The 72,089-nt window shown below is 35.8% G+C and overlaps 4 protein-coding genes and 1 pseudogene across 4 annotated transcripts; 1 reads left to right on the forward strand and 4 right to left on the reverse strand.

Moving 5' to 3' along the window:
- Positions 1-15,962: 15,962 nt before the first annotated feature.
- LOC113286585 (non-classical arabinogalactan protein 31-like) lies at positions 15,963-16,493 on the forward strand. The gene has a single exon (XM_026535162.1). It carries the CDS (start codon positions 15,963-15,965, stop codon positions 16,491-16,493), a length of 531 nt encoding a protein of 176 aa, XP_026390947.1.
- Positions 16,494-18,170: 1,677 nt separating this feature from the next.
- Positions 18,171-25,878, reverse strand: LOC113286586 (annotated as a pseudogene).
- Positions 25,879-42,070: 16,192 nt separating this feature from the next.
- On the reverse strand, positions 42,071-44,609 carry LOC113285330 (anti-sigma-I factor RsgI6-like). Its single transcript, XM_026534240.1, has 6 exons — positions 44,476-44,609; positions 44,128-44,356; positions 43,861-44,024; positions 43,655-43,753; positions 42,680-43,471; positions 42,071-42,574 (listed from the first exon to the last, which is right to left on the reverse strand). The coding sequence occupies exons 1-6, from the start codon at positions 44,575-44,577 to the stop codon at positions 42,197-42,199; spliced, it is 1,764 nt and encodes a 587-aa protein (XP_026390025.1). The 5' UTR covers positions 44,578-44,609; the 3' UTR covers positions 42,071-42,196.
- Positions 44,610-48,946: 4,337 nt separating this feature from the next.
- On the reverse strand, positions 48,947-52,922 carry LOC113285331 (notchless protein homolog). Its single transcript, XM_026534241.1, has 14 exons — positions 52,716-52,922; positions 52,208-52,546; positions 52,025-52,106; positions 51,843-51,932; positions 51,609-51,734; positions 51,173-51,300; positions 50,898-51,072; positions 50,619-50,695; positions 50,378-50,488; positions 50,047-50,181; positions 49,573-49,715; positions 49,427-49,481; positions 49,276-49,332; positions 48,947-49,175 (listed from the first exon to the last, which is right to left on the reverse strand). Exons 2-14 carry the CDS (start codon positions 52,451-52,453, stop codon positions 49,095-49,097), a joined length of 1,506 nt encoding a protein of 501 aa, XP_026390026.1. The 5' UTR covers positions 52,454-52,546; positions 52,716-52,922; the 3' UTR covers positions 48,947-49,094.
- Positions 52,923-56,946: 4,024 nt separating this feature from the next.
- Positions 56,947-58,304, reverse strand: LOC113286587. The gene is made up of 2 exons (XM_026535164.1): positions 58,274-58,304; positions 56,947-58,013 (listed from the first exon to the last, which is right to left on the reverse strand). Exons 1-2 carry the CDS (start codon positions 58,302-58,304, stop codon positions 56,947-56,949), a joined length of 1,098 nt encoding a protein of 365 aa, XP_026390949.1.
- Positions 58,305-72,089: the final 13,785 nt, after the last annotated feature.

Consider the following 72,089-nt stretch of genomic DNA (forward strand, 5'->3'; position numbering starts at 1 on the left):
CTTCTAGCTCCTTATACAGATGGTTGTCACTCTGGAAGACAACGAAGACTCACATGTTGTACTACTATGTTCTGACTCCGTTTGTCTTACTTGTCAGGCTATCCCTAATTGTCGCACTATCACTTGGTCTTCACGCTGTCCTAATGAAGTTGGTGTTCGTATTATCTTCATCGCGTAACGGTTCATTCGCACTCTTTCTTATCTCGTGTGATTGTTCTTTGTCTTGTGCAATATTTTGCCCACATGTTCACCATTCACAAAATGCTTATACTGGATCACTTGCTGATGTTTGATGATATTACTTTGCGTTTGAATGTTCTTCTAGTTTTTCTTTTTGGTTTAACTTACACCATGTTTTTTTTTCCTCTACGTAGAGGCCTCTATGTAATGTGGGTCCCATTTATATTGGTGTTTGTTTTTTCCATTACCTCTACGTAGATAGAGGTAAATCTCTATCTATATGGAGGAAATCAAATAGCACTAATGAGGTGCTATTTTTGAGCCCCTACCTCTATTAAACCTTCAAATGACTAATATACCCTCGAACAAACTTATAATGTTCAAAATAATTCCTTAATTAAAAATCTAAATTTTCCCCTGTTTCAGATAAAGTGATATTTTTGATCCGTTTCAGAAAAAGTGATATTTTTGCCCTATTTCAGAAAAAGTAAAATTTGTGCCCCGTTTCAGAAAAAGTGATATTTTTGCTCCGTTTCAGAAAATGTTATATTTTTTCCCGTCGTTCAGAAAAAGTGATATTTTTACCCCGTTTCAGAAAAAGTTATATCTTCGCTCCGTTTCAGAAAAAGTGAACATCTTCGGCTGTGTTTTCGAATACATTTTTTTCTTTTTGGAATTTTTGAACATGTTTGGTTGTAATGGATATTCATGGATATTTTGAATTTTATAAGGGTAAAATGAGAAATATATAAAATTGGCTACACAATATAGAGTTGTTAGATAGTGGTCAAACAAACATGATTTTAAGAGACATTATATAGTTATATTTATATAGATATAGAGGTAAACCTCTATGTAGAATTCTCTACCTATACAGAGGAAAAAACAAACGTGTTGTTAGTCACTCTATGTTTTATCTCATACCTATGAACCATCAGGTTGGTTGAGAGGGATTTACAATTGAAACTTGTGTTAGTAGTAGTATGGAGAAGCTCACTTCCGTTTTTATTGATGCGTCTATTTATGAATCTTGATGTTTTATGAAGTTTGATGTTGTCTTGACCAGGATTTTGTCCGGAATGTGTGTTGAGAGCCGTATTTGCTCGTATAACTGGCAGTGATAGATGTATTTAAAATAGAAAATTTTCATTATTCAAATATATCATCTTCCATTCCGGACAAGGTTTGGTTTAGATGATGACGAAATGGAAAGATGCATAGTACATTACATGTTATAAAGATAAGAGATTGACAGCTTGATAAAAATAACTATGAAAAGAAATCATCAATGAAGCCCGCCAAGTATATATGCCAAGTCTCTCGGCCATTATTGACTCAAACTAATATAACGAGATGGTGGTGGGTGTCCAATATGTAAGTGGACGGGTGCTTTTGGGTATGCTGGAATGTTTGGTTTTGGTCGGAATTTTGGAATTCCTATTTTGGCAGTGGTTAGGTCTGGCTGATATGGTGGTGGAGGGGATTTTGGCTTCATAGGTTTCACTGGCTTCTTCGGTGGTTTTGAAGGCACATAATGAGGTGGCTTCTTTGGTACTAGTGGTGGAGATTTCTTAGGTGGTGTTGAAGGCACATAGATTGGCCTCTTTGTTGGTGTCGGAGGCATGTAAATTGGCTTCTTTGGTGGTGGTGAAGGAGATTTGAGCTTAAAATTAGGGACTCTCCCGAATGCATCAGCTGGAGATGGAAAACTCAAAGAGACTATCAAAGATTCTAAAGAATTGATTTTATTAATCTCTCACACCTTACAGATTGTTCTACATTAAGTATTTATACAAGTTACGAAGAATGAAAGACCTAACAGCTAGAACGAGTTTACATGGCTTGTTACAATAACCAAAGATGCATAGGACTCGGATTTACAACAAGTTCAATAACCATATTCCTGAAGACTTGGACTATACATGGACTGCCGACGGTGCGGACTATATACACAGCTGTGGTGCAGATTATATACACATCTAATACCCCCCCTCAAGTTGGAGGCTGAGGACCAACTGCACGAAGACCCAACTTGCTAGAAAGGCGAAGAAAATGATCCACTCCCAGCGGCTTTGTGAAAAGATCGGCTAATTGTAAAGCTGACGGTAGATAAGTGGGTTTGATTAGACCAGAAAGAAGTTTGTTACGAAAATCAGCAGAAATATGAATGACAGCTTGATTATCGCAATAAATGGGAATAGGTTTTGGAATAGTGATACGAAGATCAGTGAAAAGATAATGCAACCATTGTAGTTCAGAAGTAAGTCGTGCAAGAACACGATATTCTGCTTCAGCAGAAGAAAGAGATACTGTTGGTTGCTTCTTGGACTTCCAAGAAATAGGGCTGTCCCCCTAACATCGTAAAATCACCTGTCATTGATCGACGAGTTGTAGGGCAGCCTGCCCAATCAGAATCGGTGTAACCCGAGAGAGACAAAGAGCTTGAGGAAGATAAAAAAATACCATGACTAACGGTACCTTTAAGATAACGAACAACACGATGTGCAGCAGCCAAATGACCAGAGCATGGTTGTTGCATGAATTGACTTAAATAATTAACAGAAAATGTGATATCAGGACGTGTGACCTGAAGATACAAGAGACGACCTATGAGACGTCGATAAATACTGGGATCAGAGAGAGGATCACCAGAGGATGGCAGTAGTTTAAGATGTTGCTCCATTGGATAAAAGGAGAAGGCTTAGCTCCCAAAAGACCACAGTCAGTCACGATGTCAAGAATATATTTGCGTTGACAAAGTAAAATACCTTTGGGAGAACGTGATACCTCAAGGCCCAAGAAATATTGCAAGCGACCAAGGTTTTTGAGAGAAAACTGAGATTCAAGTTTGTGCTTGAGGTCCTGAATAGCAGGGTCATTATTACCAGTGATAACAATGTCGTCGACATAAACCAAAACATAAATGGAGATTGCACCAGAATGGAAAGTAAAAAGAGAGTAATCAGCATGAGATTGGGTGAAACCTGCATGAAGAAGAGCTGAAGAAAGCTTAAAAAACCATTGACGAGAAGCTTGTTTAAGGACATATAAAGATTTATTGAGCTTGTAAACACGAGTATCCCCTTGCTTGTGAAAACCTGGAGGGATCTTCATATAAATATCTTCTTCGAGATCACCCTGTAAAAAAGAACTGTTAACGTCAAGTTGATGGAGTGACCAATTATGAATGGCAGCAATTGATAAAAGAACACGAACAGTAACCAGCTTGGCTACTGGAGCAAAAGTGTCATGGAAATCGATGCCTTCTTGTTGCGTATAACCCTTAGCAACGAGACGGGCCTTACGACGTTCAATCGTACCATCTGGTCGATATTTGGTTTTAAAAACCCATTTGCATCCAATGGAAGTTTTGCCAGGAGGAAGATCAGTAATAGTGAAAGTGTCATTGTCCTCCAAATCCATATGTTCCTTAAATATGGCAGTGCGCCAATCTGGAATTTTAATGGCTTCAGAAAAAGTTCGTGGTTCATCATTAGTGAGAACAGATAAAATGAAAGCCCGATGTTGGGGAGTGAATTGAGTAAACGAAATACAACGTGTAAGAGGATATGGAGAAGGTGACTTACATTGCTTCACAGAGCAGATATAATCTTTGAGATGTGAAGGACGGCGAGATTCACGTGTAGAACGATGTAAAATAGATTCAGGCTCAACAACAGTAGGTGAAGAAACTGTAGGTGGATCGACTGCAGTTTCCATGTGTGACAGAGAAGGTGTCGGAGAATGAGTATTGGGCGAGGAGACAACAGTGGACTGCAGCGGAGAATCAGTAAAGGGATGAGACGGTTTCAATTCCAAAGAATAAGTTGAATCGTCATAAACAAAATCATCCTGAAGAACAGGTTGAAAAATGTCATCAGTAGGAATCTGTGCATCCTTAAAAGGAAAAATATGCTCATGGAAAATAACATCACGAGACACAAAGGTGGATTTTGTGGACAAATCAAGAATGATGTAACCTTTATGGTTATATGGATAACCAAGAAATACTCCTGGCATAGCACGTGAATCAAATTTATGTGTGATCTTAGTATTGCGAGCATAACATAAGCAACCAAAAATACGTAAATGACGATAGTTAGGTTTCGTACCCAATAAGACCTCATGAGGAGAACGTTTAGAAAGTATTGGAGTTGGCATTTTATTGATGAGATATGTTGCTGTTAGAATGCATTCACCCCAGTAAGTAATGGGCAAATTGGCCTGAAAACGAAGAGCCCGAGCAACAGTCAATAGATGACGATGTTTCCTTTCAACCACCCCATTTTGTTGGGGAGTATAAGTACAACTACGCTGATGGTGAATACCATTTGCATGTATCCATGCCTGAAATTCACGTGATAAAAATTCAGTACCATTGTCTGATTGAATACGTTGTAAGACTGGTAAGATAGGTAGGGAAGAACCTGTAGAGAGGGTATGAAGTTGGGTAGAATACTGATTCATAACATGAGAAGCAAAAAATTTGAGAAATTTGCATGTTTCACTCTTAGTATGCATGAGATATACCCAAGTACATCTGGAGAAATCATCTACAATGGTGAGAAAATATTTAGCACCAGTCAGAGAAGGAGTAGAAAAGGGTCCTCATATATCACAATGAAGTAGTTCAAAACAACGATGAGAAGAAATACGATTCTTATTAAAAGGCAGACGAGTTTGTTTACCCTAGGGAATACATCACAAAATCTAGAAAAATTTGACTTAATATAGTCATATGAATTACAAAGAAAACGAAAACGAGCTAAACTAGGGTGTCCAAGCCGGCAATGCCATGTATCGAAGGACGTCTTATGATTGAAAAAAACTCTAGAGGATGGAGAGTGTGATGCAGAAGCCCGTAATTGATAAAGACCAGAGGCAAGTTCACCCTGACCAATCACTTTTGTCGTGAGCCGGTCCTGAAAGGTAAAAGAATTATGTGTAAGAATAACCACACAATCCAAGGAGCGAGTTAACTGGCTCACAGACAACAGATTAAATTTGAAATTTGGAATATAATGAACATTATGCAATGTTAAAGTTGGTGAGAAGACAACTTCACCAATGTGCTTGACAGTAGATAGAGTACCATCAGGAAGTTGCATTTGAATTAAAGATGTGACAGGAGAGTAAGAAGTGAAGTAAGACAAGGAGTTGCAAACGTGGTGTGTGGCACCACTATCAACAAACCAGGGTTCAAGAGAAGAAGTGTGAAATAACTTACCAACGAAGTTCACCCTGGATTCCATTTGAGTGTCCTCAGACGAAGGAGTGATAAGAGCCAACAGTCGAGAATACTGATCAGCTGAGAAGATGGGAGCAGCAGGTGAATGGGTAAGCTGGGATTCCAAATGGGTAGCAGTGGTATTGGCAGCAACTGGCTGTGACAGAGAAGAGTTAGGGAAACCGTGTAAACGATAGCATTTATCTCGAACATGTCCATGACGATTACAATAATCACAGTGAGGTCGAGGCCTTTTGTTATGGCTGGTAGCAGGACGAGAACCAGATGAGGATGCAGCGTAACGGTTGGTGTTCAAAGCAGCAGACTCGATGTTGGGAAGAGGGATGGAAGTGATGTGTTGTTGTTCCTCTTCTTGCTGCACCATGTTGAATATGCGCAGAGCAGTTGGAAAAGGGTCCATCAACAGGATCTGACTTCTGAGATTAGAGAAACGATCATGCAAGCCCTGAAGAAACTCCATGGCTCTGTCACGCTCTAGGCGTTCAAGCAGGTGTTTCCCATCACCACAAATACACACCTCAGTAACAGCAACAAGGGAGTCATATTGATCCCATAATGTTTTGATCTTTGTGTAGTATAAGGAATCAGACATCGACTCTTGCCGTATAGCAGCTATGACAGATTTCAATCGAAATAAAATAGGTGCATTAGAGATACAAAACCTCACTTGCAGATCCTTCCATATTGCATGAGAAGAAGGAGCATATAAACAGCTTGCCCGGATATCAGGTTGGCATGAGTTGAGAAGCCAACTTCCCACCAGATCGTCGCATGTCTTCCAGCACTGATAGGCAAGAGCATCAGTAGGAGGAGGAAGAGTACCATCTACGAATCCAAGTTTCCCTTTTGCGTTGAGGGCCTTGGTGATTCCACGAACCCAGGATCCATAATTGTTACCCTGTAACAATGGAGAAAACAAAACAGTGGTAGGGTTATCACTGGGATGGATAACATATGGATCTGAAATTCTGGAGCTTCCTGAGGAAGGAATGATTGGAGTTGCAGACGAAGTTTGATGTTGAGAAGTCTGATCTTTAGGACTGTTTGGTGGTGATTGAGGAGTAGATTCAACCATGATGAAAGGATAGAGAGAAAGGTGTAGCGGAAGATGAGATAGGTCCTAGGATGGATCAAGATGATACCATCAAAGATTCTAAAGAATTGATTTTATTAATCTCTCACACCTTACAGATTGTTCTACATTAAGTATTTATACAAGTTACAAAGAATGAAAGACCTAACAGCTAGAACGAGTTTACAGGGCTTGTTACAATAACCAAAGATGCATAGGACTCGGATTTACAACAAGTTCAATAACCATATTCCTGAAGACTTGGACTATACATGGACTGCCGACGGTGCGGACTATATACACAGCTGTGGTGCAGATTATATACACATCTAATAGACTAGTACTACCAGCAGAAGAGCACCGGTAGTAAATAAGAAAGCCATTGAATTTGGGGCTCTCTTCCCTCCTTTTTTTTCCCATTTCTAAGTTTTGGTATGATCTTAAACATACTTCTCTACTCCTTTATATAGAATAAAAAAAATACATATTTATTTTATTCTTAGCAAAAAAAAAATTATACTGTTAAAAGAAATTAGATAAGAGGCCGATTAATGTGGGTGAGATTAATCGAAGGGGAATATTATATTTTTATCAGAAATAGATAAACGATAATAATGATGCCCACGTGATGAGGTCACCATTTTGATTGGTCGGCGAAATGATGACGCCGAGATCTTAATTCTACGGAAAATAGGTCATTTGTCCAAATATTTTTAAAACATGGTTCAAATGGACGAGTAAAAATTAGTATTGGTGAAATGGACAAAAAGAAATTAGCAAGGATGAAACTGGATTCATCCTAGCTTAAACTTAAAAAATAGCAAGGATGAAACTGGATGCATTCTGTGTAAATTAAAAATAAGAAAAAGAATTTGAAAATTGGCAGGATGAAACTGGTTACATCCTGGCTATTTTTAATTTTTTGGTCATTTAAACGGTATAAAAATCTAAGTGTCCTTTTCACCCAGAAATTATTAGTTTTGGTCTTTTTAACCAATTTCATGTTAATTCTATGGACTACCGTAGTAAAAAAAATGTTGTATCGACTCAGCCGAAATCAAACACATTATCGCCCTTTCAAGCCGTTCGGGGACAAAGTTAGTTTTTCTAATATCATCCGCCGTTTCTAGCTCGAGTCATATTTTTGTATTGCCGCCTGTGGTATCAATAATGGACGTCGGTGATTTCATCAACAGAAGTTGACATCAATAACCGAAGTTGATCCCAAAATAAAAATTAGAAAATAAAATAAAAAAATAACATGATATCTTTTTTTTTTATATAAGAAAAAGAGGCAACAACTTCTAATGTAACATAGTTTGGTTTACAAGCATATCATGATGGTTTCCTTCCCTTACTTCCATATCTCCTGTGAGATGATGTAATAAGTTTTGGGTTTCCGTTCCCCTCCAATGTCTTTTAATACTATAACTAGAAATGAAATTTGTCAAATTTAAAGCTAGATAGTAATGCGTGGAGTTTTTTATTCTCCAAGTTGCTATCTCAAAATAGTTTGTTACGTCTTCCTTCATTTGATATCTCCTATCTATCTGCTCAACATGGATTCTCCTGGTCATTTTGATTAGTTCGCAGGTGTTTGATTCAATCTCTATTATGCTCCCCAATCTTTCTGCCCAATCGAAAGCCTCATGTGCAGCTCTTTGTTGTGTCTCTAGACTGCTCCCTTGGAGGTGCCCAATGCCTCTGGCCACTGTACAGTCCCCTGTGTAATCAAACAAAATTAGTCCAATTCCAAAGCAGTTCAAAGAACTATTGAAATACACTACCATATTCATTCTCATAGTAAATATAGGGGGTGATATCCTTTGCAATCCGAACTCGATAATTTGTTTTTTAGCATCCTTTTTTGTGTAGCTTATATGCATGAAATTTTTCATGTTTTTGGCTTCGACAGCTTTATTAGTGTTCATAAAGTGCCTGATAGAGTATGTTTTGTTGTATGCAGTAACTTTGGCTTTCTCAAAATTAACTTTTCATCTCTCTTTCCAAATGTGCCAGAGGAGTGTTATACACAGTTCATCCCATTCTTTATTTTGATGTGTATTTTTTCTATCATCTAGGATATTTGAGAGCCAGATATGGAAGTCTCTGTAATTACCATAAATAGTATTTGGATCTATTTTTAGTTCTAGACAAACCTAAATAAATAGAGGACAATGCATAAATAAATGAGTTAGAGATTCCCTTTGGCAATTGCATAATATCTACATAATTCAGGATACCCCCTATATTTGCTCCAGTTGGTAGAATGTTGTGAGCAGCTTTCTAGAGGAAAATTTTAATAGAGGGACTTAGATTCAATGCCCATATTTCCTTCCAGTTTTTGTTTCTACCATGTTGATTGCTTCTGCTTGTTGTCAGATCCTTGTACAAGGTTTTGCCAATGAATTTACCATGTTTGGTAAGACACCAGATGACCCTATCTTCCTGATGATTATGTATAACAATATTTATTATACTGTTTGCTATGTCATTACCGAAGATTTCAGGAATGAGGTCTTCATTCCAATGGTTTTGATTTACTATTAGATCACTAACCCTTTGGATATTTTTAGGACAATGTTGGGGTTTCTCTAAAGTTTTTTTCTAGTTGTGTATCCAGAGATCAGACTAAATTTGGATCTTATTTCCTTTTCCAATCTCTCATTTTCCAATTCCTTGGTTTTAATTCCAAAGAGTATACCTTTCCAAACCCATGAATCAGTGAGTTTAGGCTCTGTAGATATATGCAAAATATCATCCTCAGGGAAATATTTTGCTTGCATTATATTATTTGAGTCCCTAGTGAGTCAGGTTGTTGGAACATTCTCCATCTCATGTTGGTGACGATAGCATCATTAAATTTTTCTAGATTCATTAACCCCAAACATCCCTCTTCCTTGTATTACATACAACAATCCAAACTTTTGGGTATATACCTTTGCTCTTTCCCTCTTCCTTTCCCCAGAAGAAATTCCTCTGAATTTTATTCATTTGTCCTATTGTGGTTTTTGGTATTTTCAATGCACTCATTTGGTAGTTAGCCATTGTTGAGGTTACATGTTTAATCATGATCATTTTCCCAGCTGGATTTATGGTTTTTCCTTTCCATCCAGCAAGTCTTTCATATGAATAACTATTGGATAGAAAGCCTTAGTTTTTGATTTGTTAAACAAAGGTGATCTCAGATACTTGTGTGTTAGAGGTATTGGTTCAATTCCCATGAATTCACTAATTTCCTGCACCATTTCTTTTGGAGTATTTTTACTGAAAAATATTCCAGACTTTGCTAGATTAATTATCTTCCCTGAGCAGTCACTAAAAGCTTCAAAAATGTGTAGAATATTTTGTGCTTCCTCTTTGTCAGCTTTGCAGAAGATGATACAGTCATCTGCAAAGAGTAAGTGACTTACAGAGGGAGATTTTTTGACCACTTTTATACATGTATTTTTCCTTGTGTTTCAGCATTTAGAAGAGTTCTAGTTAGAACTTCCATACAGAGGATAAAGAGGTATAGAGATATGGGTCTTCTTGTCTTAAACCTCTGGTTGGTTTAAAGAAATCACAAGGGACTCCATTTAACATGATAGCTAGGTTGGTTGTAGAAATGCATTAAGTTGCACTATTTTGTAGAAAAGCCCATCTTGTTTAGGACAGTTATCAGGAAATTCCATTCAACTCTGTCAAAAGCTTTTGACATGTCGATTTTCAGTCCCATCCAACCCTGATTATCTCTTCTAACTCTCATGTTGTGTATTATCTCATGAGCCACCATGGTATTCATTTATTTACCTTCCAGGTATAAATGCAGATTGGTAAGGGGAGATGATTTTATGAAGTTGGAGTTTCATTCTTTTTGCAATTATTTTTGATATAATCTTATAGGTAGTATTACATAGAGAAATTGGCTAAAATCAACAGGAGAGTTTGGAAATTTCACTTTTGGGATTAGGGAGATGAATATTGAGTTCATCTCCTTCAGCATGAAACCAGAATTAAAGAAAGTTTGCACCATGTTTATAAGGTGAGGGCCTATCGTTTCTCATTTATGTTGGAAGAAATTTGGGGGGAAACCATTTGGCCCTGGAGCCTTATTTCTTTCCATGTCAAAGAGTACACTCTTTATTTCCTGATCCAAAGGAGTTTTAAGAAGTATGGTATTCTCTTCTTCGGTAACAATGCTAGGAATTAGATTTATCATATCCATATTTAGAGTTGGATAGAGGAGGTAGCTATCTCTTTCAAGTGATTTTTTATACACTTAGATATGGATAATCTATCATTTAACCAACTGCCATCTTTTCCTTTTATAGTATTCATTCTATTTCTTCTGTATCTAGTTTTGCCAGAGTTTTGGAAGAAAGAAGTGTTTCTATCTCCAAGCTTTATGGAGTTATTTCTGCTTTTTGTTTTCCAATAGTCTTCTTCAATATCTTTCCATTGGCTTAGAGATTCCTCTAATCTCTTAATGGGTGACATGACATATATTTATTTCTCCAAATAGTTTCTCTATTTTTATTTTTAGTGTTTCAATCTTGTTTTTTATATTGTCAAAAATATTCTTGTTCCACTTTTTGAGAATATTCTTAATATTAAAGAGATTTTTGGCCCTTTTGTAGCTAGCAAGCCCTGTAAGGTATTATCCCAAGCTTCCGTTATTAATTTTTTGCAGTCAGGATGTTCCATCCATCCTCCAACTTATTTGAATGGATAAGCTCCATCCTTCCAACCTGGGTTGGTTTTCAGGATGATGGGACTGTGATCGGAACCTCTAACTACAAGGTGGAATAGGCTAGATTGAGGAAAGAGATCAATCCATTCATCATTACAAAGAGCCCTGTCAAGTCTTTTTTCAACTCTGGAATTATCCATTCTTTGGTTGCACCAGGTGAAAGGATAACCTGTGAAGCCAATATCCTGGATTCTCATTTCGGTTTTGCTCATGTAGTAGGGACAGCTCTGAAGTATATAGGGATAGCTCTGAAGTCAGATAGGTGGGGGGACACATTCAAGAGGGACTGAGCATGATACCGAAATGACAGAAACCGTTGGTACAGTAAGAATATGAGTAATACTATTCACCAAACACACAAAAAGATTGAGCAACTTCAGATGAATACCCTGCAAAAATGCAAAAGTATTAGCACAAATTGAGTATGAGTAGGGGAGTTACCTTATGTATCTATTGTTGCTAGCTCTGGGAGCTTGAAGGAAACCAAGAGAATAGTTACTCTATACACATTTCAAGCCAGAGTAAAAATATGAGAGGAATAAATTTGAGGAATAAATTTTTTCTATTTTAGCACCTAATATGATAAGATCCGTGTGAACCAAACGACATGACCCCACTGGATCCAGTGTTTTAAAACAACTGCATCCGACCAATTAAAAAAAGCAAGGCCTTTGTAGAAGCCAGGATGAAAGAACCGTGTCTTAACCAACCCCGAATGGATTGATTTATTCCCCAACCAGAATAGCACATTCAAACATCATTGCCTAATTCTAGTAAAACATCATTGCACATTCAACCTCCCTAATGATGGTGTGTGCTGACTTCTAAATTCCATTGGCGCTTTGTAGATCAAGGATAATGAAGGGGAAGTGCTAGTAGCCAGCCGGCAACCCCTGGTAAGTCCTTTCTTCTCTTTTTTCTATGTGCAATTTACTTTCTGGAAATATGTATAAAACAAAAGCTAAACTCTTTGTGCGAGGTAAACAAAATATATAATGATCAGTTATAATTAAGGGAAAGTACCAGTTGGCAGCTCTGGAGCAAAATGATTTTTGCAAACCAAGGGTGCTCCTACTGGTGAGGTAATCATCTATCCTCTTTATTAGTTGTTTTTGCTTGTTAACTAGAAGATGAATGATAAAAAATTAACCAGTTGGCAGAAACAACGGCAACTTCATCTGCGAATTGAATTAAAGCTTTGTAATTCACATTTGCGAACTTAGGTTCTTAACAAATCATGCTACAGTGTGATGTTTTTGGTTATTCCTGTGGATATCAAAGGCCTCATATCCAATAATTGATTATTTATATCAATATTGTTTGCTTGCCCACCCTAATTACAGTAAAACCCACCACCTCACATTCACACATCATTGCCTAGACAATGTTTGGTTAAGATGAGGAACAAAAGGACACATCATCTTATTTGAGTAGAATAATATCTCGACGTCATCATCTTTGGATCATCATAGTGACCTCGTCACATGGATACTCCGTTATCCGACGTACATATATGAATGGACAGTATGAGTCTATCAAGTGTGTATTAGTGTCACAAGTTGCGAATAATAATTGATAACAACTAAATATTCAAAGACTGACTTAACCAAGTCAACACTAAAAGATGAAGTCCTTCTGTCTAAGATGTCGAGACTCAGAAACTAATTTACTGAAATCAATATTATAAGAAAGAAGTGGTGTCTGTTTTGGGTAATATCCGGCCATTGATTTCGGCCATCCGACGGCTGGGATAGATTGTTGGCCAGGTTTATATTCGTTCGTACACTGTGTATATACAAGATATATAACCGCCCGTTGGATCGTTTGGGTTTCCTTGAAGGGCCACGATCGAGGCTGCAAAACCCGGGTAATTTGACCCGACCAATAAAATATCGAAATTCGTTTAGGGGATTATGGTCGGGGCCTACAGCCCCGGCTAATTTGTCTCGATCAACAAAATACTGGAGCTTGCGTACAGCCCCGGCTAATTTATAGACTTGATGTTTGACAGTTCTAACCTCCGACCAAACAACAAAAAAAATCAAAAAAGGTTGAGCCCCGGTCGTAAGAAGTGGTGTCTGTCTTGGGTAATATCCGGCCATCGATTTCGGCCATCCGGCGGCTAGGATAGATTGTTGGCCAGGTTTATATCCGTCCGTACAATGTGTATATACAAGATATATATCCGCCCGTTGGGTCGTTTGGGTTTCCTTGAAGGGCCACGACCGAGGCTGCAAGACCCGGCTAATTTGACCCGACCAATAAAATATCGAAATTCGCTTAAGGAATTACGGACGGGGCTGTAGGCCCCGACTAATTTGTTCCGACCAACAAAATACTGGAGCTTGCATACGGACCACGGCCGGGGCTATAAGCCCCAACTAAATTATAGATTTGATGTTTGACGGTTCTAACCTCCAACCAAACAACAACAAAAAAAATAAAAAAAAAGGTTGAGAGGCGGTTTTTTCTAGGTAGTTTTCTCTTTGTTCGTTTATATTTTATCTAAAAAATAAGGGACCCAGTGCTCTTAACTTAAGTAAATAGTGTGTGACGTATCAAGGTCTACACCACGCTCAATTTTCTTATCAAGCCACGCGCGGATAACTCCAAGCAGTATCGTCATTTCTAATAAGGAATGGGATCTCAGCTCATTTCACGAAGCTGCAGTCAAACCGAGTTGGGATTCACGTCAAGGATTTGATAAAGGCAGTGATTGAACAGGGAACTAAGATTTTGAGGTTCGATATGGATTGAAATTGGGTCGAAATGGAAGATGGAACTGGTGGCAGTAGTGGTGAAAGCAGCACTATTTCCGTTGGAAAACTATCTAATTAAGTTCGTAGATTTTTCGGTCAATTGAACAGGTGAAAACTAATAATTTAAGGTATGATGTAATCAAACCCAAACATTCAAATAGTGAAACACACAGTGAAAACAACATGCATGAGGTGATTTTGGCTAAAAATAACATGATCAAGATTATCAGAAGAAAATAAAGATGATCATTAAGATGATATGCGTAATTCAAAAAAACACTTCATCTACTGATTGGGTTGCAAAAACACTTCATCTACCGTGATGTTTAGAAAAAATCTCAATTTAAATTGTGAAAATCAAAGAACTTACCACATCTGTTGGTGGATGCTATGAGTATGTCGAACGGTTTTAATAGCTTCTCATTTGGCTGTTTAGGATAAAGAAAAAAAGTGAGAGAGGAAGACGGCGTGATAAACAATACAACAATAGCATGATTTGTGGAATTCTCCTAAATCTTTGCTCCTTTGAACCTTTTCACCGCCCATATAAAAAACTAATTTTCCTAAAATAGTAGATGCTAAATTTTGAAAGGTTAATTTAGTAAACTAATATAAATATGGGTTTCAGATATTATGAATCTTAATGATGGGATACTCATATAAAAAAATAAGAAAAAAGGGCTGGAGATAAGTTCCCCCTATTGAAAACTATATTTCCATCTATGCGCGCTAATGCTCAGCAAGATAATGGTTTGATTTGTGAACTACAGTGCAAAATGGAAAGCAAGTCTGGAAATTATTGATGTTGCTCAACTGTAATTGAGACAATATGGATGCTTAGGTGTCATTGGCTTAGTGGCTTAGTTATTTTTTTTTTATTTAAGTTTTTAATGAAACTCAATGAAGATGTAATGTTTATGTTTGAATTGTGGTTCAAAATGTTAATGAACATTGCGTGTATGGAATATGAATGTCAGCATGTGGATTAAAAATATTCGAATTGTGTATTTGTTTTTTTAAGATTTGAACGGTCAGTTCCAAGGTTCAGGGTTCAACCGAAACACACTGGGTTAAACCTTAACCGAATAAAATAATTTAGAAAACTGAATCGGTGGTTAATGGCTGGGTGATAGTAGGAATTTTATAAACCGAGAATAAGGGTTTCGGTTTGGATGGAAACCGAAACGGACCATGAATTAGCTCTAGTCACTACGTCCCTGGATTTATCTCGCAACTATTTCCAGGGTGAATCAAGCTATCTACGATCGACACATCCTCATTTTCTTTCCACTTTTAACCTGATATCGTTTTAGCAGATCGTTCGCCAGTATAAATATTACTAAAGAGAGAGATTTTCATCCTCACTTTTGTATTCTTCGTGATTTCATCTATTTCATGTCCTTACTTTTCTTAAATCCATCCCAACCTCACAAATCAGATTTTATATAATTTTTCAAAATTAGGAAAAATGGAGATTGCAAATAGGTAAAACCAAAAAAAATAACAGAATATTAGTCTGATAACCTTATAAGAAAAAAAAGAACAGTAACAAGGCCTTAATTGCTTGTAAAAAGCCCAATAATCTCCCGCTAGGTCGACACATAATTGGGTCGGATAGTACATAGAATAATTGAGTAGAATAATATCTGGACGTCATCATCTTTGGATCATCATAGTGACGTCACACGTTATCCAACGTACATATATGAATGGACCGTATGAGTCCATCAAGTGTGTATTAGTGTCACAAGTTGCGAATAATAATTGATAACAACTAACTATTCAAAGACTGACTTAACCAAGTCAACACTAAAAGATGAAGTCCTTCTGTCTAAGATGACGAGACTTAGAAACTAATTTACTGAAATATATAAATTTTCTTCTTCCGAATGGAAACTGTAAAAAGGTAAAATTCTACTCTCTATATAAACAAGTAGAGAAGTATGTTTAAAATCACAACAAAACTTAGAAATGAGTGTTATGGGTAAGAAAGTAGGGAAGAGAGCCTCGATGGCTTTTCTGTTTACTACTAGTGCTCTTCTTCTAGTACTATTAATCTCTTTGAGTTTTCCATCTCCAGCTGATGCAGGGAGGAGACCACCACCAAAGATGCCAATCTATGTGCCTTCAACACCACCTAAGAAATCTCCACCACCAGTACCAAAGAAGCCACCCCATTATGTGGCTTATAAACCACTAAAAAAGCCATCGAAGCCAAAGTCTCCTCCACCATATAAGCCAGACCTTACCTCTGCCAAATTCCCAAATGTATCACCAGGTGTTCTTGGAAAAATTGCCAAAGGAATTGGCGCACTTGGCAGGCATTTAAGATCACCACCACCTTATAAGCAAGACCATACGCCGTCCACAGAATACACAACTGCCAAAATTACAATATCAGGATTAGGAGGAATAGGAGGAACAGGAGGAAAAATAAAACCAAAATTTCCACCAGGTTTTTTTAATCCACCATCACCACGCCTTCCTCCCACGCATGCCTAAGTAGAATTGCTTGTGTTCTTAGATTGAGTCAATAATGGCGGAGCGACTTGTCATCTATTTGGTGTAGTTCGTTGATGATTTCGTTTTCGTAGTGAGGATTGAGACACGAAAAAAGCTGAAGGTGTTATCAAGTCCATCTCTTATATTGTGTAATGTAACATGCATGTTTCCTTTTGGTCATCATCTAAACCAAACCTTGTCCGGAATGGAAGATGATATATTTGAATAATGAAAATTTCCTATTTTGATATCACCTGATATGATAAAACCTGAGTGAACCAAAACATCAGATCAATTCCACCAGGTTTTTCTAATACATCTAATTGGTCGAGCAGTCAATCATGAATTCCTTGATTCACTATCAATTCCCAAGGAAGACAACCAAAAAGCAATTATCCAACCAGCACAGAGTGTACGAAAATGACTTGCTAATTTATACCCGTGACGCTCATCAGACCCACCCACCGACACAACTAACCTTAACCTATTCCCAAATTTGCGTCATAATCACACTCTAAAACATCCTAAATAACATAATTCAAACAAACTACACCCGATACCTATCAGATTCACAAAAAACAATGATAATCGAAGCACCCAAACAATATTTTTTAAATTCTCAATTTGAGTTTGTACTGTACAAGGCCAAGGTTAGAAATCCATGGCTTCTGTAATTCCTGGATTTGAAAAAATATCTGGTACAGGCATTCTTCGTCTCATCGTTTGTGATTCCACAACATCTTGTTTCGCTACCATACGATTAAGATTGTTGTGAGGTGATTGATTAATATATAATGTTCTTCGGGAATATAAGACCGGATTATCAATTGGTTCCTGTTCACCTTGATTATTATCAAAAGACGGAATAAAACTTTTAGGGTTTATCTGTGGGAGACAGAGTGATCCTTTGATAGACTTGTCCGTGTGAGACAGATTTGTTTATTGTCAAAGCCTGTGATTTTGGGTCGTAGCAACTCTTAGTTGTCGGTGAGATCAGCTAAGACAAACAAATGCGCCGTATCCTGATGGGATCAGAGGCATAGGAGCATAATTGTACCTTGGATCAGTGGGAGATTGATTGGGGTTCAACTATAGTCCAGTCCGAAGTTAGCTTGGAGTAGGCTAGTGTCTGTAGCGGCTTAATATAGTGTGTGTTCAATCTGGACTAGGTCCCGGGGTTTTTCTGCATTTGCGTTTTCCTCGTTAACAAAATTTCTGGTGTGTGTGTTATTCATATTTCCACATTATATTTGTTTATATAATTGAAATAATATAGGTTGTGCGTTTGAATCAATCAATTGGAAATCCAACCATTGGTTGTGATTGATATTGATTGACCCTTCGATATTGGTCTTTGGTACCATCCAAGTTATTCCTTGTATTTGATAAAGACTCGCTAATTTTTATTAGCTTGAATAAAGATCAAATCAAGAGAGAGATATTAACTCCTCGATATACTTTAATCCAGATTGAGTCTGACTGTCTAGTTGATTCTCTAGCAAAGTGTATTGGAGTTAGTCCATACAGATTGCTAAGCGAAATATTGGATGGTGTTGTTAGACCCCCGCTTTTTCAGTATGATATTCATAAAAATAGGGATGACATCTAATAGCGCGCCGTTTGAGAGTTAGACACTAGCACACAATCGATTTTAATGATACAACTTACAAGGATTTGTTATACATCAACTCGCACATGAAGTATCATTGGTGACACTGTATTCTTCAAGTTCTGAGCTGAAGTTTCTGGTGTTGTCACTTCAAACCTTCGAGTTAATGTGGAATTCATGGATGGATGATAAATCTTCACATCATATTCCCCATGGAAGAGCTGAGTCTTGAACTCACCATTACGATCTGTTTTTCCCTCGGAGATATAAGGTTTCCATTCATTGATCAGCATGTCCACAACATCTCCAGTTGGAAGGTTGTTGTATTTTTCATCCGTCAAACACATCCGAAAACATCCGGCTGCACTCCTTGCTGCCCACAGGACAATCCCTTGAACTGCAGGGTGAGCATGGGCTTCCCTCAAGATCTGCTCCAAGTGTAAGCCATATGGGAACTCCTGTCGAAGCAAAACTATCAAGGGTAGCTCTCACGTAAGGAATATTAAGAGTGATAAAACGACTCTCTAGTCCTATCCCTGTCGGACGATCATAGAAGGACCTAATTTGTTGAAGCTTTGCAGCATACTGTGCTGGTGACGCTACGGTATCGCCACTCCACTCCAGTGTATTGAATTCATTCATGAACGTTCTTGTTGTTAGATCAAACTGATGTGCCATTTTGAAGAAAACATCTGAAGCATTTGACCCGAGCATATTTTCAAAAAACTGGTGGTGCAAGTTTTCGTTATTAACATCCCAAGCTACAAATTGGCCTGAGTATCTCGACACAACAGATTGGAGCCTCTTATACGCTGCACCTTTTAGTTCTGCAGGTGAAAGTGAAGATACCCATTTGGGTTGGTAAATTGGGTCACCCCAGAAGATACAATGACCTCGAACAGGTATACCATTTTTTTTTGCAAATGCTAACATTGCATCAGGGTCAGTGTAGTTTTCCACTCCTCGCACCTTTTCAGTGGAATACCACTTCAACTCATTCTCGAATGCGGTCACAGAGAACCTAGACGTGAACCAGCTCTGGTATGCTTGGTTGCTTAGGATATCCTTATTTATGACACACCCAAATGGGAAGCTTGCTTTGTTTTGTCTAGGCCTGAAGTGGATATTTGCGCCGTGTAAAATTTGACCTTTTGAATCGATTACCTGAACTTTTACATCCCTCTTGCGTGCCTGAATACGGTTACATTATTATCTCATTTTATGGTAAAGACGAACAAAAGAAGTAAAAAGTACAAATTACAGTATATATTTAAAGTGAAAAATACTAGAACCCCCTATTATATGGGTTCAATATATAGAAGCCCCACAAAATGGATCCTTCACTATCAACTCCATACTTTAGGAAAATGATACTGCTAGGCCCAAAAAATTAAATTTTTTTCAAATCTAGCCCATAATTAATTATTATGAATTTCAATAATGACAACACTACCCTTTACTATATATACAAGAGGAATCTCAGTAGATATTTTCATTTATCTGTTCTTTTTCTCTCTCTCTTCTCCTTTCATTTTCTCTTTCAGCTCCGGCGGAAAAACCCTAGAAAACTTCTTCGTCGTCTCCAAATTTCACCGATCTTCATTTTTTTCATCGATTTCATCTCCGTAATCTCATATTTCGAAATTATTCATCGATTTATCATCATTTTAAGCTTAGATTCATCCATTTCGTAATCCAAAACCTATAAAAATTCAGTGAAATGTCTGTGAAATTAATTCATAATGCGATTTCTGCTATTCTTAGAGGCGATTCAAACTTAAAACCTCTAGTTCGAGTATTTAGATAGAAAATCTACTGGTAAATCACAAGATCGGCTTCAATTACTTGTTTCTGACTCAGTTTCGTCCCAATATGCTGTTTTAGCAACTCAGTTGAATGAGAAAGTGTTCAATGGCGATATTCGTAAAGGATTTGTGGTTCAATTGATTGACTACATGTGTAATATTAAGTTTTCTCTTAATTCCGATCTAATTTTAGGCTTGATTTCAATTTTTTGGTGTTACGAATCTTTGAAATGATTCTTAGTAGGTTTAAACTAATACAGGTGTTGCTTAAACTAGAACTTTATACCGTGTTTTGTTGTGTTTGAATGATTTTGTGATTGTGTTTTGTGTTGGATGTGGAATTGCTGCAGGGAAGGTGATACAGAGAGGCTCAAAAATTACTGGAAAAGTTGTTTATCCATTAACAAAGACAGTACACATCGTATGTTTGAGAAAAGGCATGAATGAGCTCTTCTTCACTATTTCAAGCTCATCTGATTCTTGTTGAGTCTCTATGCAAGTGTTATTCCTGCAATTGTTTTGCCATGAGTTATTGGATTGGATTTGTTTAATCTTAAATTAATAAAATGAACTCAAGCGACAATAACAGCTTCAATCATTTACATTTTGTTGGAACAAGAAGCTTGAGAGCCTTGAGGTAAACTAATTCCTCATGATGTATTAATATTTCCTCCTGATTTTATGATTCTTATAACTTTGACTTTCCGTACGTGTTTCGGTGATTGACACTCTAAGCATCATCCTTGACAGGCACTGAAGAACACATTTAAGAAATTGGACCATGACGTAAATATACAAGAGTTTTTTGGCACAAGGTATGTATGACTTTAAGCATTGTCGAGAGACACTCTGTAGACTTACCATCAAGTGTCTTTTTTAACACCATTCACCATTTTTTCTTTACCAGACCAAAAACCAGATATCACCCTTTTAATAGGAAAACAAGAGAGAAGGGTCCATTTTTGCAGTACTCAAGCTGTTGAGGTATGCCTCACGAATGACAGTAACTATATCATTCATTTTTATTTTATTTTATGGAATTCAATATGTACTCCATGTTGTCATAAGTAAATGTAATACTGACAGGTGCTGACAAATCAGTCGAGACTCTTGCAAGCTCAACTATCGGAAATGCGTAATAGACTGAGGTGCCACTCCATAAATATTTCTCATCTCAATTATTTGGTTGTTGTTTGTATTAGTGGTCATGTACTTAATTATTTGAATTTCACTTACCTCATTGCACTAGCCCCCAAACTGATGTTTAAATGAATGTAGGGCCCTCTGCCTTCTTGAACTATAAAATTATCCATTTGTGTCAGCCAACACTGCTTACTTGTTGCAGCTTGCTATACAAATTCAAAATTTGGATAATTATATGATTAAGTTTGCGGTCGGCTGCACTGTTTCGGCTGTTGGAAGGATCCAAATAAGATAAACAATATAGAGGATCTAACAATAATGGAAAATTCTATCAAGGAATCACTTGCTCGGGTCAGATTACATAAGGTATGGTTATATTTTTTATTGATTATGTTTCCTTCACTTAGTTATTTTGTGGTATTATCATCTATTCATGGTCTAACTGTATTGATATTGGCATTTTTAATGTGAAAGGAAAATTTTGGGAAGCAACCACTTACGCCAGTAGATTGTGACCAGGTAGCAATGTGTCGTCAATTTTATTTCTGATCTTAAAAGTATAAATATTGATATGGTTTAATCTTGTTAAGTTATTCCATTTTGTAGCTCCCGAATGGAATGAATCTTCCACCTTGTAGTTATATACTTTCCTTTGGATTTGTTTTAAGCTAGGCATGTAGTTATTGGATTGGATCCAGACGTGGCTTGTGCAGATTCGAATGACTTACATATGTAACTAACAATTACACATGCCATATGCATGTGTAACTGCTGATTACATATGAATTTTTGTATGTATAAGGGTCTTAGAGCAATACTGCTGGTATGTCCTTTTGTCAGTTTTCAATAAGAAAATTTCATTGATTGGTTGGTACATTTCATAGTTCATGTTGTTTAGGAACAATGTTAGCATCTTTCATCTGTTTTACTAGTGTATGATCAGTTAGTGGCGGTATGTTGTTGTAACTTTTAAATCCACTGCAGATACCATGGTGTGCGCTTGATGAGATTAATGCTGGAATTTATAATGGACGTATGCGTGATTCTAACTTGGCAAGCTAAGATTGATCTGTTTTTTACATATCAATTGCTGAGTGTGTTAACTTGGAAGTTAAAAGTATGTGTAGCTACTAGTTACACATGCTAATTAGATGTGTAACTTTTAGGTACACTAACTAAATGGATGTGTAGCTACTAGTTACACATGCTAACTGATAGACATTAAGAAGCTTCAAGAAGCAGGAGTTTACACCTGCAATAGATTGACGATGCATACCAAAAAGATAAAACTCACTTTTTGATTTTGAATCTTAAGTTCTTGAGAATGTCATGGTTTTGTCAAAATTTTAAATGATTTTCTCTTTTTTTTCTAGAGTTTAAATGGTCTTTAAAGGATTATTAAAAGCCAAAGTCGATAAAATCTGTGAAGCAGCCGAGAAATTAGTTGTAAGTATTTAAATCATCTTCCTAAACTACTCTGGATTTTGGATTTGTTGATTGTGTGATTTTCTTTTCATTTTTGTTCATTTCTTAATATTGCATATGTAACTCCCAGTTACACATTTCATATCATGTGTAACTCCAAATTACACATGCATTTTATGTGTACCAGCTGATTATACATGCTTGTTTTAAGAGTGTTTAGTTAGTGAATTTCATTTTAGATTGGTAGATGTAATAGCAGCCTAATGATGGATTTGTTACTTTGGTCTTACTATAATGCAGTCCTTGAGCCAAATCCAAATGACCCTGTGTCTGCCTATATGCAAGTAATGGAAATGGTAAATTGTTAGTCATTCTAGTTCTGTATCCTGTCTTAAATGAAGTCCATTGTATTTAGCTCGTATGCTTTCCTTAGTAATTAGGAAACATTTATAGCTCGTATTCGATTTAGATGTTTCCTAGTAGACCTTGTGATATACACAAGTTATTTATATATGTAACTCATGTTATTTATATGTGTAACTTCTGGTTACACATGTTATATGCTTGTGTAACTCCTAATTACACAATTAGGATGCATGTTTAACTGCACATCACACAAGCCATATGCATGACAATTTGCATGTTTAACTAGCATTGGCAGACTATGGATGTGTAACTAGTAGTTACACATGCTAATTAAATATGTAACTTCTAGGTACACAAGCCAAATAAATGTGTATCTACTAGTTACACATGCAAATTAGATGTGTAACTTATAGTTACACATGCTAATTTGATGGGATATGCATATGTAACTTATAGTTACACATGCTAATTTGATGGGATATGTTATAGTGGTTATATTTATGAAATTGAGAAAAGAACATCAAGTCCTAGTAGTAGGGAGTAGTAGTGGATGCAGATTAGACTAATTAGATGCAGGTTATACTTATAGTTACACATAATAATTAGATGTGTAATTTCTAGTTACACATGATGATTGTATGTGTAACTTATGCTAATATGCATGTGTAACTATTGTTTACATGTGTAACTACTGATTACACATGCATTTTGTTTTCCTGGGTTCATATCTATACCCTGCTGAATCAGTTGTGTGATCATTTTTTGCGATATTAATGTGCTAGCACAAGGTTCCCAGGTGTTTGTATTATTCTGCCAGTATAATTACTGTCTGAAGCTTTACTTTCTGTTGCTTAAAATGTCCTTCGTCATCGATAATATGAAAATGGCTTAGGTACATCTAGACTAGCGTTGTAAAACGTCTTTCTGTTAATACAGTGCTAACAACGTCTTTCTGCTGAAGCAGTGATATCTTAATTAAGAGCTTCTCATTCACTTGCAAGGTTAACTGTATTATTTTATGACTGGTAATTGCTTGATAGTCACCTCTCGTTTTTGCTAGTGTTATTCATTTAGAGATGGATTTGCTGATTTTATGTTGACATATCTAAGTCAGATGCATGTGTAACTCCTAGTTACATAATTCAGATGCATGTGTATCTGCAAGTTACACATGTTAATTAGATGTGTAACTTTTAATTACACATACTGATTTTGGGTACACATATCAATATGTATGTGTAACTCCTAGTTACACTAGTCATATGCATGTGTAACTGCTAGCTACACTAGCCAGATGAATGTGTATCTCCTAGTTACACATGTTATATGCATGTGTAACTCTCAGTTACACAATTCAGATGCATGTGTAACCGCTAGCTACACTAGTCAGATGCTTGTGAAACTGAAATATACATTGTTTTATGTACTGTTCATTTTAATCGTATAAATACTGATTGCTTGTTGTTATATTTCAGGTTTTAGATAACTTCATAAAAGCTAATTGCTTAAACGTGGTAATGGTCTCGCTGGAACTGAAGTTGACGCTGAATACACAAGTCAGATGCATGTGTAACTCTCAGTTACACTAGATAGACACATATGTAACTCTCAATTACACTAAACAGATGTGTGTGTAACTTCTAGTTACACATGCTAAGAAATTGTTGTAAATGAATATTAAAGTAATAACTTTTTTTTTTGTGTTTTTTTTTTGATGTCTATTTATTTGCATATATATACAAGTGTAACTTTGCATTACACATATCATAAGGATGTGTAACTTCTGGTTACACATGCCATATGCATGTGTAACTTCTGTTTACACCTTCGCACTGTATTTTAATAATTTCGGGCCTAGATTTAATAATTTTGGGCCTAGATTTAAATTTTATTTAATTATGGGCTTGACAATATGCATAAGGGTATCAAGGTCTTTTAAAAACTCGGGGCCTAGATTTAAACTTTTTTTAATTAAGGGCCTCATATTATGGGTTATCCATGGGTTGGGCCTGAGCCTAATTTCCCCCTATTTAAATCCTCGTTGTTGTATTAATTTCATACCTTGGCAATACCTTCGACTTGTTGAGATCTCCATTGCTCTTCAGTGAATGGTTGCAATGAAACATTATCTACCCATATTTCCACATTGGAGTTGTTGCTCTCGAAAATCGATGAATGTGAAGAAAAAACTAATTAAAATCCATCCAGCCTCATATATTTGTTGTTCATTAATGTTTGGCGGGAATTATGCAGGGTAATATAGACAAGAATTAAGCAAGCAGTGCATGCCTGAAAATAAAGATCAGCATAGCCAGATGAATCGACAGTGAGGCCACCTTTGTTCATGGACCAACAACCAGATCGAGCAACAGCAAACCCCGCAAATTTAAGACCATGGGTTGTTCTGAAAACAGCTGTTACGGGCTCTTTTCCTTGACTCACTTCTATCCATGCTGAAAGAACACCAAAATTTTAATATGCTAGCTAAGGATTGACCCTCAAAACTAAAGATCGACTAATCTTATAGGAACATTTTCACGTACCGGAGAAAGCATAGAGGTATTCCTTATGTAGGTAGATCTTCTGTGAGAAAGTATCATAAGGTCGATTTCTACTGTGAGCGACGATGAAGCTGTTTCCATCCTTTGACTTCTTATGCATTATCTTTCCGCCGTTACCACCAAAAGAAGACCATCCTTTGAGACCATATGAGAACTCTGGATTTACAATTATCCCTCCATTGTATTGAGGTTTCAAAGGTTCATTTAAACACTTCACAAAAATATAGCAATAAATTAAGATGGAGATTTTATATTCCGCCAAGTCTATATACAGATATGACATGTACATATTATGCTTCAAAAATAAATAAATAAATAAATATATATATATACACATATTCACGAGGAGTGGTCTAGCGCCATACATCAATGGTTGCCGAGTGATCGTAAGACAAAGCGTCGATTGTGTACCCAACAAAATGCAGACAAGCACACAGAAACATAAGCCATGCTTTAGGTGCCCCAACAATCTCCATTTGACAATAAAGAAGAAAAACAACTATGTAAATGTAGCAGAAAGGTTAAATATTACTGGAACAGCTTAGTACACGCGCTATTTTGGTGGATAAAATATGAAGAACAATGGTGGGACTATATACATAAGAGATTTAATGCAGATCATGTGTACTTTTTGAGTAATCAAAGCCATATTTAGTGTAGAAAATTAAACCAACCAATTTCTTCTTTTGCTTTCTGTTATCTCTTCTTATGGAATGAGACAAAGCAGCTAACAGAGTTTGTTATAACAGACAGCTGCTATAAGGAAAGAACAACAGAAAATAACGAAAATTCTTTTGATAGAAAAAGGCATTAGCTCGATAGAGAAATTAACATTAGTCCGGAGTTCCAAACTCAGGCCATTCGTATAATGGCTCTGATTTCACTAGTATACCACAGTGACATTCACACAAAAATTCCAACAAACTTTCCGTTTCAATTAATAATTATCTAAAAGATGGAACAATCTAGGTGTCTATACCCGTTCTTGAATTTCATGGACGACCATCTGCTATTTATTGCAAGCATTTAGCCGAGAAGAGCAATAGATTTATGGATTTTCTGGACGGGGCATTGTTATCCTGGCCAGTTTAGGGCCTAGTGGGATTATTTGGGGTCCTATAACTAAAAAAACAAAAAAGATCAGTAAGAAGTAATCTTGTTCATTAGTAATGATTAATTAAGTTAATATGTTAGTTAAATTAATTAGTATTTGAATTTGGTTATAGTATTAGAATTAGAGTAGAAACTCATTTCCTCTTCTAAGGTTCGAGAGAAAGAAGAAGTAGAGAGAAAAAAGAAAAGACTAGGGACTTTATAGTGACGATGAAGACTCTAGTAGTGATGAAGAAGTGGGTACATCAGATAATCTTGATTTCGATCCTACCGATTTGGATTATTTGTTGAATAAAGACGAGCATGTCAACCAAAGAATGTTTGAGGATATTATTCAAGCATAAGAACAATATCGCCGGGATAAAAAAGGTGATGATGCTTGAAATGGACAGGTATGAGTTGTAACGATCTACAAACATGTATTTGCATGTCACGATCACCCAAAAAGGGAAAAAATCAAAAACAAATTCCCAAAATTGGTTTTTCCGATGGCACCACATAAACCGATTCTGGGTAAAATCCCAAATTTGGAACAATAATTTGTTTTTGTTCATCACCATATAATCCGATTGTAATAGATGATAGTTATGTGACCATAATCTGATTTTTGTTGGTGATGTACATACGTTGATTCCTTCAGTTGGATGTTCACGTAAAATACACGAAGTTCACAATCAGATTATTTACGTGTATATGTAATCCGATTATGAAAAAGAAATGTTCTAGGAAAAATGAGGTTCAAAATTGGATTACATGTTATGCAACGTGAACCGATTGTGAACTCTAAAAATTTTTCCGCAAAATCGTCAAGTCCTTAATTAGACTTTATAATTGCACATATAATCTGATTCCTGACCATCGGGTGTCTCGACTGTGACACATAAACCGATTCTAAATTCTCAACTTGTTGATATATGTTGTAGTTTCTTGCGGCGTTCGACGAAGGTTTTCCTGAAGCCGTATGTCTGCTGGGTCCTGATACCTCTTGCCACTATTTCACCGATTTGGAATGTAAAGAAAGGAACGATGCAAATAAATGGTTTGTAGCCACGTGCATCGAGATCTAATGCGCATTAGTTTTAGGCCGTCATTCAAGTCGTGATCGTGTAGATATTGTTTGTGAGAGAGGTAGAATGTAAGAAAGTCACTGGGCAATGGACAGATCACACGTGAAGAAGACGATAAGGGAATACATTACTAAATCAAAAAAAGTTTGGATACCTTTTTAGGATTACAGTTAATAGACCTGTTAGACTCAATGGTAAGATATACAAGCTCTTCAAAGTGATGAATTGTTGTCATAATTATGATGATCCAGATTCTCTTATCGGACACGCTGCCGTTTGTAGGTTGAAACAACATCAATTGGACACGGTACCCAAATATACCTCAATCTAAAACTTTTCCACCTATAAGTCCCTTCTCCGAAAACGATTGTCTATGGACTATGTCGAGATAATACAACTAATCGGTTGTATACTTCGTGCGATCGTATGTGGATACGAGATAGAGACAATACAACAACGAAGTATGTTTACTTGATAATAGGTTCAGACTTAACCAAACACTATAGGATTATCTATCAAGTAAATGAGAAATAACGTTTGTCTATATTACTTCTAATTATAATAAAAAATTATAATTACGGAAATAAAAGTAACAGACACAACAAGATTTTGTTAACGAGGAAACTGCAAATGCAGAAAACCCCGGGACTAGTCCAGATTAAATGCTCTCAGAATTAAGCTGTTATATAAAATCTAAACCAACTTCGTATAGTTGAGACCAGGCAACTAAACTTATATTTCACCTAGTTTCCTCAGTACCCCTGCGCCTCCAACTTATGATAAGTCACGCACTTGGAACTATTCCTTTGGTTCGTATTCCAAACAGTAAAGGAACAACAAATCTATTCGGTAACAACTCTTTTCAACCAAGTGATATGAGTTTGACAAAGGCTCTCTCGTTTAACTAATAAACACCTTTGTCGGGTTCTTAGATCTCTTTTTTACTAATCACCAAGGTGATTGTAAGCCTTAAGCAATCAATACTTTTAATCACAAAAAAGTGTATTGGTGCCGATCTGCACAACTAATCAATCTCGATTATCACAAAGATAAATCGAATTATAATCAGATCCCTTTCCATCCGAAACAAGTATTGTGCACACCAAAGATTATGAACCCAAAAAGTCCTCTTGTCTTCAAATATTCTTTGATCTTCAATAAACACCTGCACACAATCAACTTCAATCTCTTGTGATCAATCACACACAGAACGGAGTCTGTTCAAGTTGGATTATCACAAGACGTCTTTAGATCTATAAACAGTCTAAAGATCACCGTCGAAAATTCTATCTAGTTTGAGTGAATCTTATATCAGAAGAGATGATTTTCAAGCATAAACAAACTAAGTGCAATCAAAGTTCAATCATCGTAAGTCAATCAAATCAATCGAAAACTAATAATAAACCGCAATTATCTAGTTTCCCACCAACAGTACTAATAGAGATTCTCAATACCAAAGAAGTATTTAAACCGAGCGGTAGTAATAGATTTCTCTTATATAGGGTATTATCCTCTCCGATAGGCGGCTCCACCAGTAACAACACAACTGAGGTAGTTTTGTTGACTCTGAGGATTAATTTGCTAGAATTTCAAACTTCAGTATTTATAAACAAGGAAGTTCGGACACCAAGGAATTTCCAAAATCGAATATTCTCAAAGATATGCAATAAACACAAAATCGGTTTTCATAATTCCTGGAAATGCTTTATCCAAATATTGACCGAAATTCCAATTGAAAAACCTATAATCAGTAACTACACATTACTAATTGTTATTTTCTAAAGATATGTATTTAATTGATGAAATTAAATACCATATAAAAACCAAGAAACCTTTAACTAAAAATATTCTCAATTAATTTCGATCCTAGCTTGGGAGTCTCCTTAGCTATCAAGGAATATCTTTGAAAAATTAATGATAATAGTTACAACTCGTGTTCAAAGAATGATGACATCCTTAAGTAGTTTTTCATACCTAAAATCTTGGAAACGATTTGCATCCGACTACCAAGAACCATGTAATTGATTATCCTATCAAATCACCAAACATGGGTATCATGGTTCTACCAAAACAAGATTCGGTTCTACCTCCATGTGAGTACTGTGCATAGTCACACTAGTTACCAAAACTCGGTTGACTATTTACTAGGATCGGTTTCCCACATACTTATGCTAACTACCTATAATTTGGTGCACATGTGTATAGGATCGGTTCCCCTCACTTCTAATAACTTGTTTCACATGTTCATAGGATTGGTTACCATCACACTAATAACTTATGGCACCTCTTACAAGGATATATTCCCCTCTTGAAAATTTACCTGCACCTCTTACTAGGATTGGTTCCCCTTTTACTAATAAAAGTTGCTATTTACAAGGCATCGGTCATACCATCTTGAGTGATTACTTAATATCGGTTTTACTAATAAACATTATACCAATAACTTAAGTCATGCATCCGTGAATAGTTTTACCAAGCATATAAGCAAGTTTATGATAGGTTATACACTTCACGCATATTGGAAGTTCAAAATAGATTTGCAAAGAATAGCATTACCAATAAGCCTAGCGATTTCCCTTTCGATCCACAAAGGAGTTTGTGAACTTACTTCCTTTAAACGGATGTAAAAACATTGTTTTCTAGGATGAAATCTTCACTCACACCCATATATAATCACAATATCTTTAAACGATTATGTCGATGTCTTATATACAAAGTTTAATGGTTAAGCAATAACCTCGTATTGTATTCCTTAATAGCATGTCTATCTAGAGTTTCATACATAGCTTCGCAGTTTCATTTTCATTATGCATGAATTGAAAGATACGTTAGGGAATGAAACAGTTCAAGTCAAATTTTACTAACCTCAAGAAGAAGGATGATTGTTGTCATTGTAGCTCCATACTTCTTCAACATCTTCAAGTCTTCATGTAATACTTGTAAGTCTCAAATCCTAATATTTTCTATCTAACCTATACAAAATTGACTCTAGCATATAATCAAGCGACTCTTTAAATGAGTTTTGATTCACTAAAATATGACAACCAAACTTGACATACCAACGCTTAGTGGGTTCAACCGAGAAATTATCTAACAATGTCCCCCTTCGTCAATTTTAGTGACAAAACTCTTACATCATATGGATAAACAAATTACAAGAATTCATTATACACATACGCTTGATTCCAAGTTCAAAAGCACATAACCTGCATTAAACTCAATCTTCAAATGCCGTTGTTGACACCATAAGAACAAAGCTAATTACTCCCCCTAAAGGTGATCTATGTATATTTTTAATCCGCACATCTTTGTTATTCGAATGTAGTACCTCATAACTACATATCACATGGTATATGACTCCCCCTTAGTCTATGCTTTCACCCTATTCGTTAGAATAGACGTTTTAGCACAAATGTCCTTTCCCTTAGTGATACCAACTTATAACAAGCCAATACCACTTGTTTACTCCATATATTTGTCCCTCTTTTTTCACAAAAATGACAAAGAAACGAAAAAATAAAGGACAAACCGAAAGGATCTTACAAATCTTACAAAGAGAAGTTGTAAACCTATAAGAGTTGAGCACGAGGGTTTTACACACCATCTTTAGATAACCAATACTAAAACCGAAACTAAAAGTAATTTTGATTTTAATATATCATCTAGAAAACAATTGCACTAAGTAATTTTGATAGTCTACAAACCAAAAATCGACTAATCACTTAGTTCTTTGCTAAACCGATTGTACAAATACAATCGCTTGTTCGATAAGACCAAAATAAATTTTTTAACTTTATTTTTCTCATCAGGCTCTAGTTTTTCACAAAGAAAACACTTAAACCTTTAACTTTTAACAAGACAAATACTAGGTTAGTTAACTAGTAATTCTCGTTAAGGCATCCGGCTAGACTTGAATAACCGAATCCTTCCCATTTGATAAGTCTAACTAGGATCCAAAAATATTAGTTTCTCTTGTTCGGAAATCACTTGGACTAATCAAATGATCCCGAAAACACTTTTGTCGAGCCTTAATAAATCCATACAAACCAAATAAATCAACTTTCATAATTGTTTATCTTAACCGGAAGCAATTGAATCAACATAAATATTAAAGAATTGCAATTGCACCGACATTTTGTAAGACTAAACTATTGATATCAAAAAGATAAAAATTTAGGGTGCACATGAACCGAGCCGGACCGTCCCTGAATCGGTGGAACCGTACTTGGTTTTGTATCGAACTGAGGTACAAAGTACAGGTACCGGTCCAGAAAATAGGAACAGGGGCTAAGCAGGTACAGGTACACGGTCCTGCCCTAGTCTCTTACCGTCGCAGACCGTATATACCGAAGATATAACCATTGGATTTAGTGGTAGTAGACTGATGGCCGTTACATCTGGGGGTGGTATATATAGAAAAACTTGACTAGGTTTCTCATTTTTTGCTCTCTTTTTTTCCGTCTTCTCTCTCTGGGAAAGAGAAGAACTCCATTTGAGTTACGGGGAAGTTTTCTTTTCTTCTCCATACTTCAACTCCACGAACACCACCAGTTACACTGTATTTCACTCTCCATCCATAAGAAGAAGAAGAAAAAAAATCAGTGATTGTCTATTATAAGTTTTTTTCCTTTTTTTCTTCTTCAATTTTAATCAATTTCTATTTGTTATTGTGTTTAAATCGTTTGATTTGTACTACTGGGTTACTTGATTTTTGTTAATTTCAACTTTATTTTGATTTTTGATGACCAATTGGTTGCAGCTGGGTTAAATTAATTTAGGATTTCACAGGGTAAATTATCTCGCCAAGGAGAAGACGAAGGGAAAAGATTCGAGGAACAATCCAACTCAGAAATTTTTAACCAACGGTAAGTTCATCAAAATCATTGGTTTTAATCCCGTGAAATATTTGCTTGATTTTGCTTATAAGTTACGAATCAATTATAATGGTGTTGTGATTTCTTGATTGGTTCTTTTCAATGAATCAATTTAAGCTTCATTTAACCCTAGTGGCTTAATCATCATACAATATCACCTCCATGTTTGTTTAAATAAAATGGATTTTATTGAAATGAATAATCAATAAGTACCGATAAGTTAAAGTGAATAGGTTTTGTTTTGCTTAAAATTTGTGTATCCTTTGCTAAGCAAAATAGGTATCCTTTTCTTAAAATTTGGGTATCCTGTGTTAAGCAAACATAGGTATCTAATCAATTCCTTTATCTAGTTGATTAAATACTTTCTGATTATGTCTGCACTGTTCAAGTTTGTATTCTATCCCCTTCAATCGCACATTTAAGTTTTTGTTTCCTTGCCAAATAAATTCACAAGACAGTTTTTGTTTGTCTGACTTGATCAAGTGTACTGAGGTTATATGGACTTTTGTATATATTTTTTGTCAGTGATCAATCATGGATGCATCAATTCCAGCTAGGGTTCGGAACATAATATGGCGCCATTTCACTAGGAAAAATGTTGCATAAGCCACTTGCAATTATTATGGAAGGACATTTAGGGCTCACAACTGCAAAAATGGAACAGCTTCATTGTGGAAGCACTTAAAGAGACACCCACAATCCTAATCATAACATGGCTCACATAATTAATGCTTAAAACTTATGCTTAGTGGTTTATGTGTAATGATTAATGTGTACTGCAGTGTAATATGTATTGCAACTTTACTATTTCGTATTAAGTAAACCAGTTTGAACTTTGATGTCTTTAATGTTTATGAACTGTGGAAGCATTTTATATGTATGATTTATGATTATATGAATTCGCTTTTATTTTCAGTTCTTATTTTCCTATTCACTTTATAAGTATGAATGTATGAATGCACTTAATTTCTTAGTCTTCAACTACGTTCTTTTATTTTCAGTTCTTAATTTATTTTTCACTTTGTAAGTATGAATGTATGAATGCACTCAAATATATTATGTACTTCAGTATTTATGTTTATGTTTATTTGTGATTTCTCAGTGATCAAGCATGGATGCATCAAGTCAAGCTTATGGAACAACTACTCCTACACCATCTTCAGCGGCTACACCTACACCTGCTACAGATATAGCTGTTGGATCCTATATCCAACCAAAAGATGGAGCATCAATAGTAGAGGTAGAAGCTACTTCTACTCAAATGGGTGGTAACACTGTAAGGTAACTTCTGACATTTGAAATCACTTCACTATAAAGAACTTTCAAGAAGATGAATGTAGCTACTACAAGAACATAATAAAGGCTCATACTGGAAGGAATGGTACAAGTGTAATGTGGAAGCACTTTACCAGATGCAAGCATAATCCTAACAAGACAAAGACAAAGGGACAACAAACTCTGACATTAAAACCTGAAACACTGGGTAAGGATGAAGGTCGGTTAATATCTACTATTTTCAGTCAAGAAAAATATAAAAAGGTTGTTGTTGATTTTATTATAATTCATAAGATGTCCTTTAGAGTAGTTGAGGGTGAAGGGTTTAGGAGATTGATGCATGTCTTAGATCCTAGATTTTTTGTACCAAGTAGAATGACTGTTTACAGATGTTTATTAGAATTGTACGTAGAAGAGAAAGAAAAGTTGAAAAATTACTTCAAGTCAAGCAAGCAGAGGGTTAGTTTGACAATAGACACATGGACTTCACCAAATAATTTCAACTACATCTGTATAACAGTTCACTTTATTGATCAACACTGGAAGTTAAAAAAGAGAATTATCATGTTCTGTGAGGTTAGTGGTCACAAAGGAATTGATATTGGTGAGATATTGGGGAAGTGTTTGTCAGATTGGGGGCTTATAGATGTTTTTTCTGTGACTTTGGATAATGCTAGTGCCAACAAGGTAGTAATAGATTATTTGACCACTAGTATTGTTTCAATGACAAGGGCAGAAGAGAGAGCAAAGTACTTGCTTGTAAGTATATATATATATATGATTTATTTATTTTTACTAGGTTAGAAAGGTATGATAGGGAATATAAGAAGTTGTTTTATTTCCTAAAATAGAATGAGAAAGACTTACCTAATGCTAATGATTTTGATATTGGTGTTAATTTTGGTGAAGAAGAAGAAGAAATTGATGTGAACGGAAAGAAGAAGGCACAAAAAAAGAAGAAGAAGGTAATAGTGAAGAAACCTGCTTCATGTCAAGAGGACTGGGTCTTTGCCAGAGGCCTTGTAAAATATTTGAAGGTATTGTTTGATGCCATTTTTGCATTTTCAGCCTCAACTAAGGTAACAACAAACACTTTCTTATGACAATTAGTTATCATTTATGAACAATTAGTTGAGTTTAGAGATAATGTAGATGGAAATCCTTTTATTGCTACTATGGATGGAAAAATGTTTAAGAAATATAAAAAATATTGCGGTGATTATGTAAATATGAACTCTACAACCTTTGTTGCCATGTTGTTGGATCCTAAAGAGAAATAAAAAGGACTAGAATTTGCTCTTGAGTGCGTGTATGGGAAGAAGTCTTCTAACGTGGAATATGTTATGAGGAGTGTATCATTGGATTTTAAGATTCTATTTGAAGAATATAAAGATGTGTATTCAGTTCATGAGGAGGATTAAAGTACTTCTATTCAAGTACAATCCAAATCAGTGGTAAGTAAACCAGGGGCAGGGCGAAGTCGTATGAAAGAGTTGATGCCAAGGAGTAAGAGGTTCAAGAGCAGCCCAAATGATAATGTGGGAAAAACAGAGTTGGGTAGATATTTCATTGACATGTATGAAGAAGGTGAAGGAGAAGATGGTGATGATGAAGTTTACTTGTTGGGTTGGTGGAAGACCAACAGTAACAAGTATAAGATACTTGCACATATGGCTAAGGATATACTAGCCATTCCTGTGCCGTATGTTGCCTCTGAATTTGCTTTTAGACAGGAAAGCGAGTGTTAATTCCCTTTATAAGCTCTTTATCTACAAGGACAGTTGAAGCATTGTTTTTCTCACAAATCTGTCTAAGGAAGCCAATACAACTTGATATTTTATTTGAGTACATACCAGAAGACAATATTGAACTTGAAGAAGGTAACATACTAACATATATTGATATATGTATCGCATTATTAAATGTGTTTGACAGTAATAGATATATACTAATAGTTACTAACTGCTATTACTCATTTTTGCAGGTGTTACTTGGTTCTATTAAGAATAATGCCACCACAAGTGCTGCTACCATGGAATAGAAGATCAAGATTCAAGACTTTGTATTTGTCATTGTCACCACTATCCAGTCATTGCTACTGCAGCACTACTACTTGATAATGCCACCACCAGTGCATTGTTTGTGTTGGTTAAGACAAAAAAAGTTAAGAATTAAGATTATTGTAGATCTGTAGTATTGTTTTTGTTGGTCAGTGTGTGTGGTTGTGTGCTACTGCTACTTTTTTTTTTCCATATTTTCAAGACTTTGGTTGTTTGGAACTTTGGTTTGCTAGTATTATTTCTACTTATTAGTTTTTACTTTGTTCTTTGATTGAGATATTGCTTAATGTATTGAAAAACAGTAAAACAGGTACTTAGATTGTCTGGAAAAATGACAAGAAAATATGTCTGGAAAAGTACCGATTGGTAATGGAACCGTACCTGGTACCGTACGTGTATCGAATGGTACCGACACCGAGGTACAAGATACAGGTCCCGGTTCAAAATTTTGGAACCGAGGCTAGGGAGGTATAGGTACTCGGCCTCGGCAAGAACCGAGCCGAACCGTACCGTGTGCACCTTTAATAATAATGGTTTTTCTTAACCGGAACCAATTGAATCACACACATCAATTGTACCGAAATTTTATAAGACTAAACAATTGATATCAAAAGATAACAATGGTTTTTCTTAACCGGAACCAATTGAATCACACATACATCCATACAAAAATAATGGAATAAACATCAATTGTAACGAAAATTTTGTTAAGAAAAAGCAATAGAGATATGAAATAAAATCATGGCATTTTTTAAACAGGAAAACAATTAACTAACAAGATTGTTACCTTAAATTCCGCATCCTCATCTCTCCTTAAGATTTGTCATTAAGTGCAAGTTCACAAAGAACTCTCCCTCATCAAATGTTGTTATCCTCCCGCAAGACAAAAGAACAACAATAAAGACCAACCTTTACCATAGAAAGGTTGAAAACCGTTTTTAACTTTGCGATGCAAAATTTAGAACCTCAAAACACATATGCTTTTGTGTTAAACCAAATATTTAACATATTGTGACTTTTTCACATATTGTTTCTATAGAACCCCTCATGATCCTTTGATAATGCCTACCAACAAGGTCTACAACTTAATCCCGCTAAATCAAAAAGTCACCCAAACCACAAGGGTTCACACATTATGAGATCGAATATTAAGGTAATGAAACCGAAATCAAACATCCCATAAACACAAATACAATATACCGTAAATTTTCAACAAATAATCAAGTATTGCAATTGCTTCTATCTTGTAGGTAATTTAATTGCGAAACCAACGCAATAGGAATGAGGTCATTCCGAGTTCGGACGAAGAAGTTATGGTCAAAACAGTTTTACACATCTTTGTATGGGGGACCTCTCACTAGGATCGGTTCCCAACATTGCACCTATCACTTGGATTGGTACCCTAAGAGTTACTTGTGACGGATCACAACACTAAACTGTTTTTGACATAACTTTTGCATACAATGTCCGAATTCAGTGATTTTTGGCTCGTTTTAGTCGTAAAAACAAGGTTTGCGTACACATATATGATCATTAGATATCAACATCATAAAGTCACAATTACCTTTTCTATCAAAACCTCAAATATTGATAGAGAAAGTATGAGTATAGAAGAAAATAAATCTCCTAGATTTGTTAATTAGTCATATAATAACTGAGACATCATGTGCTCAGTTTCATGTACTTCCTCACCTTTCAAAAGATTGAGCATTAAGGTGAGCATGCACATTCTAACACAACTAGGTTGTGTTGAGTTAATCCTTGTCTTGTTCGTCACGGGTGACTAAGACAGAATCATCATTCTTGACCTCTTACTTGGTTTGTTTTTTCTTGTTCGATCTCTTGTTTTTCCTTTTTGACTTGTGATAAAGAGTGCCATTATCACAATGTTCACTAGTACAAGAGATTTCAGACATGATGTCTTTCTTTAGTATTTGAAGAAGACTCTTGTAATTATTATCGCCAACAATTAACAGCTGAGAGTCATTCTTGTGACTAAATTTTGGTCCCTTCTTGTCTATGGAGGACTTAAGGACCCATTTAGAGTTGGGTTTTGCAGGAACAACTTTCTCCTTCGTATCATAAGGACGATTGTCCTATTTAATACTTTGTGAAACATCCGTTCTCCAATTTGGAACATCAGATCTTGTCTTTGTATTTAAAAAGTCATCTCTCTTTTTATAATTCGGTCTTTTATGAGATGACCTTGTCGAGTGATATGCAAAATTTAAACTATCATTATAATAATTATTTTAGCTAAACTTGGGACAATAACGATCTGAGTTCTTATTAGGAGCAAACATATCAACTCGTTTGATACAAAAGAAAGTACATCTTGCATCTTACGAAATTTGCATCCCCATTGAAAGTGTCCTTTATTACCACAATAATAACAATGCTTAGTATAAATATACAAAGTATGAGTTTTAGTGTTACCTTTTTGTGGATCTTTTTGCATTGGAGCTCGACGAGTTTTCTGCTTCTTCTTATCTTTGTTCAACTTTATTGCTTCCTTTATATTAGCAGAAGTGCTTTTTTTGATTGTACTACTTGAAGAGAATGGTTGAACATGATTCTTAGGCTTGACTAGTTCTACTTCTTTATAAGAAATACGAGCATTTTTTACATCAATGGAAGCCTCTGGTTTAGAAAAAAAAATTGCTTTAACAAATTTTACCTCTTTGCTAATATTTGAAGCATTTATTCCTTTACAGCCCAATCCTCGTGTCTCACGATAATTTCTACCTGCTCATAATATTGAGGTTAAATTTTTTGAGCTAGCATTGAACTTTTTAAGGTCCAAATTTTCTTCTTTCAACACCTTGATTTTCTCAAGAGCACTAGCTAGATCAGCCTCAAGGCGTTTTTCTTGGGAGAGATATTCACCTCTTTCTCTTCAAAAATATTTTGTTTAGAGTTAATCCTTGCATCATAAACAACAAGTTTTTCTTCCAACAAATGTACTTTTTCAAGAGATACATCACGTTCTTTCTTAAATAATACTGCTTGAGAAATACTAACACATACTTTGTCTTTAAGACTCTGTATTTTTTGTGCGGATTTTTCTTTCAGCAAATTATGATCTTCATCGAAATTTTCAAACTTTAAAGTTAAATCTCGTTCTCTTTCAAGTGATGAAAGAAGTTCATTAGAACAAACGAGAAATTGTTTGCTCAATTCCTTTAGTTCAAATATTTTTACACTTGATTATTCATCAGAAATCTCAAGAATATAACTCAAAAAATTCTCGTTATCAAAAAAGCATTTGTCCGAGTATGAATCATTGATTTCGAATACAGCGCTTCACTTAGTCTCGTCCATAGAACATTCAGACTAATTCTCAGAGGAGAAAGTAGAACTTGATGAAAACTTTCAACGTCTTGCGATACGTTAACTGAGTCTTTCTTTAGTTTTCGATATCGCATAACTTTAGTTTGACTCATGTCTTATAGGTTGGATCGCATCAAACACAGATTGTTAGATATTTTCGTGTTCTCCTGCTCTGATACCAATTGAAAAGACGAGGGTACCCAAATATACCTCACTCTAAAACTTCTCCACCTATAAGTCCCTTCTCCGAAGGTCATTGTCTATGAACTGTGTCGAGACCATACAACTAATCGGTTGCACACTTCGTATGATCATCTATGGATTCGAGATCGAGACAATACAACAACGAAGTATGTTTACTTGATAATAGGTTCGGAATTAACCAAACACTATAGGATTATCTATCAAGTAAATGGGAAATAAAGTTTGTGTATTTTACTTCTAATTACTCATCACTATGCAAGAAGATATTAAAACATGGCTCCCCTCCCAGTCAGGTAAATTCTCTGCAAAGTCTTGCTATGATGTTCAAATGATAGACAATGATGCATATAGTTTTCCGGATCCCAAACTAATTTGGAATGCTACTGTACCTCCCAAAGTCTCCTTTCATATGGTCTACTCTTTAGAATGATACGCCAACCTTTGATAACTTAGTTTGAAGAGGAGTTACATTGAGATATCTGCAATGTGTTTTGCGTAGAGATGAGGATGAAACAATACATCATATGCCGCTACACCGTACCTTCTCATATAAGGTGTGGTCGTACTTTCTTGAATATTGTAAAGTTGATTTAGCAATGTGCGAAACAACGAAAGGCTGCATTAAGTCATGGAAGAGGAAAATCTCAAATGCAACCAATAACTTCATATGAAACAATCCTCCTTACGCAATCTAGTGGGCGTTATGATCGAGAGAAATTGAAGGGTTTTCCACAACAAAGATTTTGCACCAAACGACGTAATTGTTATTGTCAAGTCTTTATCTTTCAATGGGGACTTCCCTATCAAGTTTTTGAAGGCCTGTATTTTGATGATTTGGTCCACAACTGGGAGGCAAAGATTAACATGTAACTTTGCCACCAATTAGCTTCTTTTTTTGGCACTTCCGGTCTTTCTTTAATGGCTGTGTGTCTGTATTTTTTTTGTGCCTCCTTGGCACCTTATAATCAATTTTAACTTTTCTCAAAAAAAAAATAAATGTTATCATCATTATATATATCGCCTAAAAGCATCCGGCTGCAGAACCACTGCACTAGATTTATTCGTAAGAACGCTCTCTGATATAAAGCTCTTAAAAGTGTCGTATGAGTACTTACGGGTATGGTTTCTTACTTTATCTTATAGAGTAACGTTTCCTTATTTTTTTTTTCAATAGGACTGTCTAATTCTCTATACTCGGTATGCTTTGTTTTTAGATTTTCGACATCCCAAATGTTCCCTCAACATGTTTCCCTACCTTGGATTAGGGCTGCACAACTACCGTACCGTCCCATAGAACCGTACCGGAACCGCAGGATCCATATCTGTATCGTCCCGGAACCGCGGTTAGATGGGACAAGTACAAATATCAAAAATTGGTACCGTGCCTAGAGTAGGTACGGGTAACGGTTCTATGTTATTTCCGTCCCATCCCGTCCCGTAGTACCGGAATGTACATAAATAGTTCTGTCATCTTCAAAAACTCGGACACCAGTGGTGTTACACCTTCATCTCTGAACTTTCACTGCTCAAAATCAACATCAACAACTGCCGTTCTTCTCTATTTCCGATCGTAACCCATAACTCGGAAACCCCATCAACACAATAACATCATCATCTTCACTTGCTCATTCTCCAGAATCCATAAGAACCCATAATCATCACATCAAAACCCTAGTTTCCATTTCATCACAGATTTGTGATTTCTTCATCATCTTGCTCTTTGAACTAAATTCATCAAAACCCCATACTGCTATCTTGTACAAACCCTAAATTTCCATTAATCCTCACCAATTATTCCATTCATCCTCCATCAATTCACCCACTTAAACCCATGGAACTTAAAACTCGAATTTCAGCTACAACCCCGTCTCTGATTATCAACAACATCAGATCTCCTTTCTGCAACTGGAATTTGCTCAAAATCTCCCTATTTCATTCTCGAATTGATTCATGAGAGATGCCGCTTCTTATCTTTTCTCTCTAAAATTGTATGAAGAAACCTAGAAATTTTATTTTCTCCGCAAGGGCTTCTATGCTACAGGTAAACAACAGGTCCCGTCCCGTACCGAGTTAAACAGGTACAGGTCCCGTCCCATACATCACAGGTACAGGTGCAAGTACAAGTACACAAGTAAGGTACCGGTCATTGGGAGATACATGTACTGAGCTAGCCAAAAACCCGTAGCGTCCCGTACCATGTGCAGCCCTACCTTGGATAATTTGATGCATCTGGAAATGGACTGCTATGATCCTAAATCTCCCCAACCTTTGATGAGTTCGTTATTCAAGTTTCTGCATTTCTCACCGAATTTGGAATCACTGGTTATCAATCAGGTAATAATTAGAGTATGTAAATTCAACTAAGAACAAGTTCTGCAAATTTGGTTGTGATATTATCTTAGCGTATATGGTTGACTTACAACACGGGTTGCACTGTTGCAGATGTATTTAACTCGGAAACTCAACGCCAACGAATTGACATTAAATACAGTACCTCACTGTTTGTTGGTATGCCTCAAGTCAATCGAATTTCGAAATTTTAACGAGTTGCCATGGGAGATGGAGCTGGTGAAATTGCTCTTGAAGCACGCTGGAGCCCTTGAGCTTGTGGTTACTAGAAGCGAAGTTTCTTCAAATGCTGGACTAAGGTTTCCAAGGGCTTCAACAAATTGTAATTTTCAATCTTTCAAGACAAGTTGTACATTACCAAAAACACAGGCTATGACAGGCCTTAGCAAAATAGGGTGATAGGGAATACAAAAATTCTGATATTCTTGACATTGTTTAGGTAATTACTTCTGGCAGTTTCTTTTTCTTCTTACACGCTCATTAACACATAGTAATACATCACAGAATGCCCACAAGTATTTATCATACATCAACTTGTACATGAAGTATCATTGGTGATATTGTATCCTCCAAGTTTTGTACTGAAGTTTCTGGTGCTTTCACTTCGAACCTCCGAGTTAATGTAGAATTCATGGATGGGTGATTAATTGTCACATCATAATCTCCATGGAAGAGCAAAGTCTTGAAGTCACCGCTACTATCGGTTTTTCCCTCTGAGATTTGAGGTTTCCACTCATCGATCAACTTATCCACAACAACACCAGTAGGAAGGTTGTTGTAATTTTCATCTGTCAAACACATCCGATAACATCCCGTTTCATTCCTTGCTGCCCATAGAACAATCCCTTCAACTGCAGTGTGAGAATGGGCTTCCCTTAGGATCTGCTCCAAGTATGACGCCTGATCCAAAAGCAATTGAAAATTTGTTAGTCCATATATTTCTCTCAGCATTTACAGTACATCTGTTTCTAAAATATCTATTCTAAATTATCAAAAATGATATACCTGCGTCTCTGTACCGTTCTCTACGCTTACGTCCAATTCTGTAAGCCATATGGGAACTCCTGCTGACGCAAGAGTATCAAGGGCCGCTCTCACGTAAGGAATGTTGGGAGTGCCAAAATGACTCTCTAATCCTATCCCTGTAGGACCCTGATAGAAATTTCTAATTTCTTGAAGCTTTGCTACATACTGCGCCGGTGATGCTGATGTATCACCACTCCACTCCAATGTATTGTACTCATTCATGAACAATCTTGTTGCTGGATCTAGCTGGTTTGCCATTTGAAAGAAAACATCTGTTGCATTTGCTCCAAGAATTTGTTCATAGTACTGAAAATGTAAGTTTTCGTTATTAACATCCCAATTTATAAATTGACCTGAATATCTCGATACGACAGATTGGAGCCTCCTGTATGCTGCATCTTTTATTTCTTCTGGTGAAAGTGAAGGTACCCACTTGGGTTGGTAATCTGGGTGATCCCAGAAGATACAGTGACCTCTAACAGGTATACCGTTTTGTTTTGCAAATGCTAACATGGCATCAGCGTCAGTGTAGTTTTCCGCTCCTCGGAACCTTTCGGTGGCATACCACTTCAACTCATTTCCGAAAACAGTCACAGAGAACCTAGACAAGAACCAGGTCTGAGCGGCTTGGTTGCCTAGGATATCCTTATTTATGACACACCCAAATGGGAAGCTTGCTTTGTTTTTCCTAGGCCTGAAGTGGATATTTGCGCCTTGTAGAGTTTCACCCTTTGAATCGATTACATGAACTTTTACATCCCTCTTACGTGCCTGGGTACGTTTATAGTATAATACATATCAATTGAGATGCAATATCATAAATTCTTGACCAACAACGAAAAAAACCGAGAGAAAAAAAACCGCCCTCAATTCTTCATTGAAATGGTAAAGATGAACCGAAAAGTACAAATTACAGTACGTATTTGAATCTTCGTTTCCATATTAGTTTCATACCTTGTTAATACCTTCGACTTGCTGAGATCTCCATTGCTCTTTAGTAAATGGTTGCAATGAAACATTATCTACCCATATTTCCGCATTTGTGTTGTTGCTCTGGAAAAACGATGAATGTGAACGCCAAATTAGTTAATTAAACTCCATCCTATTGACTGAATTTATTCAGGGTTCTGAAAATAAGATGTAAAAAAGAAATTTCATACCTGAAAATAGAGTTCAGCATAGTCAGATGAATCGACAGTGAGGCCACCTTTGAGCATGGACCAGCAACCAGATCCAGCAACAGCAGAACCCGCAAATGTAAAACCATCGGTTGTTTTGAAAACAGCCGTCACTGTCCCTTTTCCATGACTGACTTGTATCCAAGCTGAAAGAATACCAAAGTTTACAATTTGCCAATTAATTAAGCTTGATCGTGAAAACTAAAAATCGGATAATATTCAGAATTTATGGGAACATGTTTCTCGTACCGGAGAAAGCATAGAGGTTTTCCTTGTTTAGGTAGATCTTCTGTGAGAAAGTATCATAAGGTTGATTTCTACTGTGAGCGACAATGAAGCTGTTTCCGTCCTCTGACGTTTTATGCTTTATCTTTCCGCCGTTACCGCCAAAAGAAGACCATCCTTTGAGACCATATGAGAACTCTGGATTTACAATGATCCCTCCATTGTATTGAGGTTTCAAAGGTTCTTTTAGACACTGCAGGACAAACATGCAACAAAAAAAAAAATAATCAAGATTTTATATTCGGCCGAGCCTCTCTGCAGATATAAGATGTATATATTGATAAAAAGAAATGATCAAGTGACATATATTACCTCAATTGTTGCTGAGTGATCGTATGATAACGCGTCGATTGTGTAACCTACAAACAGTAGAGATGCACACAGAATCAAAAGCGGTTCTTTAACGATCTCCATTAGATGATGAAAAAGAAAAACAACAATGTACAGAGCAGTTTCGGTTGATAAAATCTGAAGAACAATGGTGGGTATATATAAAGAAGCAATTTGATGCAGATTGTGTATTTTCTGAGTAATCTAAGTCATACTTAGAATGGAAATTAATGTTTTGAAATCTAAACATGGCAGGGAAATCTTTTTTCATTAAGGAAGGCGTTAGCTTGCTTCCATTTGTAAGCACTTTTTCTATGTTGATTTACGAATTAAATACAGTGATAAGGCCATTGAGCATTCAAATGTATTAATTAGGATAACATTTGGAGAATCAAATATATATGAAAATTCATAAATGTGCAATTATATATCCATAAATTATTAGTCGAGTACACTGTATGTTGATTAAAGCTGTCAACCAGTTAAGGAAACTTGATTCAAACAAAAAGAAAAATACGGAAATAAAATTACACACCACGCGTGAAGTAGGTACATTTAAGCAATTTCTAAAGACTGGCCCGACCATCGAACCGGAAAAATTACTGAGTCAAAAATTAATGTGTTGACCAGTGGTTTAACCCGGGTTTATCGGGTCATTCTAAAACTCCTCTCAAGTTTTCTCGTCATGTTTTGTACTTTGCAGTATAGTGTTCGTTTTTTGTTTTGTTAGCCATAACAGCATTGACTGTGAAACTGAGTCTCAAAGAGAGGGTCAGAAGAACGAGTAACAAGAAGAGATACTAAGCTATCTTTACGTTCAGTTTTGAATTTGTTAAAGTCATTATTTTGATTAAGTCTGTAACAAGAATTGTAACTGCATCACAATATTCATCATTATAAATATCTCTTATATCTCCACACTTTCACTGCAGAAGATATTCGCCAAAATATCAAGTTCTAACTTGGTATCAGATACTCGATCTTATCCACGCTTTTTATCAATCAAATCCACACAAAAAAAAACATAATGTCAACAAATAACAATATTAATACCCTAACAAACATTCAGATTCACCATCATGTGACTCTGAAACTAACAGAGATAACTACTCTCTTTGGAAGGCACAATTCAAGCCTATTCTCAAAGGATTTGGCTTACAAGGATTCATTGATGGATCTGAAGAAATACCACCAAAAACCCTTCCTAACTTGACTGGTTTACTATACCGTTTCCAACGTTGGATTGTATTGTATGGACTTCAAATCTCTGCTCCAAATTCAAATCCAACACAAACCAAACTCTCTTAACTTACTCGAATACTAAAACAAGTCTAAATCCATATGATTCACCGATAACTAAAACGACAAGAGCATCTTCTACAATTGTTTTGTTTTTTTTTGACCGTAAAATATGAATAGATAGGGGATCTGGATGTTTAGATGTTGATATGAAAGTGGTTGTGATTGTGGTGATCTACTGTTGGTAGTGGTGGTGGCGGCTCTTACAGCGGAAAAGCGAGGGGATCGAACCCTCCTGATACCAACTTAGAATACGACATGTCACAGAATCAGGTTTAACATTGTTGTTTCAAGCGCATATGCCAACTTCATATTGGGTTGATGCGTTCACCACAACTTATTATTTAATTAACAGGCTCCCAAAATCAATCAAAGTTGTCAAAACTCCACTAGAAATACTCTTTAATAAAACCCCAGCTTATTCCTTCCTGAAAGTTTTTGGTTATATATTGTATCCAAGTTTAAGATCTTACAACTCCAACAAACTAGAGCCACGATCTCTTCCTTATGTATTTATAGGGTACAATAATTCACAAAAAAGGTATTTGTGTTTACGTAGGAAAACTGGTATAGTTTTTGTTTCACGACATGTGAAATTTGAAGAACAAACTTTCCATCCAAGCCAAGGCAGCAGCATGTACCAGTGCAATCTTTAGGTATTGTCCCGTTTGATACTAGTATCTTCTTAACACCTCCGTCTAAGAAATACCACCAAAAACACTAATATCTTCTTAACACCTCCGTTTAACACCAAAAACACTAGTGTTTTAACTAGTTTTTTGAACATATACGCGTCTACTGTCTAGTAATGTTCTAAGCTAGCACATCCTTTTGACACGTCAACGGCCCCACATGACTTGTCAAGTCAACAAAAATAGAAACCAAAATTAAAAGAGAAAACTATGGTTATCAATCTCCACGCCTCCCTCATCTTCGTCTCTTTACAAGAAGGTCATAGGTTTTTCATCTTCTTCTGCTCTTTCTCACTTTTCTTGAAACCAATTTTCTTTGTGTATCTACTTTTTCTTATGTAAACTCTTCTATTATGAATGTTAGTTACATCAATTATATCTTGATGTGGGTGTGTTTTATTTTTAAATTGGAGAAATGGGTTTGTGATTTGATTATTAGCTTGACGAAGAATGAGATTTGTTCTTATATAATTATTTTTTGATTGATTTTGTAATTAAAAACCTGGTAAAGCTCATGTAGTATTAGTATTGTAAGATCATTTGCATCATAGAAGGGGGAAAAGGTTTCTGTTTCATTTTGTTTATGGAATATTAAGTTCTCTTTTCTTTTGATGTGCAGTCTTGATCTCATCTGATTGGGTTATGTTGGTCAGGTCTCGTGAAGTTATCTCACTGTAAGAATGGTACGTTTGAAACTTTGAATGGAAAAGATTCCTCAGAAATATATCATTTTTTTTTTCTGATTGATACATGGTTGAATCGGCTATTGACCGTGCTTGGTCGTACGGGTCAGCTGTTGAAACGGCCGGGTTGGCCGGTTTTTAACTTAGAGAACGGATTTTACAAAATTATTGGGTCAACGTTGAATCGGACCGGAAAGGTGATTGGTTCGCGGTTTTTCCGGTCTGACCTGCCGGGCCGGGAAGGTTTTCAAAACATTGCATTTAAGTCCTGAAATTGATAATTAACGGAAACTCGCGATCCCAATGTGTAATTTTAGGGGCGAGTTAAATCCTGAAAGAATTAGGAACGACTTATTTATTCCAAATCCATAGAGAAGGTTATGGGATGTCCAAATTTATGGAGATTATCAAAGTACCTTTACACAATCGGTAGTTAAGAAAGTGGTATTATCTATCGATTATTAGTATTCTCAATGTTGTAGTCGTTAGCAATCGGTAAATAGGTGAAGTTCATAAATAACTTCATGAACTACCGATCTTGAAAAGTTCCCAAATTCGAAAAAATTGAGATTTTGACAAAAACAAAATTTGGGGCATCTTAATAATCGAAGGTTAAATTACCATATTTAACTACCGATTATAGTAGTTCCCAGTTTCGCAAATTGGTGATTTCGGCAAAACTGATTATAGTAGTTCCCAGTTTCGCAAATTGGTGATTTCGGCAAAACCAAAATTTGGGGCAACTCTATAATCGGAAGTTAATAAATATCACGAGTCTACCGACTGTGAAAATAGATAAATGCAAAATTCCACTAGTTTTTGAAAATTTTGAATTTAATGAACTAGCACAATCGATAGATAATAAACATCACAAGACTACCGATTGTACAATTGGTAGACAATACATATCACGAGAAAATAGAGAAATGCAAAATTCTACTAGTTTTTGAAAATTTTGAATTTGGGACACTAGCACAATCGGTAGATAATGAACATCATGAGGCTACCGACTGTACAATCGGTAGATAATACATATCACGAGTCTGCCGATTTTGAAAATAGATAAATGCAAAATTCCACTAGTTTTTAAAAAATTTGAATTTGAGGCACTAGCACAATCGGTAGATAATGAACATCACGAGTCTACCGATTGTACAATTGATAGATAATACTTATCACGAGTCTACCGGTTATGGGTTTCATAGAAACACAAATGAAACAAACCACACTAAACTACCGAATGTAGTTTTATCTACCGATTATGGAGGATAAAATTGCCATTTCAAAAAATTGAAGATAAGTGGTAGTTTAGGTTTACGTTTGGGTGACATTTTTTATCTATTTGTGACGCCCCTAATTCTTAGGGGATAGCCCCTAATGACACCACGATAATTTTCAAATAGGTGTTGGAGACTGGAGTTAGGTACCAGATATGTCATTGTTAAATTTTAGTTATGAATTTTCTTAGAAAAAAACTGTCACCCCTAAAATCCACTACTATTCCCTTAAAAAATTCTGATGGTGTCGGACTATATAGCCAAAAAGTTGAGGAAAAATCTAATTTTGCTTTTTAAATAATCTTTCTGCTGATATCTTCCATCTTGTAAAATAAGATTACAAAATCGTAACTTGATTTTCTCCTTAATGATTTCTATTTGAATCATCAAATCCTTAAAAGGACATTTGTTTTTAGGATAAACTGAAATGCCACAGTACCCTATGTGTGCCCGTTACTTGTAATGTCATCAGTGTTGCCTAGAAATTGAACGCGACTGATAATAGAAACATGAAGATTAAAATTCATCGGTGAAAGAACTATGAGTAAATTTTGTTCAACAAAAAATATGGATTTGACTGGATTTGTACAAATACCAATTTAGGCATGATTTAGTAAGCAATGGTATTAGCCTGACTTCCTTCATCTCTACTACATCCATAATTTCAGCTTTCTGTCGTTACCTCCTGAGGCTACCTTCTCACCATCAGGACTCCAATCCACAGCAAAAACCTTGTCAACGACAGTAAATTCAGATTAGTCTTGGGGTACTGAAGTTAGGAATGATGGCAGAAAGATAAAAATTCAATGGTCAAAATTATAGAAGAGTTACCTCATCATCATGACCTGGAAGATCCTGCTTTAAATTTAGCTTCTGGATGTCCCAAACCTGCAGTGTATATAAGATTTAGAAGAAGCAAAGATTCAAAGTTTAATCCATATTAATAGCAAAAATACAAAAAAAAATAAAAAAAATATATTACCTTCAGCGTAGAATCCTTGCTACAACTCAAAAGAAGCCTACTATCAGCAGACCAGCTGCAAAATAAGCAGAACACAGACGGGGCTAAAGACACTAACTTAACTGAAGGAGAGAAAAAGAAATGGAAAACTATGATAAAATTCAAACCTTAGCTGATACACACATCCAACATGTCCGTGGAAAGTTGCAACAAAATTCCCAGTGGTACCATTCCACAACTTGACTGACTTGTCAAACGATGCACTTGCTATCCATTGACCGTCCGGGGAGAAGTAAACATGGTTCACAACCTGTAAGGCAGTTTTGAGGTCTCATGAGTTTAACAACTCCAAGAATAAATACTTTTTACTGATTAAATCAAAAGTGACTTAAGTCAATATTGATTTCTAATAGATAGTCAACTTCCTTATTCTTACAAGTTGCATGTAAGCCTAACAAATTAAGGTTCATTGCCCATTTGAAATTATACCGAGGCTAATAATCTTAAACTCAGGGCGTCAAGAAAGCCTAAGATATTGGGTTAAGCTTCTGAAAAGTTTAACATTTTGCTATTGTTCCCAAGGCCAGCCAATCCAGATTTAGGGACTGAAAATTACAAAGAAAACGAAGCAAGTGGTTTACCTCTTGGTGTCCCATCAACTGCTCCACTGGTTTGCGGTTAGGAGGCTCCCAAAGGAACATGGTCTTATCATCAGATCCTGAAACCAGTCTTTCGGGAGCATTTCCTTTCAATTTTTTGTACCTCTCAAGAGCTACCTAAAAAAACATATGAAGCAAAGTTTACAGAGAAGAACGTAACAAATGCTTGTAAGCTGCTGCTACAGCACCGTAAATGTAGGTGACCCGTTATAGCAGATAAAACATAAAAGAGGTCCAAACTCGTGGTATGCAGCTGCTGAAAGAGACTGTAACATCACATGGCTAAAGTAAGAGACTTGAGAAAGACTACTACCTCTTTCATTTCCTCAGGTGATGAATACTGTTTTCCAGTATGGTCATATGCTCCTGTGCGGAGCACATATTCGGTGTTCAATGAAAGAGAGTTCACCCAATGTGCGTGCCCCTATGTTAAAATCAAAAAACTGAATTAGCAAAATATAATCCAAGGAAGGGGGGGGCAAAAAGCCAATACCAGGAAAGGTCGAGTCCGAAACTTGATTCATTAACCAGTGGCAACAAAACAAAAGATTTACCTTCAGTTCGCGAATTAACTTTCCTTGTGTTGTGTCCCATACTTTAATTGTTCTATCATGGGAGCTGTGATAATTTACTTGAATAGGTGAGTAAACTCGGCTAAACCTCTAAAACTTGTTAAGTAGATATTTATCCAGCATCAATATGTTTGGTTATCAATTACCGTTGGCATTAATGTTTAGAGCAACAAAGTTTACACTGATATGAAGAGAAGCTGTTGAACATTTGTACGTGTCCGTCCTTGGAATAATAAAATCAAAGAAAAAAGTGTACTCCACTCCATTTAACACAAGTTACTGCATCCGTGAGTCCGGTAAGAGATAAAACACATCTTCTGAATGAAATGTCCCAAACACGTACAGCCCCATCTTTACTTGAAGTTGCAAAGCGGCGGCATGGAGAACTCAAGTGTAAAGGCTCCCATGATATGGAAGTAATCCATTTTTTGTGGCCCTGAAATACGAGTAAGAGTATGAAACTATTCTTAGCACAGTAGCATATAACCTACAAAGAGCGTGGTGATAAATAGGACCAATAAGTGAATTTACTTTACTTTGAATGGCATTCCTAATTGCTTTCCTGTCTGTGTGTCCCAGCTTAGAATTTCTCCATCCTCGCTACCACTAACAAGATGCTTACTATCAGGAGACCATGCCATACAAAGAACATGGTGTTTATGACCTGGATAAGATGTATGGCAGTAAGTAAACTTCGATAATTCTGAGTCCATACCAGAAACAGCTTAACTGTTGAACTGACTGCTACAAATATAAGCTTAACCATTAACAATTAGACCTCTTAAGAGATTGCAGGACAATCCAATTGGATTGATAAAAATTATTCGACTCAAATTAACCAAATCCATGCCACAGAATGGTTAAGCTGGTTGGGAAATTCCACCAACTAGTTAGTCGCCTAAAATTCGGTCAACTAGTTGGGAAAACATACCATTTAAATGAAATTCAAAAGAAAGAGTTCAAATAGTGTACCTCTACAAGTGTATAATGGGGTCTGAGTAGTAAGATCCCATAAACGAACCGTTTTATCACCAGAACCACTAGCTAGTTGTCTGCCATCAGGGCTGAATGCAACAGTAATAACCTTGCCTTCATGACCTGCAGGGCCAGCAAAAGGAGTGTAAGACAAATAATCAGCCTCCACGTGACACAACGGCTTCTTCAAGTATCAAAATTACAACAGAAAGTCGAATTAATATCCCATACCAGCAATAGTGGCGGAACAACGATTGACTGGACGTATACGAAAAATTGCTCGAGGTTGATAAACAATCTTCAATACCTTCTCAACAGAAACTGCAATTACATGAAACTTGACTTTGTCGATATCTTATTCACCAAACAATCATACATAGTGAAATCGGAAAAAATAGTGCATCGGTTTTAACCTTTATTTTTCTCTAGAAACGCTCCTAGCTGCACTATAAGCTCCTGATCTGATACATAAAATGAATACGGTAACTTTTCCTCCTGAAAAAACCGAAAACCGATGCAATAATCAATTACTAATAAAATGTAATTCTTTTTAACAGAAATTACTGAGAAATCCCAAATCATTTAAGAAAACTTACATTATTAAGAAGCTTATTGACTAGTAGTTGAAGCTGAAGAGGTCCAGCATTGTGTGGAAGATACATACAAGTTCCTAAAGGTACTCCTTCCGGGTCTGTAAATTGACACATAATCGTGCTGCTGTTGTCATTCCTAACCACATCTTTCTCTTCTTCAACTTTCGTGGCTTTGCAAGAATTTTCTGTTTTTCCTTTTTTGTTGCTGCTGCTGTTGTTTGTACCAACTCTCTTTCCCTTGTACACCATTGAAACCCAGAATTTTGTGCTTTCCGGCTCAGTAATTCAGGGTTTTAATTGCAAAAGAAAACCTTTGATACAAATCGGCTTTATACAAAGTGGCTGTGTAAATGTATGGAATTAATCGATTAAGTAAGCCCTTGACTGTGCTCATTATTATGCAAAACCCATAATTCTAAAACCCTATAACAACTAATTACAGTTTATAACTAAAGATTTTTCAATGGATTTCACAAAGACAACAAATCATGAAGAAGATGAATTCTTTTACCTTATTTCTGATCAAGTTTGTCTCTGAATGATTGCTTCAACGTTGTTAGTTTTCCTCTTAAGAATTATACTCAGGCATTCTTTTAGCATGATCTGGGATGCACTCGATGTGGCCGGAAAATAGATATGAAAGCTTAGGGTTAGGGTTTTGACGGAACTTTTTCTGGGAAGATAATATCAGAGAAATTATTTTTGGTTGTCTAAAGGGAAATTGGGTGGGAGAAAATTGGAAAGAAGTGAAAAAGCTAAGTTCATGTTTGGTATAGTTTTCGAAAACAGTTTTCTGTTTTTAAAAACAGGAGAAAACGCGTTTGGTAAGGACATTTTCAGAAAATGTTTTCTATCTGTTTTCTGTTTTTAAAAACAAAAAAATGAAAACAACAAATTATTGTTTTCTGTGTTTTCTCTTTTTTTCTTTTCTTTATTCTTTTCTTCTTTTGAGAACAAAGTAAGAGATGGGGAATGACTGCAAGTGAGTCATGGCTAATATCACTATCTCTTAGACGAATCTTTACATTTGATCCGATTTAGTTGGTTTTCCTTGTTTTCAAAAACAGTTTACCAAACAATTTTTAGAAAATGAAAACAAGGAAAAAAGGGTATGTTTTTAAAACAGTGGAAAACTGTTTTTGAAAACTGTACCAAACAGGCCCTAATAGTGCCTGTTTGGGTACTGTTTGCAGTGAAAAAGCTTTCTTTTCGACTTGTAAGAATAAAAAATATCAGAAATTAGTTCTGATGATAATTTAAACGGTGCGCGACTCATCCACAAAAAACCCGCCCAAACAAAAATGAAACAAAAACCCCAAATGTTATAAACTGTCTTAACTACCCTCCCATGATTCCACCAAAAAAAACCGTCTGAACCACCTTCCCTCATTTAATATTTTATAACGTTTGATAACGGACAAAAGATCTCAAAAAACTGCTCTCTTCTTCTCCCTCAAAACCAATCCACAGTAATCAAAAATCTCAAAAACTGCTTTAAAAAATTCATCCCGCAGCGAAAATCATCCACAAAATCACTATTTCTTCTTCTTCTCTTCTTTGATGTTATTAGTTTCATTGAAGCAAAAATCTAACCTAACTAGCTTCATTTTTCTGAACTAATTAGTCTGAAAACATCAAAATGGCGAAGAAAAAAAATGAGCTTGAGAAAAAGAAAGATGATAAACTTAAGACAACAGCGAAAGCACCTAAAAAAGGTAGAAATCTTCTCGATTATTATTCTGCAATGGTTTTTGTTTCATTATTTTGATGTAACCAGATTATTAGGGGTTTCAGTTTCATTTTAGGAAGATGATTTTGAGATTATTAGGTTTAGGTTTCATTTGTATTTTAGGGGTTTCAGTTTGATTTTAGGTTTCAGTTTGATTTCAGTTTCATTTTAGTCTTCAATTGAAAACTAATTTCACTTTTTGGGTGTGTTTATTTCTTGATTCTTTTTGATGAAACCAAGATTCGAGTTACATCATCTTAAGTTAACGGTAAAAAGCAGAGTTTAATGGTGAAAAGCAGATTTCTGTTGTTGCTGGTTGGTTTGATGTGAACAAATTTTTGATGAAACCAATTTTGGTTTCATCAATTTTAGTTATTGCTTAGGACCAATGCTACATGTGGTTTTTAGTTATGGTTTCATCAGTTTCGTGTTTATGGTTCCATCAGTTTTGTGCTTATGGTTTCATCATCAGTTTTCGAGTGTAAAATTATGCTTTTTGTTTCATTGCTTTTCAATTTTGTTAATTGTTTCACCATTTTTATTTATTATTCTCTTATGGTTTACTTTTGGTTTCATAATAGGTAAAAAAAGAGAAACAGATCCATACAAGTGTTCATTGCATCATTTGTGTAAGCTAGCAAAGGAAATTAAGGAGTTTATAAAGGACAAGCAACTGCATTTAAAAGCTCTCAAGTCATGTCCATTCTGGCGTTTTTTTGAGCCCTTCTATGATGGCGTAATGAACGAACAAGAGCTAATCAAAAAGACAAAAGCAGTAATTATGGTTTTAAGTTCAATAGAAAATAGAGAGGATGGTAGGCGCCTGTGATGTTTCACGATAACTAGGTCAAGGAAGATGACTTTGTGTACTATTCCCAAACATTTTTAAGATCTTGTTAGAAAATTTAACGTCTTCGTGGCTAAGTATTTTAAAGGAAGTAGAAAGACGGGCAAGACTGATATTAAAAACTGTATGTTTGAAGCCGCAAAGGATGAAACCAGAGCGGATGACTTTGTCAAGTTTTTCGTTATGTTCCTTTTGGTTTCGGTGTTCGTCCCCAACAAAGGTGGACAAACTCTGACTGCAAAGTACTTGTACATGGTGTTTGAAATAAACAAGGTGTATTGGCCGGAAATCTTTCATGACTATCTACTTGATTCGATAATGACAAACAGTCAAGACGTAGAAAAAGTAGTTGGTTGCATCATCTACCCGCTGGTAAGATTTGTTCTTTTTGATTCAAAGTTAAGTATTTTTATAATATTTTTGATGATTAATTTGAATATTGGTTTGATTTTTTTTCAGTATTGGTTGGCAGAAATGACAAAGATCGCACAAAGAAAACATGGGCTAGACAAGTATCCAAGGTTTGCTAGATGGAACCTTAGCAACATCTGCCAACAAATATTGTTTAACTTCGAGAATCTTGTCGACAAAAAAGAACTGTTGTCTGAGGTAATTATTTACTTTTCTGATGAAACCAATTTTGGTTCATCAAAAATTCTAGCTGAAATTTTTTTTCTTAGATAACTTCAACGGTCTTATATGATAATTTTGTTAGACAATATTCGAAATCTTGTATGTTTTAGTTGAAACCAATTTTCGTTTCATCGAAGTTTTTAGCTGAAACCAATTTTTCTTGTGTACTGCAGGATAATATTGGTCACCGAAAGGGGTCATTCTTGCTTAAGTATGATGAACAAGAAATGCGCTTGGTTGAGCCCATGGAGGAAGATCATATTGTTGTTGAAGACCATGTTGAACCTGAACTGCAGATTGGAGATACTCAAAATGTTGAAGAAAATATTGAGGTGCCTGCGACAGCTGAAGAAAATGTTGGTGCTAGTAGTGAAGATAACTCCTACAAAGCCAAATACCAATTTGCGCGAGCATTGATTGAAAAGCTTAGGACCAGTGCTACAAATGTTCTTTCTGAAGAAGAAGAATTTGGCAAAATATCATGCGGAGGAAAGGGCACAACAACCGGTAAAGAGCACTTACTTGAGGCGTAAAAGAAAACAAGTTGATGTCCCAATCGTAAATGAAGCGGTTTCGAACCATGAAGAAGATGTTGAGGTAACATGTTAGATCTAGTTTCTTGTAATTTGTGTGCGTTGTCTGGTATGAAAATTATTTATAACATTGACGGAACCAGAAAGGGTTTCATTGCATATTTATAACATTGTTGACTATTAACTACAAGAAACATTACAAATTGGTTGTAATGTCAGAGAACTCTCGGCTAGTCGCTTGTAACATATTGAGACATTTTTTTTGGTTTTTCAGGAACGATTGTGGCCTGCATGTTTTCTATTACATGAAGAGCCTCTTGAAAGGGAACATATCTACAGATGATATACGAGAAAAGGTGCATAATATGAGACCAAATTTGGCATTAAAGATACTCCTTGACGAAATAGAATAAGACTCGCATGTCGTGCCCATCCTCTTGAACATTCAGTTTTAGTTAAATTTTAAATTACTTTTCAAATCGTGATCTAGTAATTGTAATGATGATATACATTTCTTGTTGCACATTCAGTTTTAGTTGAAGTTTAAATTAGTTTTGAAATGGTTATCGAGTAATTATAATGGTTACAAATTACAGTTTATATTAAGAAAAAAATTCGTCTAATTTCAGTTGTAGTCTGTTGCTTATGTCTACGGAAATACGATGTAGTCACAAACAATCAACAATAGACAACATCATGTACTATATTGTCAAAAGATGCAGTAGAAAAGTGAAAGTAAAACAATGGTGAAACCAAATCTGGTTTCATCAAAAATAAGATGTAACCTATTTTGGTTGCAAAAAATGCCTGCAGAAAATCTGACAAAAAGCTTAATCACATTTGTTTATTCTCTGACAAATTACAGAATGAAAACACTGCAGCACATTAACTTATAAAAATAAGTACCCTTAAATATGAAATAGAAGATAAAAGAAAGTTCAAAAAAACAAAATTCTCATAGTCTAAAAACAAAACTAAAAGGGAAATTCGATACAAGTTCTCATGAAATCTGACGAGAAGGGCATGTCCGTCTATTATGGTTGGTAAAAACCTTGCAGGAACCACAGGTTCTCATCTTTTTATTGGGAACTGAACCTGTATTAGGAATCCTCTTCTTCTTCGATGGACGTCCTGGCTGTGGTCCATTATTCGGACCAAAAACCATTGATTTTGGAGGCACTGTCGCAGGCTTATCAACTGTGGGGACATAATTGATTGCATGTTTATATGATTCTCGATAAAAATTTACTGTAAAGTAGTGTTCAACGTACTTGTAAGGATCTTCTCCATTCGCCATGATACAACGGACAGCATGGGCACACGCGACGCCGTCAATACGCCAACGATTGCAAGAACATGTTTTTCTTTTCAAGTCGACCGTCTGTGTTAATGAAGCATGAACATCAAACACATATTCTGACGACTTGTTGACTCGGTAGTTACATCCATGCATCTTGTTGTCGTGGAGCAGAGCTTCATATTCTGGACATAGAGTTTGACGCCAATTCATCAAGTTTAAAGAGTCCTCGCGACGTTTACACATTTGGTCCATAAGCTTCACCCTGATCTCATCAACCATGATGGATATAGGCTTCTCTCTCTCTTCAATGACTGAACCATTAAAACTCTCAGCAATATTTGAACACAACCTACCATATCGTCTACCCTTGACGAAAAAACTTGCCCATTTATCAACATGAGCTCTACTTAGATAGTCTTGTAACTTCTGATTTTCAACCTTCCTTAACTTATCCCAACTCTCTGTAAATTCTTTATGAGTAGAAGCATACACGCATTTCTTAAACAATCCCAATACATACTTGTTATAAACCTTGCAATTCTTTGGTAAGAATGTATTGATATTGCATTCCATATGCCAATAACACCAACCATGAAAAGCCTCGGGAAAAACAACGGGAATTTGAGTTACCAATCCAATGCCTCGATTACTCACAAAAGTAAGCTTTGGTCGCAAAGGAGAAAGGAATTCCTTCAAATTTTCCAAAACCCATTTCCAGTTCGCTTCATTCTCCAATGAAACCACACCATAAGCAAGAGGGTAGATTTCTGTAACGTGAAAAAAAAGCAATGAACAAAAAGCACAACACAAGAAAAAATAAAAATGATGAAACCAAAGAATAAAAATGATGAAACCAGCAGAAAAATAAAAAATAAAAATGATGAAACCAAAGAATAAAAATGATGAAACCAGCAGAAAAAAAAGGATGATAACAAAAATAAAAAATGATGAAAACAAAGAATAAAAAAGATGAAACCAGCAGAAAAAAAATGATGATAACAAAAAGAAAGAATGATGAAAACATTACCATCATTCACGGTTAGACCTGTTGCTGCCATCATATGACCAAGGTACTTGCTTTTCAAGTGAGCCGCATCAACAAATTTCGGTTTGTTTGAAAGGGGAAAAAGAGAGGTAATATCTATTCTTAAATATAAATCCGAATCGATAAATGAATCTGAATGATCAAGAATTGACAATTGACGCGGGAAGTCACTATAGAATACCTAAGCTTCAAAATAGATAAACATCCTCTGAAATTTTTGAATCCACGACAGAAATTGAATCCACGACTACAAGCTTCAAAATAGATAAACATCCTCAGAAATTTTTGAGTCCCTTCTTCAACTTCCAAAACGACACGGGATCCAGGACTTGTTTTATACCAGTTCAAGAACATAAAGGATTTCTCATTTTCTCCCCATGTGGTGTTCAATGCATGCTTCTTCCCCCAGTATGCATAATAACGACTAATGTCAAATCCATACTCTCTCGTTAACTAATCCATAATATGCTTAGTTTTCTTATTAGGATCCTTCTTAATTTCATCAATAATCAATCTACTGATTAGGTTCTTCGATACACGTGGTGTGTTAACAAATCCACCAACACAAGTATGATGATTATTTATTTCCTTGATAATAAATCACTACGGGAAAAATATACATCTACAACTGGAGATTTACAACACTTCGATATACATCGTAGAAAGTCATATGTTTTACAACTGGTTTCAAAGGAAGAGTTGTTGTATATCATCACTACCAACCCTTAGGAACAAGGGGTTGCGCTAAGAAAACAAACGACAACTCCTTTAGCAAAACTGTTGTGAGGACATTTAGGTATAACAACTTTGTTTCATAATTGTAGTGACTTAGCCTATCACAATTCTCACAAGTGTTGTTGAAGAACACAAAAATATGATAATGAAAAATACGTCAGAGGGGAGATTCGAACATGAACCTAATGCATGGATGTCTAGCTCATCAACCATCCTTACAGTTCACAAGTTTATGTTGTTTTTTTCTTAATAGAAACGTATAACAACACTTATAAGTGTTGTTGAAGTTAAAATATAGAATGTGGGAGAAAATGAGGTTTGGGGGATTCGACGGCCAGGTTTCGTTCTTGGATCCAGGTACGCATACAATATGCAGAAATATGATTTTTTTTAATGTTTCGTAGAATATCTCGAAGTTGACGAATTTGAGGTGTGTTTTAGGTTTGGGGGAATATTCTAATGGAATCTTATCCGTAAATGTGTGAATTCATCGTTCTTATGAAGTTTCCGACTTATAATAGTCCACTTGCGGCCATCTTTCGAGGTCGGAGCCTGGTTCAGTGTTGAATTTGTGGTGTGTATAAGGTCTCGGGGAATATCCAGATAGAATCTTACCTGTAGATGGGTGAATGCATCGTTCTTACGAAGTTCCCAACTTATAATACTCCATTCGTAGCCAGGTTTCAATCTCGGATCTAGGTCCAGTATCGAAGTTGACGAATTTATGGTGTATTTTAGGTTTTGGGGAATATTCTGACGGAATCTTATCTGTATATTGGTGAATTCATCGTTCTTATAAAGTTTTTGACTTATAATAGTCCACTCGCGACCAACTATCGAGCTCAGAGCCTGGTTCAGTGTCTAATTTTTGGTGCGTTTAAGGTTTCGGAGAATATTCCGATGAAATCTTACTTGTAGATGGGTGGATTCATCGTTCTTACGCAGTTTCCGACTTATTGTAGTCTACTCGCGGCCAGGTTTTGAGCTCGTAGCCAGGTTCAATGTCGAAGTTAACAAATTTGTTGTGTGTTTAAGGTTTCGGAGAATATTCCGATGGAATCTTAGCTGTAGATGAATGAATTCATCGTTCTTAGGAAGTTCAAACCGACATTGAGCTTCAAATTTATCGATTCGATGATGTATCTTGCTAAGTTTGAAGTCAGAACTCTCCTAGAGCTTCATGATTCATAGTTTCTATGTCGTTATACCATATTTGAAGTTCGAATCGACTCTAAGATTCATATTTATCGATTTCGATGATGTATCATGCCAAGTTTGAAGTTAGAACCCTCCTGAAGCTTCATGATTCATAATTTGTTTGTCGTTATACCGAATTTGAAGTTTGAATCGACATTGAGATTCATATTTATCGATTTCGATGATGTATCATCCTAAGTTTGAAGTCAAAACCCTCCTGTAGCTTCCTGATTCATTGTTTGTATGCCATTATGCCACATTTGAAGTTCGAATCGACACTGAGCTTCATAATTATCGATTTCGATGATGTATGATGCCAAGTTTGAAGTCATAACCCTCCCAGAGCTTCTTGGTTCATAGTTTTTATGTCGTTATACCATATTTGAAGTTCAAATCGATACCGAGCTTTATATTTATCGATTTCGATGATGTATCATGCTAAGTCTGAGTCAGAACCCTCCCAAAGCTTCTTGGTTCATAGTTTCTATGTCGTTATACCATATTTGAAGTTCGAATCGACTTTGAGCTTCATATTTATCGATTTCGATGATATATCATGCTACGTTAGAAGTCAGAACTCTCCCGGAACTTCATGATTCATAGTTTCTCTGTCGTTATACCATAATTGAAGTTCGAATCGACTCTAAGCTTCATATTTATCGATTTCGATGATATCATGCTACGTCTAAAGTCAGAACCCTCCCGGATCTTCATGATTCATAGTTTCTATGTCGTTATACCATATTTTAAGTTTAAATCGACTCTAAGATTTATATTTATTATTGATTTCGATGATGTATCATTCCAAGTTTGAAGTCAGAACCCTCTTGGAGCTTCATGATTCATACTTTATTTGTCGTTATACCTAATTTCGAATCGACATTGAGATTCATATTTATCAATTTCGATGATGTATTATGCTAAGCTTGAAGTCAGAACCCTCCTGGAGCTTCCCGATTCATAATTTGTATGCCATTATGCCACATTTGAAGTTCGAGTCGACACTGATCTTTATATTTATCAATTTCGATGATGTATCTTGCTAACCCTAGTTAAAATAAACCGAAAGCAAAAAAATAAAGCACAAAAACACAAATCGAAATCACAAAAAAAAGAACAAAAAACACACAAAGAGCTTCATATTTATCGATTTCAATGGTGTATCCTGAGAACCCGAGTCTTCCAGTGTGAACTAAAGCTACTTCATGACATGTATGGATAGTCGAAATTACTTCACGACTTATGTGACTAGTCGAAATTCAATCCGGAAGCACATAGAAAAAGCACAAAGAAACACACAAAGAAAACACACTTTCTTTGATTCGTATGACAGTCTCAAATCAAATATCCACCGTCCAAAGATATCCCTAATCCGTATGACCATATTTAAATCAAATCTTGGACATTTAAAGATAGGTATATAGAAGATCAAAAGAAAATTTCTCACAGTTTCTCCATTTTCCTCTCTTATCTTCGTCTCTAACCTTATCTTCCGCCTCCCTTGCAAAAGAAAACCCTAACTCACCACAGAATCTATTTCTCGATCACTCTCTTATGTAAAAAAACTTACGGAATTTGTAGATCGGTTCTTTCAAATTGCAATGGCTTCTTTGAAACTTATTTTCTCTTCTTATTCTCTCTTAGTTGTAGATCCAAGTAAGCAGATACATGGAAAACCAATCGGTCTTGGAGCCTACACTGTATGTGTGAAGGTTTCTTATGTGGATGATGCTCTTGTCTACTGGTAGGCCTCAAAGATATTATATTTAAATGCAAAATGGTCCCCGGCAACGGCGCCAAAAACTTGGTGGGCCCGGAGGAGTGTATAAAAATGAAGCGAAGAAACACGGGCCTACAGTAATACCGCAAGTGCACGGTCGTCGATTGTAGCTCGTGCAAGTACGGGTCGATCCACAGAGACTGGGTGTGTTTTGTAGTTTCTAGCTATTTTGGGCTCTAAATGGCTATTGTTGGGCTTTGAATACCCTTTGAGTAAATTGGGTCTAATGGGTTTGTTTTTAACAATGAAATGAACTGAGCTTGGGCTCAGTTGGTCTTGAAGTGCACTAGGCTTTGGGCCTTTGAATGATGAACTGTGAACTTGGGCTTTGGTCTCTGAATTAGGCTTTTGATTAAGCCCACAGTTGACTGAATTGGGCTTTGAGCCTTAACCTAAACTGTGGCTGGGCCTTAATGAACTGGGCTGTGAGCCTTAATGAACTGGGCTTCAGTTTGTACAAACAATGGACAGTGGGCTTCAACTTTTGGTTCAAACCTGGGCTTGGTCTTGAACTGAGAACTGAGCTTGGGCTTTTGGATTGCTATGAGCCAAGCTCAGTTGCAGCAGCAGCAGCAGTGAAAGGAAAGCAGCAGCAGCAGTGGAAGGAAAGCAGCAGCAGCAGGGTTGCAAGGCAGCAGAACAAGGCAAGGAAGAAAGAAGAGATGGCAGTGAAGCAAAGACAATGCAATAAATAAAATGTAAAGAAGCAAAGACAATGAAGAAAATTTACAATGGAAGCAACACAGGACAAAAGCAATATGAGAAGGTGACAGAACACATCAACTACAAGCAGAGAACAATGCAAGTGAACCAAGGCCTAAGCCAAGGGCAGGGGAGATGGTGAAGCTAACAGTGATGACAATGCAAGGCCAAGGCAGTGGCTCTAGGCATACAAATGGAATGGAAAGAGAATTATCTTGCTATGAGCACTAATTTCTCCCATTGCTCAATCAAATTAGTGCACTGAGGTTTCTAGCCTGACATTCCACTAAACATGTATCACATAACAGGTACATTAACATTACATGGAACACAAACATCAACAGGAACAACACATTTAACAGGAACACATTTAGAATGGCAAAACAGTAACACACATGTAAACAACACACATTAACAGGAACAACACACATTTAACAGGAACAGAGAACAAAATGGAAAACAGCAAATATAAACATTAACAGTTAACTTAGCAGTGAGATAAACATGAACAGGGCATAAAAATGGAAGAAACAGTGAACAAAAAGATTGTAAAAGAAAACTGAAATTACACAGAACATGAAAGTCCTGGACGCCGGCTATTCCAGGCATAAGCCTTTACATCACACATCAGTTGCCTTTTATAGTTTTACAAAATATCCCCAAATTTCGAAACCCTAACTTGCAAACCCTAATTTTTGAATTGAAAAGTCCACTCACCTAATCCCTGAATTGATGTCGACCCATGCCTATTCTCTCTTCTCTGCTCCTCTCCATGTCTTCAATTGCGTCTTATAGCCTCACCTAATTTATTGATTTATCACCTAGGGTTTCAGTGGTGAAAAATCAATGAGTTAGATGGCTATAGAGGTAGGGGAGGTAGCTACGGCGTGTAGGTGGTGTTTGGTGACAGTGGAGGAAGTGGCGATGGCAGGGTGGTGTGGTTCGAGAAGAAGGTGTAGCTGGTGGAGGTGATGGAGTTGCAGAGCAGCTCTCTGCAGACGGAGTGGAGGAGAAGAACTCGATGTTTTTGGGAGAAGGGGGTGTTTGGCTTGAGGTCTAGGGTGTTCGACACTTGGGTGTGAGGCAAGTGTAGCGAGTTTGATGCACAGCGAGAGGGAAATCATCGGATGACCAGATTTGGATTTAAATGAACGGCGCGATGGGATGAAGCTTGGAGAGACCGTTGGATTGCGAGATACAACTAAGCTGACGGCTCCAGATGGAGTTAGGTGCTGTAGTGTTTGTCAGAGACTTCAGATTTTGATGATCTACGAAGGAGCGACCGTAGGATTTCGATGTAGTCCCATCTAACGGCTGAGAATGGAGGCGGTTATGGATATAGAAAATGGGTTTGGGTAAGGGTTTTGGGCCTTGGGTATGCCAAGCCCATATCTTCTTTAAGGACAATTCTTCCTTCTTGAGCCCATTCCTAGCTTTTTGGACGTGCGCTCCATTCTTTGCGGCTTCCTTGCGTAATTTCTTCCGGCTTTTCACCACTCTTCAGCTCTTTTCCGCTCCGCAAGTTATCCAGACTTTATTTATTACCTAAAAATGCAAAATTAAGTAAGAAATATATTTATTCTTGAAAACAATGAAAATACAGAATATGGGATAAAATGTAGAATTACTGCACAAAAGATGAGTTAAATGCCAACAAAAAGGGATAAATATATACAATATTTGGCACTCAGCATCTACCAAGCTACTTCAGAAGTCAGAACTGTTCATGATGCTGTTTCAAATTTTATCACATGGCCCAAAGATAGAATAATCTACCAATAGACTTCTTAATCTTTTGTGATCTTTTTGGAGACTTAACTTTTGGTAACAAACATATCACTGCCACTTTTTTGTATGTTTTGTGTATATCACATTGGTATGTGAATGCTTTAATTCTGGGTTTGGTTTAATTTGAATGAGTCTTTCAGTTTAATCCAATTGTTTATTTACATTTCAGTTTAATCTAGTTGTTTCTTTACATTTCACAAACAGTAGTGACAAAAGTGAAATATATATTATGAAATATGGGTTTGCTCTTATTCACAAGTATTGTAAAATAGTTTATTTACAATCATAACTATGTGTTGTCCAAGATAGTCATACTACACATAGTATAGTTGTATCAAGGTACTTCTACAATGCTAACAAGTGTACTAACTATAATATTCACAATACTAATAAGTGTTGTGTTAAAAATTTCTACGATATGCTACTTATGTTGTCCACGATTGTTCTACAATACAAGCAAGAGTTGTGTTAGGTTATCAAAAAAGATCGAAAGAGAATCACAACATTGACAAACTATTGTCGAACCATGAATCACATCACCCTTTACAACACTTGTCAACCATTGTAGAAAAACTTGGACTTTCTACAATACCCCCATTCCACAATGCATGAAATGGAGTTGTCGTAGGGGTACTACAACGCTTATCTTGTGTCGTCAGTGATGATTTTTCCCGAAGTGAAAGGACTTCCTATAAAACCATCAACAGACACAGCATATAAATGCCAGTTACATTTCTCCTCTTTCTTATTAGCACAACATGCACCAATCCTCAAATTCTCATTCCTGTAGATCTTGAATTGGTATCCACTTGTTGCGTGAAACTTTTCTAAATCACAACGAATTTGTTTAACACCACCCGTAAATACCTGTTCAACTCCCTCAAAAAGATGTAACCAGTGGGCAGACTTCAGCGGTTCCTTAATTTTATCTGGAACATCATAATCAATTTGTGGCTTCTCTAAAATTTTAATTCCAGAACTCCGTGGCTGGTCAAAAGCTATAACTAATGAACTTGTTGAAGAGAACACTCGTCTTTGTCACTTACATGTAACTCCATGGTTCCTTTTTTATTATGCAGACTAAATAGAGCCAATGATTGAAGATCAAAATCAGAATGAATGAACTTTTGCTGGTGATCAACCATGTGAAAAATCTCCATAGAAGGAGGAGAGAATTCACATCAACTTGAGCATATACTAGTTTTCAAATTAGAAAAAGACTCTTGGAGGCCAATACGAAAGGTTAAAGAATCTTCTTTTTGACATACAACGACGAGAACAAAATCCATAATCTACAAAACAAATGATGAAACCAAAAACAGTTTCACTAGGTGTGAATATCAACAAACAACAACAAAATTGAATTTTAATCTGCAGAACAAAATGATGAAACCAAAAAAAGTTTCACTAGATGTGAATATCAACAAACAAAAACAAAATTGAATTTTAATCTGCAGAACAAATGATGAAACCAAAAACAGTTTCACTAGATATGAATATCAACAACAACAACAACAACAACAAAATTGAATTTTAATCTACAGAATAAATGATGAAACCAAAAACAGTTTCACTAGATGTGAATATCGACAACTACAACAACAACAACAATTGAATTTCATAACAATCATAAAAAAGTTCATTCCAAATAGATAGAATCCTTCGTAAGAACATCAACAAAAACATAAGATATCATATGAACATCATCAATTCAGTTTATTCGTTTATTCGTAAGAAAATCATCAATTCAGTTTATTCACTAGAAAATCAAAATTCAACAGAAACGAGACAATTGAATACCTAAAAATTTGATTGATTCATTACTGAATAATCCGAATACTACACAGAGCTTAAACTAAAAACTACGATGATCAATACGAAGTGATTGATTCGTTGATGAATAATCATAATATAAAACACGACTTAATGTAAAACAAAATTGATACAGTTTCTACAAAAACCCTAGGTGAATAATCGGAATACCATATCTTTGAATCTGTATCTGTAGCTTCTCCTATCATATTGAATCAGTTTTAACCTAAAAAAAACTCTATGAATTGAATCGAAATCAGGAGAAGATGATTCTTCTAATTTGAATTAAGATCTGAAAATACAAGAAGAAACGTGAAGATGATTCTTCTAATTACTCTGAATGTGTAAACTAGAAGATGATTCTTCTAATTTCTCTGAATGTGTAAACTAAGAAGATAATTCCTCTGATGTGAATCTGATTTCGCCGAAAACAAAATCTCGTTTTCTCCTTTTAGCTCGCCGGAACTGAAGCTCGGGTTTTCAGAATCCTGTTTCTGATTTGGAATTCATTTGAAACAGTTAGATTTATACTAAAGGTCAGTTTTGAAAATTACAAATTCAGACAAAACTAAATTTGCTCATTATTATTTGACCTGGGATTTTTGTGCCACTTTCAAATTAAATTGTTTTAATTTATTAAAAGTAATATGGTTGGATTTTTTGTGCCATATAGTTGATCACCTAGGATTTTTGCCACTAGTTTTGTAATGTAAAAGGATTTCTATAACCTGGCTAGTTTGTGTCTGTTCCAGCCAGAATCGTGCTTAGAAGACAAAAAAAAAAGTTATTAAAAATAAATTTCACAACCCCTTATCCAATTATTTTCTTACTATCTATTTTATCCTTTACTAATTTTAAAGTGTTAATTAATTGTGTTAGATGTAAGATCAACTAATGCAAACCGATCTTCGAAACACCAAACGACTGAAAAGTTTTGTTTCTTTATTCATGAAAACATTACCCAGAATCGTTTACGTTTGTCTACTTTGTAAACCAATTTTAAGTAGTGTTTTTTGATATTCATGAAGGACACCATGAATCGGTTAGTGTTGACGTAGATCAAATCCGATTATCATAATCATTCTTTGTTCATATATAAACCGATTGTTTCACATTCGTAAGAAAAAAAAACATTCATTTCGAATCGACTCCTTTCGTAGGAATCATAGATGCACTTAGCATGTGATTCGATCAAGCCTTTAAACCCCTAGGTGACCCTAGTGGACGAGTTATACTCTCGTGAGGATTTGTTAGAGGTGTACCCACAAAACCTAGACAAAAATAACTAAAAATATCAATCTTCGTCCGAGGAATCCGAGTCTGATTCACCCACCATAAATTCCACCCCCGTACTTCGAAATTTTGGATACCATGAAGTGATATAGCTTGCATCAAATGTGAAAGCTTCCCCTTTTTTCATCCAAGTATCGCACTTTCACGGCTTCATGCTACAAAAACACCATATTAATTTACTTTATTATTACAAATTGATAAAAGTAGATTGTGTAGAATAAACCATAAAAAAAATACTCACAGACTGTTGAAGGGACATGCTAAAGTGGATAGCGTTCAAAATCCGTTGTTGGATAGCCATAAAAGCAACTATCGCATCTAGGATGACTTGGTGCCTATCATGGATTTGTTGAAGAATTTGCATAATCGGTCTTCTCGAATGTCCATAAAAACCGATTACTCTTTCACGACCATCAGAATCGGTCTTTATGTTTGGAAACATAAACCGATTGTGACTAAAAATCAAGAAAAAGAATTGAACTTTCCACCGTCAATAATCGGTTTATATATTTGCACATGATCTGATTCCAACTAGAAAATGATTCAGAAAAACTTACATTTCTGAGGCATTAAGAATCAAATTATACTGACACCCACTTAAACTGATTCAAAGGTAATGCCTTTATAATCAATTAATAGGTGCAGTCATATATATATATATAGTCTGATTGTGTGCCTGTATTTTTGAAAAACAAAGCAAGGAGCATGCATAAATTTGTTCAGCCATTTTCAAACATAATAATCCAAATCATAAACATATCTAAACTTAAAACATAATTATCCAAAACAAGAAACACAATTATTCAAACCATAAACATAATAAATCAAACATAAATAGTTATGATAATATAATGTCATCAAGGATCAGCAGCACCAACGTCATTTTCAGCTCAATCACCATCGGTGTTGGCAGCTGCAATAGCATCACCGACATCTTCAGCAGCACCCGATGCAATAGTAACGAACATTTCTTCCCACAAGGTAGCATCATCAGCGTCCGCCTCCCTTCATCCTGTAATTTCATCCCTCGTGCTTCTGGGAAATCGGATGATGCTCTTCCTTTGAAATATGACCGAAATGTTTCAACGCCTGCTCCAACTTGATCTCCTTACCAAAGGCGTACTTGTACAAGCTCCTTTCCACGATCTCCGGTTTTCTACCATCCTCTTTCTACATGGGGCTGTTAAAGAAGCTCAGATAACTGAAATCCATATCTACTACAAAAAAACATATAAATAAATAAATCAAACCACAGAATAGGTTTATAAAACAATACATGTAATCCGATTCTAACCACAAAACATACAAGAATTTCAAACATTAAGAATCGGTTTACGTGGTACATATATAAAAACCGATTGCGAAATGGAATCTGAAGAGACAACTTGACAATGGGTTTATTACTAAAAAAAATAAAACCCGATTGCGGGATTGCAGAATTAAAAATCAAATTAGTACCCAGAATAGGTTTATGTAATGCACTTATAAATCGATTCTGGGGATGTGTTTTCATAGTCTAATTTCGTACCCAGGATCAGTCGATGCAAATCATCATATAAACCGATTACTCTGCATGCTCTTTATGTACGAAGAAAAAACCCAGATTCGGTTGAGATGATATATCAACATAAACCGTTTCTGGGAAAATCAAAGATTTTGATTTTCCAAAATCGATGTTTTAAACGTGTAAGTAAGTGAAGAAATGCGAAACATAGAATGGGTTGACGGCGATTTACCTTTTCTTGGTTGGCTCGGAGATTGTTGCAGAAGAAGATCAATATATCTATTTTTTATTAGGATTTATGGAATTTGAAAGGATTAGATGTTTAGTTTTTATGATTTTGATTATTTTACTCAAAATGGTAAGGATAAATATTTATATTGGTTAATAAAGGGATAGTTTTTGGGGCTAAATTAGTCCTTTTATCAAATTTGACACCCATGGCCATTTGTGAAAGGCGGGAAAGGGCCCCAAACTAGCCATGTTATGTAAGCAAAAAGATTAACTTTTTGTAAAGCCAAATATTTTTTCTTCCAATAACTTGTATCACTGGAGAGGCATAAATGCTTCACTTTTGGTATTCAAACGTCCTGTAAAAAAGCATCTGGTCCTAAAGAGTGAGCAAGTTCGAGGGTAAACTACAAATATCACGTGGGGTTGGGGTAGGATCGGGTGCAGTAAACCTGATCACTTTTTACCTGGGATTAATCCTAAATTTAGCAGATGAGGTTTGGGTCAAAAAGAAATACACAATAAGAAAACATTTTATTGGGCTGTTAGGGTGCTTCAGCAAGGGGTATCCCGATTTTGCATTTGGCCTTAGAACAAGTAGTGCTCTATTATGCACGCACCTAGTCCATAAAATTTCTTTTACGAGGAGTCATGGGAATTTCATCCAGGTATGTAAGCGTTAATGTCGTATGCTTAAGGACAAAAGATTGTTTTACTCTTTTTTTTTTTTTTATAGAAAATAAGTTTTATTGATTATGCAGGTGCCCAATTTGTGAGTTACCTGTTCTTTCTTCAACATTACCGCTGGAGCAGTTCCAGTTGCAGTTGCTATCCAAACAGACATAAAATTTTCATCAGACTCTTTTTAATGCCATTGTTAGATACTTTAAGACTTGAATGTCTTACTAATCGTTCTAGTGGAATAAAGTAGTTCTAGAAAAACAGCATTCTAGACAATCCTAAAACAACCTCCTCACATAGAGTTAGTAGGGATCAATTTTTGGGCCCTACAACTTAAAGTTATGTGATGAAAGGGTTGTTTTAGTGTTGTCAAAAAATATTATATGTCTGGAATTTTTGAGTGGAATATTGGTATTCCTGCATTTCCTGCAAGTATTTTAGCATTATGTTAGAGATCTCTCCAATAACAAATTGGTAACTAAAACACACACATCTTATACTTTAAAGAATCTAACTTTGTAGATGGCGATGCTTCCTTAACCAAAGGTGATTCGTTTTCCCAATAAGAATTCAGCTAATCTTCAATCTCACCCTTACCTGCCATCTACTGCTTGGTGAAAAGTCTCAAATCCTAAAACAATGAGATAAACCAAAAATTAATAATCAATTATAGTAATTAAACCAAAAATTAATAATCAATTATAGTAATTAAACCTTAGCTTCAGAAATTTATTCACCCTACTTTACTAAATCGAAATTTGAGAAAATATTCGATTTGACCCTAATACCGTATTACCCTAATTTACATCAAATGATAATTAACTCTAATGATATGAAAACTAAATCTAATTTACGTGATTCATGATATCAATTACCTCATGGTTCTTTATGTGTAATCAATTACCCACTCCAAAATATAAATCTTTATAATCAAAAACAAAGTTATACCCATAAACAAAACAAAAAGCAAAAAAAATAAAATAAAAATAATGTATGATATTAAGGGAAAATCGTGAGAAGAGATGTAATTGTCGAATTAAGTTAGTGTTACCTGAAGAATGGGAGAATAATAATTAGAACATGAAGGTATAAAGAAGAAAAACCGTGGAGTGAAGAGGAGGCGACAGAAGGAAAAAGAAGAAAAGAAAAATTGTCGTGGAGATTTACTTTTTTCCTTCGATGTGTGGGAGATATGTATATTCGGTAGAGAAGTGGGTTCGACGAAACCAAAAACTGGTTGTGAGAAAAAATAGAAGATGCCTATTGGTCTAAATACTTTCTAGTGGGGCTAGAAATTCTAGGAAAAGAGCTTTGTTCAGCTTTTAACTACAGCTGAGGAAATTCACCTGAAATCATATTATTAATTAATTAATAATATACAATTTCATGTTAATTAGCGGACAAAAAGTTATGAGTATCATCTTACTAATTTACAAACATCGGATATTGGATACCTCACGTGCAGACTTGTTGAAATAATTCAACATCTTGTTGTACGGAGAGAAGATTGTGGCAACATTTGTGGTATTTCAGTGAGTCCCCAAAATGGATGATAAGGTAATGTATTTTTATACGAACAGATGTCAGGAGTCGTATCGTATATATACATGGATTTGTGCCATTTGAAATCAAGATACAAATATCAGCCCTATCTGAACTATGCTGCAATCTATGCAACAACATAGCCCTAGTTTATCAACAAAACATCTTGTTAAAGTTGAAAATATAGATATCAGCCTTGTCGACCGATATGTACTTTTAAGTCATCAAATAAACAATTTCCATTTGAAATCAAGATATAGATGTGTATACATAAATGCGAAATTTGGTGTCTTAGAAATGCATGCTTAATTATTATGTTAAGGCAAGTATAGTGGAACTTGGCTAAATAACTCATTTGATGGTCTACATGGATAGTTAAATTCATTTTATCGACGACCGCCCGAGGTTGGCTTGGTTTGACCCGACCATCGATTGAATTAGGGGTGATCGTGCCAGGGTTAGTCGAAAATGGCTATATTTTTTACCATTATCAAACGAATATATCTCCCTTGTACTTATATCAATCTCATCCACTA

The sequence above is a fragment of the Papaver somniferum genome, chromosome 6, assembly GCF_003573695.1.
Source record: "Papaver somniferum cultivar HN1 chromosome 6, ASM357369v1, whole genome shotgun sequence".
Lineage (NCBI taxonomy): Eukaryota > Viridiplantae > Streptophyta > Magnoliopsida > Ranunculales > Papaveraceae > Papaver > Papaver somniferum.

Excerpts from the sequence above, each read along its gene's own strand:
- LOC113286585 (XM_026535162.1), top strand. The coding sequence starts at position 15,963 with ATGAGTGTTATGGGTAAGAAAGTAGGGAAGAGAGCCTCGATGGCTTTT.
- LOC113286587 (XM_026535164.1), bottom strand. The coding sequence starts at position 58,304 with ATGGCAGCAACAGGTCTAACCGTGAATGATG. Across the intron at positions 58,014-58,273 it reads AGGTCTAACCGTGAATGATG|AAATCTACCCTCTTGCTTAT; the intron begins GTAATGTTTTCA and ends TTCACGTTACAG.
- LOC113285331 (XM_026534241.1), bottom strand. The coding sequence starts at position 52,453 with ATGGTGTACAAGGGAAAGAGAGTTGGTACAAACAACAGCAGCAGCAAC. Across the intron at positions 51,073-51,172 it reads AATTAGGAATGCCATTCAAA|GGCCACAAAAAATGGATTAC; the intron begins GTAAAGTAAATT and ends CTCGTATTTCAG. Across the intron at positions 50,489-50,618 it reads AGTTAATTCGCGAACTGAAG|GGGCACGCACATTGGGTGAA; the intron begins GTAAATCTTTTG and ends ATTTTAACATAG.
- LOC113285330 (XM_026534240.1), bottom strand. The coding sequence starts at position 44,577 with ATGGAGATCGTTAAAGAACCGCTTTTGATTCTGTGTGCATCTCTACTG. Across the intron at positions 44,025-44,127 it reads AAACCTCTATGCTTTCTCCG|CTTGGATACAAGTCAGTCAT; the intron begins GTACGAGAAACA and ends GTATTCTTTCAG. Across the intron at positions 43,754-43,860 it reads ATGCTGAACTCTATTTTCAG|AGCAACAACACAAATGCGGA; the intron begins GTATGAAATTTC and ends TCGTTTTTCCAG.